We start from the raw sequence: 72,089 nt of genomic DNA, 5'->3' as shown, positions 1-72,089 counted from the left end.
TTCATAGCACTGATAGCCATGGAGATTATAGTTTATTTCTATATAATAATGTGTTGACTTGGGTGTTTATAAATTGACAAGCTTCCTCATGCATTAATTGTAAAATAATGGGATATTTTGTATGAAGAACTCTGTTTAGGTGAAATAATCAAAGAACAATTTTAAGCCCCAATTCCTAAATAATCTACTTTAGGCAACTTATAAAAGATGACGGAGACCTAGTTTAACTCTTAAAGCAAGCCCTTTAAGAATTAAACCTGGTCTCCATCGTCTAAGTCCCCTAAAGCATAACCCAACTTACACTTATTAAATAAACATATTTTCTAACAACACTGAGGCATAGTATCCCACACATTTTGCAGCAATCGAAACGTCTGCAAATAGGAAAGTTTCGTATGATAGTTTCTTTACCTAGTTTTTTTTTTTTTTTTTTTTGACCCTGAAGCAGGCTTTGTTCATTACACAGTAGACACCTAGAAATATTAACAGGGCTGTTGATAAGAACAAATTATTGCAAATTAGGTAGAATAAAAGCTATGCAAGATACATGACATTTCCACAAGAAATTTAATTAGCATTTGTGGTTTTCCAGAGGGCAGTCAATGACACCCTAAAGGCTAAGCCCCACAAACAGTGCAAAGGATAAGATCTGTAGATGTTGATTACGAAGTAACAGCCTGTATGAAAGAGGAAAGTGAGAACAAGAAAGAAACAGGAATAGGGGAAAGGTTAAAATACAGAAGTAAAATGAAGATTTTCTAAATGGAATATGTCCATAAAACCCTCTTCCCCACAATACTTAGTATTTTCAGTGCCACTTGGAAGGAAAATAAGAAAATTGTTCAAAATGCCATTATGGGCCAGGTGCTTTCAAAGACCTCTCCCAATTCAGTCCTCAAGAAAGCACTTCTGGTCAATTTCACTTCTTATTTCCCAGAACAGCCAAGCTAAAGCAAAGCTAAGTAACTCATTCAGGACACACAGATAAACTCTTGGCCAGCTAGCATCTGGATACCTTACTTTGTCTTTTTTTTTCTCTCTGTTTTTGTCCACTATACAGGTGGCATGTCTCAAATTTAAACCAAAGTAAGAAGAGACAGATTGCCCCAATTAGAAGGTGATGATGACCTTCAATTAAAGCAACATTTAAAAGTATAGCTAGGCCGGGCGTGGTGGCTCAAGCCTATAATCCCAGCACTTTGGGAGGCCAGGCAGGTGGATCACTTGAGGTCAGGAGTTAAAGACCAGTCTGGCCAACATGGTGAAACCCCATCTTTACTAAAAATACAAAAATTAGCTGGGTGTGGTGGCAGGCACCTGGAACCCCAGCTACTCAGGAAGCTGAGACATGAGAATCACTTGAACCCAGGAGGCGGTGGTTGTAGTGAGCTGAGATATCACCATTGCACTCCAGCCTGGGCGACAGAGCAAGACTCCTTCTCAAAAAAAAAAAAAAAAAAGTATAGCTACAATAATTTTATGTTTTAATAAGCATGAGGCTGAACTTTTGTTATTTTCCCAAATTAATTGTGGTAATGGTGACTTCTGCTGGCAGTCATATCAACAAGAGTTGGGAAGTTGCATACATAGAAACTTGCCCAAGTTGCACACAGGCATTTCACTAACCCAGGGTTTCCTGTATTTTATCAACTTATCTGGTGAACAGTACACCTCCTACCTGGGCATATTTGGATCCTGATTCCAGCTTTCTCTTGAAACTCAACAGTCAGGGTTTCCTGCCCACTCTGTACCCCTCAAGGTATCAGATCCTTCAAAGACAGTAAGAGTGCAAAGCCGTAGGTGAAACTGTTCCGATAAGTTGTAGGTAACTGACATCATATTTTCTGCATTGCCATATTAATTTTCAGAGATACGACCCCAGAGAAACAACAACAACCTCGAGAGAGCATAGAAACTCAAGAATTCAGGGCAACAACAAAGTGCTGTAAGGAAGGCCTGTAAAACATTAGCAGAGATGCTCAGGCAGTCCATCATTATAATGAAAATCCATGGTCTTTAATTCACTCCAGCCCCTGACACTGCCAAAGATGTAGGAGAGAAAGAGCATTTTAGGTCTAAAAGATCACTTCTTTTCCTTCTCTGCATAATGGAGGCAGTAATTTTCCTACTTCCTGCATTTGTTATGAAGAGGAAAAATAAGCAAAAACACTTTGTGAGTAGAAGAGACGTTCCCGGCTCGTTGGTAGCCATATCAGCATAGCATGTGTAGTATTAACCATTTCATGGTTAGTATTAACCATTTCATGGTTAGTATTAACCATAGCAGCACAGCATGGATAGTGGAAATCCAACAGCTTGCAGCATCAGTCAAAGGATGCATTTGTGCCCGTTAACCTTTTCATAGGTTGATTTGGTGGTGCATCGCTCAGATATTAATTTTAGGATTTATTTGATCAAAGTGTATCTATTACCACGTTAGTTAACAAGGCTGGGTAATCACATCACCACCACTAAAATCAAGATAGGGAATAATTGCATCAACCCCCCAAAAGTTCCTACTGGCAAATTATATCTCAGTAAAACTTACCTGTTTTTGTTTGTTTGTTTGTTTGTTTTGTTTTGTTTTTTTGAGACAGAGTCTCGCTCTGTTGCCCAGGCTGGAGTGCAGTGGCGTGATCCTGGCTCACTGCAAGCTCTGCCTCCCGGGTTCACGCCATTCTCCTGCCTCAGCCTCCTGAGTAGCTGGGACTACAGGCGCCTGCCACAATGCCCGGCTAATTTTTTGTATTTTTAGTAGAGACGAGGTTTCACCCTGTTAGCCAGAATGGTCTCGATCTCCTGACCTTGTGATCCGCCTGACTTGGCCTCCCAAAGTGCTGGGATTACAGGCGTGAGCCACCGCGCCCGGCCAAAACTTATCTGTTTTGACATGCCAGATATCTCAATGTATTTCACGTCTGTAACAAATGAATAACATAGTGTGAAACTGCTACCAGGTTTGACAAGAGGGCTGGGAAAATATAACACCTTTTTTATTGTAGGCAATTCATTTTAATAAGTAAGCATTGAGAACAAGTGGTCCTTCTCTAATACCAAACCATATTCAAAGCTAAGGTGAATTCATGGAACTCAAAGTTCACGACAATAAAAATTGGTAAGTAAAGTGCCTTAGGTCACTCCTTTTGACCCTGAAAATTTGAGACAGGTCTCAGTTAATTAAGAACATTTATTTTGCCAAGGTTGAGGACACAAACCCGTGATACCTCAGGAGATCCTGATGACATGTGCCCAAGATGGTCAGAGCACAGCTTGGTTTTATACATTTTAGGGAGACGAGAGACATCAATCAACATGTGTAAGATGAATATTGGTTCGGTCCAGGATGGTGGAGCAACTCAAAGCAAAAGAGGGACAACTCAAAGTGGGGAGGGAGCTTCCAGGCCACAGGTAGGTGAGAGACAAATGATTGCATTCTTTTGAGTTTCTGATGAGCCTCTCCAAAGGAGGCAATCTGATATGCATTTATCTCAGTGAGCACAGGGGTGAATTTGAATAGAATGGGAGGCAGGTTGGCCCTGAGCAGTTCCCAGCTTGAATTTTCCCTTTAGCTTATCGATTTGGGGCCCCAAGATATTTTCCTTCCACCCTCCCATGAAGAAATACCACTATACCCTATCTCTTCATAATCACAAATAAATTTAAGCATAATGACAACACCCAACTCCAGATGCATTTCCCTTGGCTGCCAAGGGCTCATGTGGAAGTGGAGAATTTTTGTTGGCCAGAGAACCAGATAATCTGGGAGGCTGTGCTGTCTCCTGTTCTTTCTAGGGTAGCCCACAGCCCCTGACCCACTGACACAGGATGCAATCCAGGCTCCTGGAGGTTCAGAAAGGATGCCCTGATGTCAGGGTATTGGCATTGACCCTTATTTCACACATGTGCTTGTGTAACTAGGAAGAAGGGTTGAGTAGAATATTCCATTATTTGGACATCTCCATAAATGAAAACCATATGCATCAAAGATGACAAAATTGACATAAGGCAATGGCCTGCTGGTGTGTCTTTTTTCATAAATCTCTCCCCACTCCACACCATCCTGCAAACTTCTTCAAGCCTGAACACCATAGTCATCCTCCTAGGGCATACTTCTGACCATATTTGTATTTATCAATGTCCAACCGCTGCAAAATGCCAGCACCAGATTTCACAGTAACACTGGGTCAGGGTATTTTTCTTTAAATCAACATTAGGTAAAATGCTGTTATTCCCTCTTGGGATATCAACTGATTGCCTACTTCTTTCTCCCTCCCCTCCCCCCGAGACACTAAATCAATGGGTACTTCAAACTAGAGCCTAAATGATTCATTCTTTGTGACATCTCCACTAACGCTTCAAATCCTAATTAATATAGGCTTTCTCCTGAGCTTGCTTCCTTCCTTTCTCTCTTTCTTCCCCTCCTTCCTCCCTCTATCTGCTCTTTCCTTTCTCCTCTTTCCCTTCCTTTTTATCCCTTCTTCCTTCTTTCCTTCGTTCCCTCCCTCCCTCTCTTCCTTCCTGCCTTTTCCCCTCCTTCCTCCCTCCCTTCCTTCTTTCCTTTCTCCTTTCCCTCCTTCTTCCCTCCTAACCTTCCTTCTTTCCTTCATTCCCTCCCTCCCTCTCTTCCTTCCTTTCTCACTTTTTCCCAATCTTCCCTCCCTCCCTTCTTTCCTTCCTTCCGTCCTTCCTTCCATCCTTTCTCCCTTCCCTCCTTCCTTCCCTCCTTCCTTCCCTCCCTTCCTCCCTTCCTTTCTTTCTCCTTTCCCTCCTTCCTACCTCCCAACATTCCTTCTTTCCTTCATTTCCTCGCTCTGTTCCTTCCTTCCTTCTTTTCTCTGTGTCTCTCTTCCTTTTTTCTCTTCTTTGATTTTCCTCACTTCCTTCCTGATTTCTTACTGATTTTATTAAATATCTACTATGCAACAGGCATTGGGATTGAAAAAAAAATTAAAAAACTTTCCACCAAGGAGTCTACATACAACGGAGAAACACAAAGAAATGGCTGCAACATTTACTACTAAGTCATTTTCAGTTTTATTACCATGATTGCAACATTCTGTACTTTACATCTTTATACTTCCCAGTCATTGCTTTAAACAGCATCTTCTTATTCATCTTTGTTTTCACAACAGGTCCTACGTCTGTTCTTTTTAGGCTGATTGCTCCAATATTCCTTCAGGTGAAATACTGATCAAATTGAATAAACACAGTGTGATGCCTGCCTTTTTACATGAAAACAGCAAATCATATATTTGATACAGCCTCTACCACTTTCATATCTAAATAATTGCAACATAGTGTATTTAGCATAATGAGTTGTATAAACACACTACAGTTATGCCAAAATGTGCAGGAAAGAGAACGAACAGTGCTAAGCAATTACTTTGCAGCTCCTGGAGCATGTTTCTAATGTCTCAAGATTTAGTTCTTCACAACATAATCACTGTGGAACACCTTCATGTTTTTAAGAGTCTAGGAGGCTAATTTTTCATCCTGAGGAAATTGCTGTAATTTATACTGAATGTCATTAGCTTCCTCCATGAAAACAGCAGTAGGCATCCATTGACAGGGCTATCACCTGCGGGCACTGCACCTACCTACAGATGCAGGTGTGTTGCAGGATTGCGTGATGCACTGGCTGCCTTTTCAGACACTTAAAGAGCTAATGAACTATGATGTGTTGGAAAGAACACACTACTTAAGTTAAAAATACCCAGTGATATGGTTTGGCTGTGTCCCCACCCAAATCTCATCTTGAATTGTAGCTCCCATAATTCCAACCTCTCATGGGAGGGACCCGGTGGAAGGTAATTGAATCATGGGGGCAGTCTTCCCCCATATTGTTCTCCTGGTAGTGAATAAGTCTCATGAGATTTGATGCTTTTTATAAAGTGGAGTTCCCTTGCACAAGCTCTCTTGACGGCTGCCATCTAAGACATATGTTTGCTCTTTCTTTGTCTTCTGCCATGATTGTGAGACCTCCCCAGCCATGTGGAACTATAAGTCCATTAAACTTCTTTCCTTTATAAATTGCCCAGTCTTGGGTATGTATTTATTAGCAGTGTGAGAACAGACTAATGCACCCAGAGTTGAATTATACCTTGAACTTATTGTCCAACCTGAGTTAAAACAAATTCTTCCCTAAATGTAAGAGATCTATTGTACAACCTGGTGACTATAGTTAATAACAATGTAGTGTATACTTGAAAATTGCTGAAAGAGTAGATTTTAAGTGTTCTCACCACACACCCACAGACAAAGTGATAAGCATGTGATGTAGACATATGTTAATTATCTCAATTTAGACATTCCACAATGTATACATATTTAAAAACATCATGGTGTACACCATAAATATATGCAATTTTCATTTGTCAATTAAAAAATTAATTAACAAAAACATATTCTTTTCTTTAGATTTCAGTTATCTCAACAGTAAAGTAATATATCATACCTACCTCTCAGACCTGTTTGACAATCAAATGAAGTTGTTATATATATGTATGTATGTTTGTGTGTGTGTGTGTGTGTGTGTGTGTATTATTCCATTTTCACATTGCTATAGAGATACTACCTGAGACTGGGTAATTTATAAACAAGAGAGGTTTAATTGATTCACAGTTCCACATGGCTGGGGAGGCCTCAGGAAACCTTCAATTATGGTGGAAGGCAAACGTGAAACAAGTATCTTCTTCCCAAGGTGGCAGGAGAGAGAGAGAGAGAAGAGGGAAGTGCCAGAAACTTATCAAACAACCAGATCTCATGAGGACTCACTCACTAGAATGAGAAAAGCATGAGGGAAACTGCCCCCATGATCCAATCACCTCCCACCAGGCCTCTCCTTCAACACCTGGGGATTACAACTTGAGATGAGATTTGGGTGGGGACACAGCCAAACCATATCATTCTGCCCTGGCCCCTCCTAAATCTCACGTCCTTCTCACATTTCAAAACCAATCATGCCTTCCCAACAATCCTCCAAACTCTTAACTCATTCCAGCATTAACTCAAAAGTCCAAGTCCAAAGTCTCATCTGAGATAAGGCAAGTCCTTTCTGCCTATGAGCCTGTAAAATGAAAAGCAAGTTATTTTCTTTCTAGATACAATGAAGCTACATAAATAGGTAAATATTCCCATTCCAAATAGGAGAAATTGGCCAAAACAAAGGGGCCATAGGCTCCGTGCAAGTCCAAAACCCAGCCAGGCAGTCAGTAAATCTTAAAGCTCCAAAATCTCATTTGACTTCATGTCTCACATCCAGGACAGGCTGATTACAAGAGGTGGGCTCCCATGGCCTTGGGAAGCTTCACCCCCACGGCTTTGCAGGGTACAGGCCCTGTGCCTGCTTTCTCAGGCTGGCATTGTGTGCCTGTGGCTTTCTAGGTGCATGGTGCAAGCTGTTGGTGGATCTACCTTTCTGGGGTCTGGAATATGGTGGCCCTCTTCTCACAGCTCCACTAGGCAGTGTTCCAGTGGGGACTCTGTGTGGGGGCTCCAATCCCACATTTCCCTTTCACACTGCCCTAGCAGAGATTCTCCATGAGGACCCCACCCCCGCAGCAAACTTCTGGGTGGACATCAAGGCATTTCCATACATCCTCTTGAATCTAGGCAGAGGATCCCAAACCTCGATTCTTGACTTCTGTGCACCCACAGGCCCAACACCACAGGGAAGTCACCAAGGCTTGAGACTTGCTCCCTCTGAAGTCATGGCCCAAGCTATAACTTGGCCCCTTCTAACCATGGCTGGAGCTAGAGCAGCTGGGATGCAGAGTGCCATGTCCCAAGGCTGCACAGAGCAGCAGGGCCCTGGGCCTGGCCCATGAAACCATTTTTGTATTTGTATATGTTCTTATTTTGGCATTGTAAAATTTCTTTACATATTCTGTGTAGGAGTCCTTTCTCCTTTACAGAAGTTACAAAAGCTACAAGTTTTGCTAACAATTTCTCTCATTCAGTGGCCTGACTTTTCTTTAAAATGTCCTTTGAAAATAAGTTTTTCATTTTGATAAATTTTAATTAATTTTATCTTTGATGACCCAAAGATATCTTTTGTGTTCTAAGAAATCTTTGCTTCACACAATTCATAAAAATATTCTCCTACATTTTCTTCCAAAAGTTTTATTTTAGGGTTTCCATTTTGATCTACAACACATATCAAGTTAATTTTTCATTTTTCATAGGCTACAGAAATTTGTTCAGATTTTGTTTCATTTGTTTTCCATATAGATGTGCAATTATTCCAGCACCCTTTATTGAAAGTAAAGTAAAGAAAGAGAGTATCATCTCTACTAAATGGCTTTGATATTTGTATCCAATATTAATTTATATATGTAGATCATTTCTGGCTGCTTAATTCTGGTCCAAAACTGATGGGTCTATTCTTCTGTCAATAATGAGCTGTCTTGAATACTGTAGTAAGACATATAATCAGGGAAAATGACTTTCCACCTTTCTTGTTTCTATTTTTCCAACTTGTTTTGATTATTCACGGTTAGCAGTTTTCACATTTTAGGAGTATCCGTCAAGTTTTCTAAAATCCTTGCTGTAATTCTTTGGGGAATAATGTTAAACTCAGAGACCAATCTCAGAAGGACCAACTTTGAACCAATCTTCTCCGATTTCTCTCATTAAATATTTTATTCCAGAATACAAATTTTGTGCATTTTTTTAGCTTTATGTCTTCATATTTCACGTTTTTGTGCCATTGCACATAGCGTTTTACTTTATATTTCAATTTCCAATCATTTATTGTAAGTATACTTAAATGTAATTGTACATTCTATATAGAGTTTATATCCTATTTACTTGATGTATTAGTCAGGTTCTCTAGAGGGACAGGACTAATAGGATAGAAGAATATATGAAAGGGAATTTATTAAGGAGTATTGACTCACATGATCACAAGATGAAGTCTCACAATAGGTCTTTTGCAAGTAGAGGAGCAAGGAAGCCAGTCTGAATCCCAAAATCTCAAAAGTAGGGAAGACAGAAGTTCAGCCTTCAGTCTGTTGCTGAAGGCCCTAGAGTCCCTGGTGAAACACTGGTGTAGGTCCAAGCTGAAGAACCTGGAATCTGATCTTAGAGAGCAGGAAGCATCCAGCATGGGAGAAAGATGGAGGCCAGAAGACTTAGCCAGTTTAGTCCTTCTACATTCCTCTGTCTGCTTTTATCCTAGCTGTGCTGGCAGCTGATGAGATGGTGCCCACCCAGATTGAGGGTGGGTCTGCCTCTCCCAGTCCACTGACTCAAATGTTCATCTCCTTTGGCAATACCTTCACAGACACACCCAGGAACAATATTTTGCATCCTTCAATCTAATCAAGTTGACACTCAGTATTAACCATCACACTTAGGATTATCTATATAGTCAATAACATCATCTGCCAAGTAAGGCAGATTTCTTTCTTCCTTTTTAATCTGTGTGCCTTTGATTTCTTCTTATTTATCAGCTGCACTGGCTAGGATTTCCAATATAACCTTGACAAGGAGTAGTGAGAGAAGACCTTCTTACCTTGTTTTCTAATATTAGGGTGAAAACATCCCATCATTTGCCATTAATATATTAATATGAAGAGCTGCTGATTTTTCTTAGATTCCTTTTCTTCAGACTGAGAAAGTTCTCTTGAGCTCCTAGTTTGCTAAGAGATTTTATCAGGATTGCATGTTGGATTTTCTTTTTTTTTTTTCTTTCTTTGTTTTTTATGAGATGGAGCTTCACTCTTGTTGCCCAGGCTGGAGTGCAATGGCACGTTCTCAGCTTACTGCAAGCTCCGCCTCTCTGGTCAAAGTGATTCTCCTGCCTCAGCCTCCCGAGTAGCTGGGATTACAGGTGCCCATCACCACGCCTGGCTAATTTTTTTATATTCTTAGTAGAGACAGTGTTTCACCATGTTGGCCAGGCTGGTCTCAAACTCCTGACCTCAGGTGATCCACCCGCCTCAGCCTTCCAAAGTGCTGGGATTACAGGCATGAGCCAACGTGCCCAGCCTTCCATTTTCTTAAATGCCTTTTCTGATGTTCTGCTGATATTAATTTTTTGTTTTTAATTTTTCTCGCTTGTTTAGTCGATTCTTAGATTATTTTGAATATTGAACCATCCTTTCATGCCTGGCATAAATTTCATTTAATCACAATGTATACGTGGATTTATAGGTACTAATACATCATTAAAATTTTTATATTTATCATTATGAGGGCTATCAGTGTGTGGATTTCTTTTATTTGTCTTTGGCTCCTTTTGTTATATGGCATCAGACTTCTTAGAATAAGTTGAGGAGTGTTTTCTCCTCTTCTATTTTTTGTCATAGTTTGTGTGCATTAGATAGTTATGTACTTAATTATTTGAAAGAACTCTACTAGTAAAGCAAACTGGGCCTGGGGATTTCTTTATTAAAATGTTTTAACTGTGAATTCAATTTCTTTAATAAATATTCAGTAAACTAATACATATTAAATAAATTATTCCAATTATGTTTTTTCTTGAGTGAGTTTTGGTAGTTCAAAAATTTTTTCCCTTTCATTTAATATGTATCCAATATATTGGTATAATGTGGATCATAATATTCCCTTATGCAATACTCCCCCTATATCTCTTTCTCTGTCTGACTAGAAGTACATAAATTAATCTTTTATTCCAGCAGCTTTTCCTCCCAGTTATTTTTCTCTTTTGTTTTTCCTTTTTCGGTTGTATTGATTTCTGCCCCTACTTTTCTTATTTCCTTTCTTATGCCTGATTTGATGGGAGTTTAAAGTATTCATTCATAATCCTTACTGTTTCTTAATATAAGCATTTAGTGCTTTGCATTTCCCTCTTAGCACTGACTTAGCTGCATCTCTCATATTTAGATGTGTTTGATTTTTATTCTCATTCAGATCCAAACACCTTCTAGCTTTTGCCGTGACTTCCTTTTGATTCATGGGTTATTTTTAAATGTGTTGCTTAATTTCCAAGTAATTAGAGTTTTTTGCAGACACGTTTCATTTTATTACTAAGTAAATGCTATCAGAAAACATATTATACTTTGTATGGTTTTTTTTCTTCTCTCAACTTTGAGGAGAATGTATGATTCTAATTTATTTAAATATGTTGATATATGTTTTATCACCAAGAATATCAGTTATATTTGTGAATATTTGATGTGTACGCTAAAACAATGTGGATTCTCATGTTAGATGGTGTGTCCGTACATGTTAATTATCTCATGTTTACTTACAGTGTTGTTTAAATCCAATACTGAGATTTTGTCTGTTCTCTCTACTTCTGAGAAGTACTAAAAATTCCACTTGCAATTTTAGATTTGCTTATTTCTTCTTTCCAAACTGTTAGATTTTACTTTATGCATTTGAAGCTTGCATAGTTGAGAACAAAAAAATTAAAGATTGCTATTTTTGTGTGTGGATTGATCTTTTTATCATTATATAATATCCTTCTTTATCCCTGGTATTCTTGCTGTGAATTCTATATTTTCTGATATCTATGTAACTATCCCAGATTTGTTTGGCATTTGCATTGTATAAATTTTCACTTAAAAAAAAACTTTTAATCATCACGTGTCTTTATATTTAACGTAGACTTCTCATGGAAAATGCACGCCAGGTTTTTTGCTAATCCAATCTGACAAGCTCTGCTTTTGAATTAGAATGATTAGATCACTGACATTTATTAAAATTTTACTGATGTGATTGGAATTACACTTACCACCATTCTCATTTTATTTTCTTTGTTCTATCTATTCTTTATTATTTATCCTATTCTGCCTTCTTGATTTTGGGAAAGACCAAGGACTTGCTTCTAACAAATAGAACATTGAAAATGTAAGGGCATGCCATTCTCTTGATTATGTTATGCTATTAAAAGTGTTAGTCTTGTTACAAGATGGTTGCAAGTCTCTCTTCTCTTTCTCTTTTCTACCCTCTCTTCCAGCCCTCTCCATTGCTTGCTTTGAAGCTTCTGTAAATTCTAGAGCTACAAGAAAATACATTCTTCCAACCACCTCAGAGAGCATGAAACTGCCTTTGCAAAAATTGTATCAGTGAGAAAATTACAGCAGTGAAAGAGATCTGATTTAACCCACCTCTCATCTTGAATTTCCCTTAATCATTCCTGGGCTTAGGCTAAACTAACTTTGGGAAATACTTAGTTTATAGTTTAAATAATAATAGATCTCCCCGAAAATTCAACTGCCCTTGTAAAGCTGACGAAAGGTCATCAGGCCAGGAGGGGGTGCTCAGGTGTAGACTGGTCACAAAATATGCAACTTCCCTATTGTAGATTGGTCTTATGAGATCACTTTTCAGGTTTCTGCACGTCTGACATCCACGGTTCCACCTCAACCTGCCAACCCCACCCCTGTGGCCCCACCCTGGAGCAACTCAGCTCAAGAGAGCAGCTTCAACCCCCTCTGATTTTATCTCCAGCCCAACCAGTCAGCAGCAAACACCCATTACCTGGCCACTCTCATTCCTTCCCCAAAATGGTCTTTGAAATCCTCTAACCTATGAGCTTTGGATGGGATTGATTTGAGTACTAACTCCATCTCCCACATAGTATGGCTGGCCTTGTATCTACTAAATGCTTTCTTTACTGCAATGCTGTGGTCTTTGTCTGTGCTGCCAGCAGGAAGAACCTGTCAGGTGGTTAAAGATATGCTATGGAAATGTATCCTTCCCCAGTCGATTATTCAGAGGAGCATGCACCCCTGGCCTACTCTTGAATTACAGCTTTGCTGATGCTGCAGCTATACTGTGCCCAAATTCCTATACCAGAGAGACTGTGATATAATAACTGTGTATTGTGCTAAGCCAATGAACTTATGATCATTTGTTATGTAGCAAAGAAATCTAATAAACTTATCTAGAGATTTTCATTTATTGGTCAAGATCCATGCCTGGTATCACAGGAGTTTTGTCTTCATCTCTCCCATGGTCTTGGGATAATATGATATTTCTTAGCATAGCTGCCTTTTTGTGATTACTAGCATGAAAGGGTCACTCTGTCTACCATTCTGTATTCTAGGTGGAGGCAGAAAATCCTTTCTTGCCTTTTTAATGCCTTCTATTCTCTTTCTGTTCCTCATGGGGTTAATTACAATATAATCTTAGTTATTATTGCATTTTTTTTTTTTTTACTACATAGAATCCTGGAATTGATTAAAGAGAAAAACATACAGGTCTTTTATCTCTACCTTCAACCTGTGACTCAAATAATACCTGGCAATGAGGGAGAAAGTTCATTTCTTTTCTTATTTATTTATTATTATTATTTTTAGAGAGAGTGTCTCACTCTAGCATCCAGACTGGAGGGCAGCAGCATAATCATGGCTCACTGCAGCCAGGAACTTTTGGGCTCAAGTGATCCTCCCATCTCAGTCTCCAGAGTAGCTGGGACTAAATGTGCACATCACAATGCCCAACTAATGTTTGTATTTTTTGTAGAGACAAGGTCTCATTGTGTTGCCCAGGCTGCTGTCAAGCTCCTGGTCTCAAGCAATCATCCTTCCTCAGCCTCCCGAAGTGCTGGGGTTACAGGCATGAGGTACCACACCTGGCAGGGGCTCATTCCTGTATCCAGTTTTGCCTCACATAGATTGTATGCCCCATACATGTTTGTGAGGATGAGTATTCTGATGAGCCTGTTATTCAGTTCTTCCAATGACAGAAAACTCTTCCTCCTGAGCCAGTTGCAACCATAGATAATGGGGTTTTGTTTTACAAAGCACTTATTCCATGCTGCTACATGCCAGCTGTACAAGTGTGGTGAAAGATTTTATATAGCAGCAATCCCTGAATAAACCAAATAAAATAATAACAGATAAAGAACAAAGCAGAACCTGAAAATGCCATGTTGACACATTTCCATCTGATCCTATCCAGAACAGAGAAAGGAAGGAGAAGGGAGAGCTATATGTGTCATTCTTAAATTCACAAGAGATACAGTCTTCTGCACAGGTAAAACTCTAGGAATTTTCTTACATGATCTCCCTTAGGTAATAAGTCTACACTGTAAGGTAATAATTATTATTTTCATTTTACAGATAAAGAGATCAAGACTCCCAAAGTAATTGAGACACAGCATAACTTATAATTTGACTATCAATTTACTAATACATAGAATTATTATTCAAACATGGAACTCACACTCTCAACCATGAGTGTATATTAATCCCAAATGTGAGAATTTCAGGGGAATTCTTCTGCAAGCACACCGTAGCATTTTCCTCATCTGGGGTTGCTTGAGAGAAAGTTTTGTCAATTAACTTGGGCCATGGAAAGTCTGAGAAAGCATTTCCTACCCTTAAATTTCCCATAAGATTCACTTTCTTACTCTGTGTATCTCAAGTTTGTACCTTGATTTTTTTTCTATTAGTGTAGAAGATTTCTCCAGATGCCCGTTTAACTTCAATTCATACATTGCTTTTAAAACGTTTATATACTGAAGGGCATGCACTAATCACACCGCACACAGCATTACCTATCTTCTCAATTTATTCTAATAATATTCAAATCACAGGCTATATACCTCTGCATATGGGTATTTTTCTTAATCTCCCCATACCTCATTTCCCAAGGTTACCCATATAAAAGAAGATTTACAATTCTTTTAGGGAATTTAAATGGGTAGGATAACCTTTCTAGGAAGGCTATGGGGAAGATTTTAAGCATTTATTGCTTAGACAACTTGAAGAATATTGTACGTCATAGAGCAAAACACTTTTTTTCATTAGATTATCCAAATACCATCCCCTATTTCAGTTTAGTAATTTGTTTTTCTCACTGGTTCTGGTGTTATTAAAATATTTAAGTTTATTGATTTATACAGTCTTTTTTACTTTTAAAAAATAAATTATTTAGCTCAGGATCTAAAAGCTTACTATTGTCTCTTATTAACAAGCATTTGATAGTGGGTTTCATGATCAAGTTTTTAATTATTTATAAACACCAAGGTCTGCTTTGTTGGTGAATGTCAAGTAGAAACAAAATAAAACAAAACAATGATAACTTAATGGAGGTTGCAAATATTAAACATAGACACAATACCTAGATATAAATAAAACTTTGAAAAATAACATTATAAGCAATATAAAATAAATTTCTTTGTAAATGACCAAGAAGATGAACTTTGTAAAGTTATTTTATGAATGTCATATTGTGCTCCTTTTTAATTGGATCTGTATAATGTAGCATTCTCATAAGATATCCGCTGTGCAAACCTTGACATGCTTATCTGCAAACTCACAGTTGTATTTTGCAAGGTTGACATTGCATGTTTTGATCTGGGACTTTGCAATGCTGATGTTGGATTTTGCATGTTATTGTAGTATTCTCCTGGTAATCTAAGAATATTGTTAACTCAAAGAGTTACAAGTGATTTAGTAATACATGCCATGTCTTCTCTGGGTTTTAAAGGTAATGTTTAAATGCAATGTACATTTTGATAATTGAAAAGTATTGAAATTTTAGGTATAAGATTTGACTTTAATATTAATGTTTTGAGCACTTAGAAGTTCATTCAAAACTGCTATCCTGTGAGCATTCATTTTACCGGCAAACAATTGTGATTTTTGGATGAAGTTAATACTATTGGCCTATGTCTAAATTAAAATTTTGTTTTCCATGTTGGCATAATAATTTCAATTTTTAGTTAGATGTGTTAAAAAAAAAGTTAGAGATGTTATCTACTTTGACTAGATAACATCTAGCCAGTTTGCTTTCCAGGTTGATAAACAGCAAAGTTAATCAATGTATACATCAGTTTCACAGCAAATTAGGAGATTAGTAGTTTGACAACTCAAAAGCCCCACCCTTGCTTTCATGTCAGTCAGGAAAATTATGGTATGTGTCTTAGAGGAATCTAACCTAAAAATATTTCAGAATTGAGAGTTCCAAATTCATATCTTTTGGCAGGAGTTGAACATTAAGAACACTATTAGCGAGATAATGATTTGCCTTCCCCAACCTTGGTTTGTATAGACTTTGGAAATCAGAAATGAATACTTCCACTGGGCCGTACGGTGCCAGTCAACAGATACGATTCAGAATTGCCACAGGTGAGAAGGGAGGCTTCCTCTGTGGACCAAGATATGGGTAACTGTCAGGCAGAAAAATGCCTCTCCTCAAAAGTAAGTAACATCCCAATCCGGTGAAACTATAGGTAAGTTATGTTATATGACAAAGGGGAATTAGGATTGCAGGTGAAATCAAGGTTTCTAATCAGTTGATTTTAAGTCAGGGAGATTATTGTGGGCAGTCTGCTTGCATCCAACATGATTGCAAGGGACATTAAAAGTGGAGGAAGTTATCAGTAAAGAGAATCATGGACAAGGCCATGTGAGAAAGACTCAGCCCAACGCTGCTGGCTTTGAAGATGGAGGAAGGGGCCGTGAGCCTAGGAGTGCAGCAGCAGCTTCTGGGAGATAGAAAAAAGAAAAAACGGATTCTCCACTGGAGCCTCCAAAGGGAAGGCAGCCCTGCTGACATCTTGATCTTAGCCCAGTGAGACTGATTTTGGACTTTGGACCTCCAGCACTGTAACATGACATTTTTTGTTCCAAGCGATTCCATTTGTACGCATGTGTTACAATAGCAATAGGGAACCAATGCAAGGTAGATGATAGATTTGCTGGTAGGAGCCGGTGGAGGTTTTCTGGACTGTTTCTGACTTCCCTGAAGTTGTCACCTGAGAAGGAGGGGGGATTGAGTAATGACAGTATCAAGGTGAAAAGTGTGAAGGACTTATCTCGATGAAGAGAGGAGAATAACGTGACCAGAAGAACATGGTAGACTTGGCTGGCTGCATGGACATCCTATTTGCTTTCAATGAAACTAAATTTAATCTTCTGTCTGGATGCACAATAAACACTGCTTTCATTACATAACACTAGTTCAACAAAACATGCTCAAAATGCATTGTCACAAGGTTATATACAAACACACAAAATAACTAAAAGTCATTGTCCTTACGAAAGAGGACCTCCCAACATTATAATGAATTGTTTTCCCTGGATCCCCCCAAAAAATGACGTGTTATCATAGGAAGAATTACATGTTATGAAGTATTACACATAATTAGGAAGAGTGGAAACGTTTCTCTTAGGACTTTTTGAATTTTTTCTCACATTTTAGTGACGGTTGCAATAGTCTAATAAAATTGTATCTTACTATATGGGCTAAGACAGTCAGTCAACATTGATTACTAGGACTTAATTATAATAATGACTGTGGGATTCAAGAACTATAATTCATAAGGGTGGCAGCAGTTCTACCAGCTGCGAATCTTCATCTGAAGATTTAGCTACTTTATAACCCAGATTGTATAAATAGTTTCATATTAATAGCACTTATACAATGATCGATTTGACATGCTCTAAACGCTAGGCAACTTCAGGCCCTCCAGAATCGAAATATTTCTTTTTTTTTGATACAAGATATAAGAAGTTGTTTCAAAAAAAGATACCCAAGAAGTTCACACCTATTTGTGGGTGAGAAGGAACACATACAACTTGAAGTCTTCTGTTGAGGTATCAGGAGTTCTGCTCATAGGACACTGTGAACAGTGTCCGTGGGTTGTTCGTGGGTGAATTGTGTTTCTACTGTGATTCAAGAAAAAGAAGATGAGCCATCTTCACAAATTTAGTAATTTAATTGTAATGCTTTGCGAAAATGCTAGAGGCTCAGAAGAAAGATAACCCATTTCAGAGGAATTGGTTGAGGTGAGAATTGATACATGAAATTCAATCCTGGAAATAGATGATGGATACATTTTGTTAGCTGAAAGGGGTCTTGGAAACATTTTGAGACAAAATAGCATGGAATGATGTTTAGTTATGGGGATGAAGGAGATAGGAAACCCTCCACTTTTAGACTTGTTGACTGTGGGTGGCCATGGATGAAAACGGCAAAAAAATAAAAATAAAAATAAAAATAAAATGGAAGAGGGGCATCTCTGAGCAAACTGCATTTTGGACTTGTCTATGGGATATCAGGTAGAGATACACAATAGAAAGTTGGATATCTAAAGATGACATTCAACAATCCATAAAACTAGAAGAATTCATTTAGCAGTGGTGGATGGAGCAGCCAGTGGATGACAATAGAACCTCAGGGGACACTAATACTTAATTGGTCACTGAAAGAAGAGAAATCCCCAATAAAAGTCAAAATATAGAAGCAGTGGTGTCTCAGTATGCAGAGAACCAGTATAGTGAAGTGTCAAAATAGCTGATGATAGAGAGATGAAGAATTGTAGTGGGTTGAACATTGGTATAGATATAATGATGCAATGAATGAGCCTGTGTCAAAGAGGATGTTTCGGGAACCAGCTTGACAAGTGAGACCTTTCCTTTAACCATGCCTTGCTAAACACTTCTACCAACAACCTAGATAAAGGTGTGTAGCTCTTACAATGAAAGCTGAAGATGAGATGAGATAGGAATGGACTATGCATTATACTAATTGACATATGCAAGGAAAATCTAGATAGATAGAAGGTGTATATTGGGACTTTGCATTTAGGCACAAAAATCATTAGCACAGCTACAGAAGGAAGCATAATTTATAATCCTTACAAAAAAATTATCTAACGGTGGCTATAAACTGACTTTCCCTTGTAATGGGTTAAATAATTCCTGGATTATTTCCTTTAGCTTAGGGTTCTACTTAAATATTTTTAACCATTTAAATATTACTTAAATATTACAAATATTTTAGTCTATCTAACCTTCTTTAAGGGGTTAGATATTTTAGTCTCTAATCCCTTCATTAAGGGGTTAAGCCCATTCAACGTTCCCCTGAATATTTGGGTTAGATAGACTAAAAAATTCAGGGGAACGTTGAATGGGCTAAACAAGGAATCTAAATCATTTTTTATGTGAAATATCCAAAGGAGGTAGAGATATTCAGTCTGGGAAAATGGAGGCCAAATATTTCAGCCATATTTATATATAAAATAATATGATCGCTTCCCCAGGAACTGTTGCTCCTTCAAGGGGGTGTTAGAGGAGGCCTGTTGCTGCATAGAACAGTAAGATCTGCTCATTGAGGGAGAGGCTACTCTGGAAGCTGTTAGAATTCCTTCCCAGTAGCTGTTTAACGAAAAGCTGTAGACTGGTTTGGCAACAATGTTCTTGAGTATCTGCAATTACTTATGGGATGGTTGGTTGAACTGAAATCACTTCATGGATGAAGGTCTCTCTCTCTCTCTCTCTCCCTCCCCCTTTTCTCTCTCTCTCTCTCTCTCTCTCTCTTTTCTTTCTCTTTCTTTCTCTCTCTCTCCTCTCTCTCTTCTCTCTCTTTCTCAGAAATATCAGTGAATTCTGAGATTCACTGATATTTCAATTTGTTATCTGATGAACAATGATCAAGCCTAGAAATAATATCCCATGTCTCTACCTTGAACAATTCCGAAACCTAGAAATATTCCTTGTCTCTTTCTTGAACTATATAATAGTTGAATGTCTGCTGTATCTTCCTATTTTTTCATGCCACACATTGGCTAATTTACACTGTCAGATAATCTCTTAATTTCTATTTACCTTATAATTCATGGTTATCATAAACTGGATTAAACTGGTCTCAACATCTACCAACTTATAGTAATATATCCAATAACGCTGGGCATTTTAATTCTTTAATTTACCCCTTGAAGTTATCTTTAACTATTTTCACCAAATTTCTGAGAACCAACTTTACTCCAAAATATTTTAGCCTCAAAGGATACATTTCTTGTTCAGTAAATAGACTTATGCACTTGCAAGGCTTTTCCAATCAATCATTATGAAAATATTTCAATTTCCCAATGGAAAAAGTCTTCAAAAGCATATCTTGCATTTTTAAAAAAATTAAGTAAACATATGGGAGGTTTAAAGACAACCACACAAATTCAAATGCATAAAAATAACAATCAACTTAAGACCTTTCGAAATGTTACCCAATGATGTAAACACAACTCTGTGTAAAAAGACAACAATTATACAGTCGCTAGATAGGAGGGAAAAAATAGGTTAAAAGTAAAACAGTCAACTTTTAATTAGCTTGGCTGTAGAATGGAACGTTATCAGCATCACTGAACAAAATCTCTAGCATATACTTCATGCTTGTAAGATTCAGAAAAGTAGTGAATAAGAGCAGTTAAAACAGATAAAATTGTTGAGTGTGCTTAGCTATCATAGCAGGCCTTTATCATAGCAGGCCTGTTAAAGAGCACATAATTTTAATATCATTTCCACCTTTTCTTACATATCCTATACTCCCCTAAGCTAAATAGTGACCCAGTTAAGATCATAATGCTATTTTTTTTTTTGCATTTTGTCAGGACATGCTTTAATATCCACAATATAACATTTAATTATATTCATAAGACAATGCAAAACCTTATTCAAAAAGAAAGAAAATCATGGTAACAGCAGCCCAGTCACCTCGGCATGCCATCTCATTAAAATTCTGAAGCCAAGTACCTCTAAAAACATTGAGTATCCTTAGCAACATGAAGTGATTCAGAAACATGACCTTCCTATGAATTCACTTTTAATCAATATCTTAGTGGAATGAGCATGATAAAGCAGAGTTATATTTCTAGGGAGTTATTTTAATTAGTGTTCTAGGTATTTTAATTAGTGCTTCAGTTATCTACTTATCAGAGAAAACTTTTGGATACACTATGCAACTTACATTTTTAGAAGATGTTTTTGCCATTACAAAATGCATCCAAATATTTCGGAGAGTATATTTTCAAGTAGAAGTTGATAATTATATTTTCTTTTTTCTCTTCATTCTCTACTTATGCATCTATTTATATAATCTATTCATTCTTTTATCTCATAAGAAACATGTTCTTGTACATAAAATCAAATACATTTTAAGGTGTTTTAAAAGGAGTTTAGTGTATGCAATTAGTGAATTAAAATAATATGAAGATGCAATTTATATGTATCATATTTTCATCAGACAAATTTTTACAAACATGAATGTATACATTGCCAAATTATAAAAATAATTCATATTCAGTTGTTTAATACCTCAGGGTACTTTCATGGGTATATGAAATAGTAAAATAATTATGTAATATTATTTGAAATTATTCCAAGGTTTAAAATCATGTAAGTGTTTACAGATAATTTAAACAGCACAAAATAACTTAAAATTATCTCCCTGAGTCAATAAATAAATAAATGGAAAGAGTCAAAGCTTTTTTTTTAAGGAAACTATTGAATAGACCATACCTAACGTTTATATTATATAAGGCAATTATCAATTCTTGTAAAAACCTATTTTCTAGGACATATTCATAATTTTTAAAAATGACACGCTATATAGAACAATACTATTTATGTTTCATAAATCATATAAAGTGTGTGTATTTAATAAAATGTGCACTAGTTTGCAGAGGAATATAACCTTAGGAGTAATGTTGCCAGATTTCTCTAGAGATTCTGTGAACATGGAGACAGGAAATTCATGGGACAAGAACAACATTAAATTAAATTTTACACAGTTAAGATTTCACAGGTAATGCACTAATGAAATTTTGTAAAATATATTTTGACAGTTCATTGTATTTGGTTGCAAATATCCTCCAAAGTACAAATTGTTGGTAGTTTTTAAGAAGTCATTAATGATTACCCACACAATATAATTGTTTTCTAAATATTGTATGTTGTTTTCCATTTTGTTTATTTGAAGAACTTTATTTTTGTTTGTTTGTTTCTTTGTCTTTTGAGATGCAATCTCTGCTCACTGCAACTCCCACGTCCCGGGTTCAATAATTCTCTTGCCTCCGCCTCCCAAGCAGCTGGGACTACAGGCACGCACCACCATGTTGGGCTAATTTTTATATTTTTTGTAGAGACAGGGTTTCACCATGTTGTTCAGGCTGGTCTCGAACTCCTGACCTCAAGTGATCTGCCCGCCTCGGCCTCCCAAAGTGCTGGGATTACAGACTTGAGCCGCCACACCCAGCCTGGCCTGAAGAACTTTATAGTTATGAAAAATAATACAACTTATTGATCCAAATTGAACATTTTTTGAATTTTTATATCTAGCATTATATAAATATGGAAAATTATAAACAGTATAGGACTAAAGAAAAATTCTGAGAAAGTATCCCAAAACATATCTTATGTTTGATCTTATAAGATATTAAACATTGTGAACTACGTATTAAGAAATATTGGAGGGAAATAGCTTAATCTTAAATCTGTTAAAGTTTTTCCTTCATGGAAATATTTGCTTGATATCAAATGCAATGAACACTTACTTAATGGCTATTTTAAATGTTTTTGCCCAGCTCTATGTTGTTCTCTTTGTGTAGCAAAGATGACCAGTATGCTACCCTCATAGTCCCCTTGAGTATCTTCAAAATTCATGTAGTTAAAAATGGAAAACAACCATACAAAATTGAGGCCTATTGTAAACATCAAAGGCAGAATCCAGAAAAACTTTGAAAATGCACTGAGACTCCTGGTAGGCAATCAACTTGGCATAAGATACCACTAGACATCTATCAAGGTCTCTCCATGTGAATCTCATTGGATTCCCTGGCTTGTCAGTCTTTCCAGGAGAGTTACTATAAATTTAGACTAGAGACAGCGGCCATAAATCTGAATAATCATCTCAGATGTTCTCTGAGCTGTAAATTGAGAAATAAGTTCATGGAGGGGAAATGGCAGTTAGCTGCACCCAATTTAGAAAAGGGGTCTCTTACTATTACAGGCTGCTTAAATGATTCATATGAAAATTAAACGTTAATTTTGAAAAAAGAATTCCCATCATCAAGAAATAATTTTTAAAAAGGTGATTTATTATGCATACTATATGCCCTATGAACTATGTGTGTGTGTGTGTATATACCTCATATACATATATATATGTTTGCCCTCCCTCCATCCTCAAGTAGGCCCTGGTGTCTACTGTTCCCATGTTTATGACCATGTGTACTCAATGTTTAGCTCCTACTTATAAGTGAGAACATGTCATGTTTTCTGTTTTCTGTTCCTGCATTAATTCCTTAGGATCATGGCCTCCAACTGCATCCATGTTACTGCAAAGCACTTGATTTTGTTCTTTTTTTATAGCTGTGTAGTATTCCATGGTGTATGTATACCACATTTTCTTTATCCGGTCTGCTATTTATGGGCATCTACTTTGATTCCATGTCTTTGTTATTGTGTGTGTGTATATATGAGTTATATACATTTATATGTTGCTATTGTGTATAGATACGTATGAGGTACATATATATGCCTGATATATATGTATATATGTAGCTCATAGGGCATATATTTTATATATATATATATATATATATATATATATATATATATATATATATTCAGACCCTCATTCTTGTCAACCGGAATAAGAAGCTATTTCAACATACCTCACAGGTTTAAACAGAATAGTAATGTACATAACAATGTATCCACATATTCCATGCTGAATACAGTTTACAATATCTCTCTTTCCAAATGCAAGACTGAGAATGCTGGGTTTCATTCTTACCAGAGAAGAATATGCTTTTCTAGGACTAAATATTGATCACAGAATGAAAGCATATCTTATTAATTTTCAATTTTGAGATAACTTGAGATAAAAGTTTTGACCAGAGATTGAAACTCAAAGATCTCACATGTGAATGTGAGAGAAAACATGTGAACACACTCCAAACTTACTGCACAGTCCACCATTTCCACACGTATTTCTTATATGATGTTCAGTTACACTTGTTAGAGCTTGTTTCTTCTTTCCAACTTTTATTTTAGGTTCAGGGGTATATGTGCAGGATTGATATATGGGTAAATTGGCTGTCACAGGGGTTGGATGTACAGATTATTTCACCACCCAGTTAGTGCGCATAATACCAGACAGGTAGTTTTTAGGTCCTCATCCTCCTCCCTTGCTCCACCCTTGAGTAGGTCTTTGGCATCTGTTGTTCTCATGCTTATGACCATGTGTACTCAATGTTTAAGCTCCTACTTATAAGTTTCACTTGTAAGTGAGAACATGCAGTATATGCTTTTCTGTTCCTGTGTTAATTCGCTTAGGCTAATGGCCTCCAGCTGCATCCATGTCACTGCAAAGGGCTTGATTTTGTTCTTTTTTATGGCTGCATAGTATTCCATGGTGTATATGTACCACATTTTCTTTATCCATTCTGCTACTGATGGGCCTCTAGTAACAGTGTTTCAATGAACATAATGCATGCATGTGTCTTAGTGGTGGAATGATTTCTATTTCTTTGGATGTATACCCAGTAATGAGATTGTTGGGTCAACTGATAATTCTGTTTTAAGTTCTTTGTGGAATTTCTACACTGTTTTCCACAGTACTGAAGTAATTTACCTTCCAACAAGCAGTGTATAAGCATTCCCTTTTCTCCACAACCTTGCCAATATCTGTTCCTTTTTTTAAATCATACCCATTTGAATCAGTGTGAGATGGTATTTCATTGTGGTTTTGATTTGCCCGTCTCTAATGATTGGTGATGTTGCACATTTTTTTCATATGCTTGTTGGCGGTGTGTATGTCTTCTTTTGAGAAGTGCCTGTTCATGTCCTTTGCCCATTCTTTTAATGGATTTTCTTTGTTTTGTACTTGTTAATTTGCTTAAGTTCCTTATAGATTCTGGATATTAGACCTTTGTCAGATGCACAGTTTGCAAATATTTTCTACCATTCTGTGGGTTGTCTGTTTATGCTGTTGATAGTTTCTTCTACTGTGCAAAAGTATAGCTTGATTTTTCAAAAGCAGTTAGTATATTTGGCATTGTGACTTTCTCAAGTCAGTGGCTAAAATGAAAACCAGCAGAAACAGCTGAAAATGCTATCGGGATTTTTCCTATCTTGGACAATCCTCCAGGAATCCCCATGTTGAAGACAAATATTCTGTATTTTCTTCAGTTCAATGGAAACAGATTTCTCCCCCCATACTGTCAACTTGTATGAAAAATGTATAACTTCGAACATTACAATCCCATTCCTACCTGGTAAGATTTGCCCCTTATGCAAGACATTTTGGAACTGAGGTGAGTAGAGGAGACATCTGACAGATTTTTGCTGGGATGTCCTGTTGGAGCCCTGTTCAATTATTTATCTATATTTCTCCCTTGTTCATTCTCTGTTGACAGGAAAGGACAGTTGAATTCACATAAGTTAAGGGCATACGTAATGCAGTGCTTACGCATTCCTATTTGTGGTTTACTCTTAAATACAACTGGGTTGCTTCTAGACATGGGACCATCTTCAGTCTCACAACTTATGCCATCTCTCTTGTAATATGGCAACCACTTTCTTATTTATTTTTAATTCGTTTTATTTTATTTTTATTATTGTTTAAGAGACACAGTCTTGCTCTTTTGCCTAGGCTGAAGTTCAGTGTCATGATCGTCCTCACTGTAGGCTCAAACTCCTGGGCTCAAGCTATGCTCCCACCTCACACTCCCAAGCAGCTGCGACTACAGGCATGTGCCACCACCAAACCTGGATAGTTCTTTTTTCTTTTTGTAGAAATGGAGCTCTTCTTTAGTTGCCTAGGCTGATCTCAAACTCCTGGTCTCAAGTGATCCTTTCGCCTTGGCCTTCCAAAGTGCTGGGATTACAGGCATAATCCACTGTACCCAGCCTCACCACATTTCTTTTATGGTCTGTCAAATTCTGAAGTGAAGAGTCCAGCTCCTGGCTGAAAAACAATGTGTGATTTTTCAGGCCCGACCAAAGGCGATTACAAAAAGCTTTGCCTGCTGGGCTTCATTGGAGAAGCTGCCCTCCACACACCAGGCGTGGTGCCCAGCCAGTGTAGTCTCTGAAGCACTGCAGGCAGGGCCTCGGGACCCCAAATGGCCATGTTTTGATGCATGTCTACATTCCCGGCCCAGGTGACTCCATGTGGAATCTTCTTCATTGGAGACTCTTGGTGGTGGTCTTCCCTGGATGCCTCTGCCAAGACCTCTCTAATGAGAGAGGGTGGTGATATAGTTTGGCTCTGTGTCCCCACCCAAATCTCATGTTGATTTGTAATCTGCAGGTGTTGAGAGAGAGACCTGGTGGGAGGTGATTGGATCGTGGGGACAGGTTCCCCCATGTTGTTCTCGTGATAGCGAGTGAGTGCTCATGAGTTATATGTTTTATAAGTGGCAGTTTCCCCTGCACTCTCGCTCTCTCCTGCCACTGTGGGAAGATGTGTCTTGCTTGCCCTTTGCCTTCCACCATGATTGTAAGTTTCCTGATGTCTCCCCAGCCATGTGGAACTGTGAGTTAATTGAATCTTTTTTCTTTATAAATAACCCAGTCTCTGGTAGTATCTTTATAGCAATGTGAGAATGGACTAGTACAGATGGGAACACTGAGGACACTTTCTCCACTCTGAGTCAGCCTACAGGACTTTTCCACTCTTATCCACTACCCTCCCGTCTCCCTCTGCCCACCCCCAGGTCCATAAAACCACAGAAGCCCTTCGTTTGAGGCTCCCTTAGCAGTGAGATCACCCCTTATAACCCTCACATCTCTGTTTGTCCACTTGATCTTTGACCTGCACTATTCCATGAAAAAGAATGGAATGGACGAATTTGCACTTTCTCCAGTTTACCTCTTGCTTATATTAAAGCAGTCAGTGATTAAGGAACAGATGGTTGCTTTCCTTTTGTCTTGTGGTCTTAATTGATGACTCCAATACCTGACAGCTCAGCTGAGGTCCTGAGACTTAAGGACTCTTCACACAGCTTATACTTTCAAGTTGCTGATGGTTCTGTTATATAAATGAATGCTCAGTAACATGTATGCTCAGTCTTTTGATAGAATGGTCTTACCCATGGTTATGAACACTTAATGCATACATGCATGCACTCTGTTGCTTTCAGAATAGACAATATTATTGATGTCGCATAATGCAGGGAATCTAAGATGAGTTTAAAAACATTAAGTAATTTCACTGAAATGCTGAGGTATGTTTGGAGTCCCCAGAGACATGCCACCTGTCAGGACAAATGTTTAAGTTGCCATGGGTAGTGTGTGATGTTGCCCAGTTACCTTTCTTTTGGTTGAAGGTCTTGAGAAAAGTTGCACTTGGATATTTCCCTTCATTTATTTTTCTTTCATTTTCTTCTTCTTTTTTTTTTTTTTTTAGATGGAACCTCACTTCTATAGTGTAGTGCTATGATTTCAGCTCCTTGCAACCCCTGCCTCCAGGGTTGAAGCAATTCTCCTGCCTCAGCTTCATGAGTAGCTGGGATTACAGGCATGTGCCACCATGCCCAGCTAATTTTTGTATTTTTTTTTTAGTAGTTATGGTGTTTTGCCATGTTGGCTAGGCTGGTCTCAAACTCCTGACTTCAAGTGATCTGCCCACCTTGGCGTCCCAAAGTTCTGGGATTACAGGCATGAATCACTGTACCCAGCATTTCCCTTAGTTTCTCATGATGCTCCCATGATAAGAAGTACAGGTCACACCCCACAAGTAAAGATGTTGATAAGCTTCAGCTACCCTGAGATACCAAAGTGAATCATGGTAGTGAATCTATAAAATAAAAGCATTAAAGAACTGCACTATTCAACATATATCTCATGGTAGAACAGAGAAGAATGTAAGTGCAATTCTATTAAGACCTACACTTTGAAGCAGTCAGAAAGTAATTAAATGTGTTTTGTAGGGATACTGAGTGTCTCCAATTGCAGATAATGACTGTGAATCAATAAAGGAACTTACCATTTATATCATTCATTTCCTAGCACTGTGTTTTACAGGCATAATAGATGTTCAATTAATGTTAGGAAACAGAATTTAGTTGTTTTGCTATTTTGTACATAAAATTATAAATGAGCTCTGCTTCTAATATGATTTTATTGTGCCTAATACGTATAAATGAATTAGTTTTATCTCTTTCATGGTTTCTGAAACATAATGTGCAAAGTTCTTTTAGATGGTTATTTTGATTTTATTTTAAACTTCCTGTAAATATACTAATATTAATAGGCTTGTGCTGCAAAACAATGTCAAAAACTCCCAAATATTTTCAATAATAAATTGGGCTTGAAAAATATTTAAGTAAAATATCAAGTGTGTTATAATGAACATGATGCATGTTTTGGAGAAAATCTTACAATCCAATTCCTTTTTAATCATTCAAAATCCTATTGACAGATAATTTGATTATTATATTAACATCTGTTACATTATCTATAAGATAAGGGGTCACATTGGCTCAGAGACAAAGCAAACTAAAGGCAGACAATAGTAAAATGTAGGTTATTAGTAAATATCTTCATCATTGACACCAATTGGACTAGTCAAAAATATGTGATAATATTTGTGAGAGTATTTTACTAGCTTTAAATTACTCTACACCATAGGCATTTACCATTTAATTAATTGTATCAAATGTGTATTGAATTAACATGAAATATGCAAGAGCTGTCAATAAACTGGTCAGCTGTTGGATTTGACATTGAGATTACAGGTAGGGATAAGTGGTTTTGCAATGGTTTAGTTGAGACAGACAGGGGAGAAGGAACCACAGACTAAGTTCTTGCACTCAACATCAGAAAAGCGTCAGGAAAAAAAAAACAAAAACAAAAAAAAACAGAAGTTTTGAGGCACCCTGAGTTTTGAAAAGGATTCCCATTGGGGAATGTCAATATAGAGAAAAGAGGAGAATGGCAGGGAAAATACATGTGTGCTCCAAGAGCTTCTCACCATGCCTCCTCACCTTTAGTATAGAGCCTCGTGAAAGAGGAACCCTCATTTACCATCTCCATCTGCACCTTACCTTCATTCCTCAAACCTGTGGTGTCTGACATCTGTGCTCAGCATGCCATCAAAATTTGCCTTGCCAAAGGGAGGAAATCCCTTCTTTCATGAAAAATAAATCCAATGGGAATTTTTCAGTGTTTATCTTTTATGACTTTGTGCTCCTGTTAAATTTCCACGATGTGCTTATCTTATTTCTTCACAGGCACCTTCATCCTACATTCACTCCCCATCTTTCTTTCACTTTATGTCTCTCTCAACACCTCTGAAGACTCTAAAACTACATATGAAACTGGAGACAATGTCATTTTCCCGAGTCTACATTCTAAACTGTCTACGAGGCACCTGGCTGTGCAATGGATTCATCAAAACTACCTGTTTAAAATAGAGACAGTTATAAATAGCCTACCAATAAAAAAAAGGCCACGACCAGACAAATGCATAGCTGAATTCTACCAGATATACAAAGAAGAGCTGGCACAATTCTTACTAAAATATTCCAAAAAATTGATGAAGAGGGACTCTTCCATAACTCATTCTATGAGGTCAGCATCATCCTGATACCAAAACCTGGCAGAGATACAACAAGAAAAGAAAACTTCAGGCCAAGACCCTTGATGAAAATAGATGCAAAAATCCTCAGCAAAATACTGGCAAACTGAATCCAGCAGCACATTAAAAAGCTTATCCACCATGATCAAGTAGGCTTTATCCCTCGGATGCAAGGTTGAGTCAACATACAAAAATTAATACGTGCAATTCATCACATAAACAGAACTAAAAACAAAAACCACATGATTACCTCAATAGACGCAGAAAATACCTTCAGCAAAATTTAATATCGATTCATGTCAAAAACTCTCAATAGACGAAATATTGAAGAAACGTAACCCAAAATAATAAAAGCCATATATAACAAACCCACAGCCAATGTCTCACTAAATGGGCAAAAACTGGAAGCATTAAACTTGAAAACTGGCACAAGACAAGGATGCCCTCTCTCACCACTACTATTCAACATAGTTTTGGAAGTCCTGACCAGGACAATCAGGCAAGAGAAAGAAATAAAGGACATCCAAAAAGGAAGAGAAGTCAAACTATCCCTGTTTGCAGATGACAAGATCATATATCTAGAAAGCCCCATAGTCTCAACCCAAAAGCTTCTTAACCCACTTATGCTGGAGGTTGCAATTTTTTGAATTGTAGACATGTGTGAAAAATCAGACCTTGGCGGTGACCTTGAGCACTAGGACATTAGTAACTCCCACATGCTTAGTGTTCCAATAATGGAACACTAGGCATAAATGGGTTTTAAGCTGATGAACAACTTCAGCAAAGTCTCAGGATGCAAAATCAATGTGCAAAAATCGCTATCATTCCCAGACACCAACAACAGTCAAGCTCAAACCAAATCAGGAATGAACTCGCATTCACAATTGCCACAAAAACCCCTAGAAATACAGCTAACTAGGGTGGTGAAAGATCTCTACAAAGAGAACTACAAACCACTGCTCAAAGAAATCAGAGGTGACACAAACAAATGGGAAAACGTTCCATGCTCATGGACAGAAAGAATCAGTGTTGCTAAAATTGCCGTAGTGCCCCAAGCAATTTACAGATTCAATACTATTCCTATGAAACTACCATTGACATTATTCACAGAAATAAAAAGTAGTATTTAAAAATTCATATGGAACCAAAAAAGAACCTGAATAGCTACGGCACTCTAAGCAAAAAGAACAAAGCTGGAGGCATCATGCTACCCACCGTCAAACTATACTACAAGCCTATAGTAACCAAAATGGCATGGTACTGGCACAAAAATAGACACATAGACCAGTGGAACAGAATAGAGAACCCAGAAATAAGACCACATTCCTACAACTATCTGATCTTTGAAAATCTCACAAAAACAAGCAATGTGGAAAGAATTCCCTGTTCTATAAATTGTGCTGGGAGAACTGGCTAGACATATGCACAAGATAAAAACTGGACCACTTCCTTATACCATATACCAAAAATTAACTCAAGATGTTTTAAAGACTTAAATGTAAAACCCAAAACTATAAAAACCCTGGAAGACAACCTAGGCAATACCGCTCAGGACATAGGCATGGGCAAAGATTTCATGATGAAGATGTCAAAAGCAATTGCAACAAAAGCAAAAATTGACAAATGGGATCTGTATTAGTCCATTGTCACGCTGCTATGAAGAACTGCTCAAGACTGGGTAATTTATAAAGGAAAGAGTTTAATTGCCTCATAGTTCAGCATGCCTTGGGAAGTCTCAGAAAACTTAAAATCATCGCAGAAGGGGAAGCGAACATGTCCTTCTTCACATAGCAGCAGGAAGGAGAAGTGCCAAGTAAAGCAGGAAAAGTCCCTTATAAAACCATCAGATCCTGTGAGAAGTCACTTACTCTCACAAGAACAGCAGCATGGAGGTAACTGCCCCCATGATCCAATTACCTTGCACCAGGTCACTCCCACAACACGTAGGGATTATGGGCACTACAATTCATGATGAGATTTGGGTGGGGGCACAGTCAAATCATATCAGGATCTAATTAAAATAAACAGCCTCTGCACAGCAAAAGAAACTATCAACAGAATAAAAAGACAACCTACAGAATGAGAGAACATTTTTGCAAACTGTGCATCTGACAAAGGTCTTATATTCAGCATCTGAAACAAATTTATAAGAAAGAAGAAAACCAAACAACCCCATTAAAGAGTAGGCAAAGAACATGAACAGATACCTTTAAAAGAAGACATACATGCAGCCAACAATCATATTTTAAAAAAAGCTTAACATCACTGACCATTAGAGAAATGCAAATCAGAACCACAATGAGATATCATCTCCCACCAGTCAGAATGGCTATTACTAAAAAGTCAAAAAATAACAGATGCTGGTGAGGTTGTGCAGAGAAAGGATCACGTTACGCTCTTGGTGGGAGTTTAAATTAGTTCAACCATTGTGGAAGACAGTGTGGTGATTCCTCAAAGACCTAAAGACAGAAATACCATTCAACTTAACAATCTCATTACTGGGTATATACCCAAAGGAGTATGAATTGTTCTATTATAAAGGCATGTGCATGCATTATGTTCATTGCAGCACTGTTTACAATAGCAAAGACATGGAATCAACCTAAATGCCCATCAATGATATACTGGATAAAGAAAATGTGGTACATATACACCATGGAATACCATGCAGCCATAAAAAGGAATGAAATCACGTCTTTTGCAGAACATGGATGGAGGTGAAGGCCATTATCCTTAGCAAACTTTGCTTAACTAAATTATCTACAAACCACGATCCCTTGTTGATATAGTTTGAATCTTTGTCCCTTCAAATCTCATGCTGAAATGTCATCCCCAATGTTAGAGAATGGGCCTGGTGGGAGCTGTTTGGGTCACAAGGGTGGATTCCTCATAGCTTGGTGCTGTCTGGTTGTTTGTTTAAAAGTGTGTGGCACCTCTCCCCCATCTCTTGCTCCTGCTCTTGCCATGTGATGTCCCTGCTCCAACTTCACCTTTCACCATGAGTAAAAGCTCCCTGAGGCCTCCCCAGACTCCGGACAATTGCAGACACCTTGCTTCCTATACAGCCTGCAGAACTGCGAGCCAATTAAACCTCTTTTCTTTATATATTACCCAGCCTCAGATATTCCTCTATAGCATGCAAGAATGGCCTAGTCCATTTGTCCAGGTCATTGTTTGCATTCAATGCAAATACTGTACCAAGCAAGTAGGAAAATCAGAAAACATGCTTGCTGAATGAACTATTGAATGAGGTCAAAGCAGCTAGGTTGTTTGCTATAAAATGGATAAGGATCTTACAGAGCTTCCTCTAAAAATGCCGCACAGTCTAGAAAGAGAACCAGCTGAAGACAGTGATAAAAAATATGTATGCTTACCAAGTGGTCTCAGTGCTACAGATATAAATATAAAATGAATCCAACTATTAAAAAAGCCACAACTCTGAAAGAGCAACTACAGAAGTAGATTCACGGTTTTCATTCCTTTATGCTATAGAATTCCCATCAGGAATCCTGGTTCCTCTCAGGGTAATAAGATATGACACCTGAGGCCCATGGTCAGATGGACCGTGGTGTGGTAGGAATGCTTAAGGAGAAGGGTAATGTTTTGAAAAGATGCAGTGGATGGTTCATCCCGTGCTTAAGATCTGATGCTGCAGACATTTTCTTAGCATCAAAGACTTTCATCCTTGTGTAGTCCCTCATCAAAATTCTCTCTGATCATTAACAGTAGCCTTGAAAGCCATTTTCACATGCTCCCCATAGATAGACTTCTGTGCAGCCATCCAATTCCAATGAAAATCTGATGAAATACTCTCTTGAAAAGCAAAGGTGTATGTATGACTCCCTTAAATAAAGGCCCACATTTTTATTGGGATGACCATATATTTCATTTTGTTTTAGCTCATTCTTCACATTGATTGGCATAGTGATATAGAAAGGGGGCAAGATTTTTGTTAATTTCAGCATACATTGGCTGACCCAGCAGAGCCCGCTAGGAGCTGAATGTAGGGGCTAATTTTGTTTTCCACGTTCTGTGCCTAAAGTGCTGCTTTCTAACATAACCTCTGTCTTTCCTTTTTTCTTTTCTTTCTCTTTTTTTTCTTTTTCTTTTTTTTTTTTTTGAGACAGGGTCTCACTCTGTCACTCAGGCTGCACTGTAGTGGCACAACCATGGCTCACTGCAGCCTCTAACTCCTGGGCTCAAGCAATCCTCCCATCTCAGCCTCCCAAGCAGCTGGGATTACAGGCGCATGCCACCATGCCTGGCTTATTTTTTTATGTTTTTATTTTGTAGGAATGGAGTCTGGCTGTTGCCCAGGCTGGTTTCTAACTCCTGGCCTCAAGTAATCCTCTGACTTCGGCCTCCCAAAATGCTGGGATTATAGGCAAAAGGCACTATGCCTGGCTGTCTTTCCTTTTGACTCATTGGAATAATCTTCAACTCTTAATACCACCAACACCCTGACCATAGGGAACAAATCATCCTTCCTTCATTTATAATCTTATCTCCATCCCCTACTTTTGCCTTTCTGTAGACGATCACAAAAATAAAGACTCTCTCTTCTCCCAAAAAATAAAGATATAAAAGAACAAAAGGTATATTCACATTCTAAATATATAGGCTAGGCCTGTCATTTTCAAAATGATCAGTTGTTAATTGTCCCTTAAATTGGCAAGCACTGACAATTATAACTACATATACAGTTTGATTGATTCTTTATTTTTACCAGTTGGAAATAATATTCAATTCACCTTTTCTGTCCTTGGTCTCCAAGGATCTATAATATCAGTGCCCCCCAAAATTCAAAGCACATGGATTTGCATTTCATTTTCATCTCTAGTTTAGGCTTCATTCATTAGTTACAGATAGTAAATTGACAAGCTTGCTGGTGCCTGATGACAGGGAAAAAGATATTTCCTAAAATACTTAGCAATGTCTTCAGTATTTGTTCTCATCACCATTGTCATCCCTGCCAGACTTAACTTAGCAATGAATTGATAAACTCCCCAATCTGTAGTTGATCAGTAGCCTTTCTTATATTCCCCAGAGCCTAGTGGCTGGGGTGAGTATCAATTTATCTACTATTTTGATCCATTCAGAACTGATTCAAAATTCAAAAGGTCTTGCATGCAGTGAAATCAAAACCAAGGGCCTTTGCACCCTTTCAACTGTTCCTATGAATAAAATATTTTCTACATTTATAGAATGAATGACTTTTAAGTGTGGTGTTTTATTTGGTGACATTTGATGGAAGGAAAAAAATAACCATGTCATTTATGATGAATGGCAGGTTTTGGAGTTGGGGAAATCAGATCAACTTTATCAACTGGGCTTCAAATGGTGACATCTGATGTTTTTCACAGATGCTCTGAGCTTAGCTGGTAGTAAAGAATCGCAGAGCAAGCTGATAAACTGGGGTTGCTCCGGAAGTACCCTGTCCAGCCTAATTTATTGCCAAATGTGTAAAGAGAACAGAGACCCTCTGCGGGATGTTCCTGTAATAAAGTCATCCTCTGTGGTCTGCCTGGACAGCACATGAAAAGCTCTGACTGTAACCTTGCAGCACTTAATCCCTGATCAGCTCTTTCTAAACAATGCCACCTGCTCTTTCCTCTCTACTCAGCATGTGTTACAGAAATATCTGACCAAATTATAAGAACAAAAACATTTGTTCTACTTTCAAAAGTAACAATTTAAGGTTCCTTCCTGCAGAGTAGAAATTACCTGAAATGATATGCATCCAGGCACTTGATGGGTGATCAAGGGTTAATTAACAACCACAACATGGATGGAATTTTCTAAAGATCCTTTCATTTGAGTTCATTCGCTCTTAGATGTTTCACTTAACTGATCCCCATCTTTGCTCTAAAGAGTCAGCCTGGAAATTATAGACTTTGCAGGTGATTATCTTCTGTGTGAAGGGAGGTGCTAGAGACAGCAATGAAATGGTGAGCCATTTGCCAAGGAGAAAAAGAAGCATGCTGAAAGAGTCCTTGACAGAATGGAACTTGGCCTTGAGTTGAACTTTGATGTTCAATAGAAAACTGACATCAAGCACAAGCCATTACATTCTTTCAGATTAGGAAATTAGAAAATAACACCTCACTGAAAATTATAGGAACAGGAACATTGCTAAGTCTAGGGAAAATGAGATTGAGGATGAACAATAATTACGTCTGTGGTCTCAGAAAAGTTTAAGGGGTTTGCCTGCAGCTGCAGAAAGGGCTGTCATATCATATTCGTGTTTCTAAGGTCTAATGATGCCACTGCTAAAAAGCAAAAGTCAAATAAGGATTTAATTTTTTAGAAATATATAGTGTATTATTTTGGCATCAGCATTAATTGTGTCCTCTGCTAATAGCTCTTTTATAAATATTTTGGAATGATTAAAGAAAAAGAAAGTGTCACGGCCAAATAAGTTTGATATGCTCCATAAAGTAACATCAGTAGCATTTTAAATATTTTTAGATCTCTTTAGAAAGACAGAAATCTGTTCATCATGGTTTGCTTCAAGTTGCCTAAAAATAGAAGACTTCAGAAAACATTTTTATATAACTAATCATTATGTCCTAAAAACATGGCATTTAAAAAGTTCTTAATAAATTGATTGAAATGACAAAATTACATGGAGCTAGGATTTATAATGAAGAATATTGGCCGGGCACGGTGGCTCACACCTGCAATCCCAGCACTTTGGGAGGCCGAGGCGGGTGGTTCACAGGACAATGCAAACTTCCAAACATTACCTGGCCGTTGGTGGCATTGAGCCATGATTTTATAAGAACAAGAATTTTACTTTGAGATAAAATGAAACAATACAAAACAAAGAAAACAATAAAAAAACTATATGTTGAGTAAAGAATACATTTCAACAAAGTGATTAAGATAAATGAAATTACAATATATCTGTCCCATACCAAGAACATAAAATTGTAGACCATGATATTATTTTCTGTTGAAACTGGACTTGGGTATAGAAGTTTTTTAAAAGACACTGAGGAACTCAGACAACTAAGTTATTACTAGGTGAACAATGAGGATATGAGTATGATGAAATTTTATGTGCAGTATAACTGCATCAAAAAACACACAGCAGTGGCTCACATCTATAATCCCAGCACTTTGGGAGGCTGAGGCAGGAGAATCGCTTGAGTCCAGGAGATCGAGCCTGCAGTGAGCCGTGTTCACACCACTGTACTCCATCCTGGATGATGGAGCGAGACCTTGTCTCAAAAAACTAAAACAAACAAACAAAAACACATAACAAATATTGTTCCTTGGATTGGTGTCTGGAGATTGCTCAGCCTTCAATGAATGAAAGTAACAAATGCTTTAAGCATCCTTCCTGTGTATTCTTATTTACATTTGTACTTGCTGGTTTTTCTGCTTCTCAGATTTCTTTGACATTTTCATCTTATTAGACATGCATTATCAATTTATCTTTTAAATGTTGTATGCAATATTTAGGCATTTAGAATCAGCATGTTTGCATGAAGTAACTCATCTACAATATTTCTGGAAAGAGAACTTTCACACTCTTTATTCACTCCTTTTAAAATTGAGTGCACAAAGTCGGCTAGGACTTCTGTTTCCAATTCCAATGGAGTGACCCTCTGCTATAAACAACCATAAAGTTGAACAGATATACAAGGTACCTGATTTTGACAGTGGCCTATAGGCAGTGCAAGACCGTAGGCTCCAAGAACAGAGTGTATTCATGGGACACGTCTTGCTTCCAACTGAGTATAACTTCTTGGCTGGTGAATTGGCAGCAAAAAAGGTCAAGGTGGTTCTTCTGAGCTGAGGAGGCATTGATCAGATTTCTTAGAGCCTCAACTGGCTGGAATCTGTGGGTCAGGAAATCCAGAGGAGGCAACTTTGCAAGCAGGTGGTTCAAAATTTGGGAGAGTATTCTTTCCATGTCTACAATGTTGGCTGAGGTAGCCCATGCATATGGCACAAGACTTACTGAAGAATAGCCACAAAGGACTGAAGGAGAAAAAGAAGTGTGTGAACAAAAAGTATGTGAGACAGATCTCAATCAATTTAGAAAGTTTATTTTGCCAAGGTTAAGGACGTACCCGAGACACAGCCTTAGGAGGTCCTGACAACGTGTACCCAAGCCGGTTGGGCAGTTTCATTTCATAAATTTTAGGGAGATATGAGACATCACTCAATACATGTAAGATGTACATTAATTCAGTCTGGGAAGGTGGGACAACTCAAAGCAGGGAGGGTGTTTCCAGGTCATAGGTAGACAAGAAACACCTGGTTGCATTTTTTTGAGTCTCTGATTAGCCTTTCACTGAATACACAATTTACATGTGAGACAGGGGTAAAGGAATACTTACTTCTGCCTTAGTCTGGTTCAGTGAATCTGCATTTTTACATCAATAGTAGGGCAGAGGAAGCAATCAGATACACATTTGTCTCAGGTGAGCAGAGGGATGATTTTGAGTTCTGTCCTTTGTCCTATACCTGTGAAGATAAACCCCCAATTTACATTGCCAGGATGAAATTCAACAGAACTGTTTTAGGGTAAAGCTCTTGAGGCCCACAAGGAATTTTGCTGTGGGCAAATTGTGAGGGAAGCATGTAGCTTTTTTATCTTTGTGTTATAGCTACCTTATTTGGGAATAAAATGGGAGACAGGTTTAGCTCCCAGGTTGACTTTTCTGTTTGGCTTGGTGATTTTGGAGTACTGAGATTTCTTTTCCTTTGAGAAGCATAAGAGCATAATCAGCACCGTCGTTCCCCCTTATCCACGGATGATAAGCTCCAAGACCCCAGTGAATGTCTTAATCTGCAGATAGCACCAAATCATATCTACAGTGATTTTTCCTATACATACACACCCATGGTAAAGTCTAATTGATACATTAGGCACAGTAAGAGATTAACAATACCTAATAATAAAGCAGAGCATTCTAACAATATGCCAGCATCACTACTCTTGCGCTTTGTAGCCATTATTAAGAAAAATAAAGGGGACTTGCACACAAGCACTGCCAGAGGGCTACTAAGTGACTAATGGGCAGGTAGCATCTACAGCGAGGTACTCTGGGTATTCACATCCTGGGCAGGATGGAGCAGGATGGCACAAGACTTCTTCACATTACTTAGAATGGTGCACAATTTAATAATTATGCATTGTTTATTTCTGGAATTTTCCATTTATTTTTTTCAGACTGTGGTTGACCGCAGGTAACTGAAACTGTGGAAAATAAAAACACAGTAAGAGTAGACTACTTTATCTCAACCCTTTGAATGTCTCACTCGGCCAGAGTACAGCAACTCACCACCTCATTGTGCATTGCAGAATTCATCTCACTAACACAAATGCAAGGTATGCTCATTTATAAATACTCTCAGAAGGGTGATGAGAACTCTTTAATAGCATTTACCTGTGGGAGCTGGATGGCAGTGTTTGGGACTTTGAGGGATTTACTTAACCGTTGATTGCACAGCTATGAGTATTGTATGAATTTTTTTACCCTTTGGCTGGGCCTAGTGGCTCACACCTGTAATCCCAGCAGGTATATCGCTTGAGCCCAGGTGTTCAAAACCATCCTGGGCAAAATAGTGAGCCCCTGTCTCTACAAAACAATACAAAAATTAGCGAAGCGTGGTGGCACGTGCCTGTAGTCCCAGCTACTTGGGAGGCTGAGATGGAAGGATCACTTGAAGCCTGGGAATTTGAGGCTGCAGTGAGTTACAATTGTGCCACTGCACTCCAGCCTGGGCAACATAATGAGACCCTGTCTCTACAATGAAATACAGAAATTATCCAGGCATGGTGGTACACACCTGCGGTCCCAGCTACTAGGGAGGCTGAGGTGGGAGGATCGCTTGAGCCCAGGAGGCAGAGGTTGCAGTAAGCCAAGATCACACCACTACACTCCAGCCTGGGCAACAAAGTGAGACCTTGTCTCCACCAAAAAACAAACACACACACACACACAAATAATAATAACAATAATTTACCCTCATCACATATAACTTCTATTCTTAAAAGTTCAAAATATATATCTATTGAAAATTATATCCCTTACTGTTTTCTTCCTTTTTTCATATTGAATCATCTTTTTGCATTATTTCTTACTAGTCACAGTTATTACTGAAATCTTCGATAAGATTTTCTTAAGTTGCACTTCCAAAATGTGCAACTTAAGAAAAATGATCAGGAAACATTAAGGATCTATTTATAACCTGGGAAATAGTAATGAAGTTCATTTTGGATAGTTGGAATGAAGCTGCAGCTGTAAAAATAAAAATGCCTGAAGAAATAGGTTACAAATATGCAGTCGGGCTTTTCACGCTCAAAGTTCTCTGTGAATAGAATTATTCCGACAGAAAAGGATTTGTGGACATGGCCACCAGTCTGTGACTTTAAAGGATGAAAATCTTCAAGATTCGGAACCAAATCACTGCCTGCCTCAGACCAATAACAAACGGGATTACCAAAGTCAATTGTGTTATCAGCACAATTCAGCCTGATAAAGCTTGAGTATCTAGATGAAAGAGCATTACTCAGTACCTAGAGATTATGGGAAAAAGAGACATACAAGATAAAATGGGAAGTTTATTTATGTTCCATGGTTATCTTTAAAGCATTTTAGTGAGGTCTCAGGTTTTTGTGGGAATATATGAATAATATCTTAGTTAAATAGAAAATGTGATGCAATATAAATAATTCATACTAGTATTGTTATATTGGATATGTAGAGATGAAATATATTGATTATTTGTAAGCATTCTTAGGCATCTAAAGAATACACAAAGCTAAATTTAAAAATAAGGTACAATTCTTAGGTGCTTTACCTATTTTATGGAGAGTTCCATTAAGAAGCAGATTCCAACGCTGAAATTGCATGTAGTTCTTTTTAAAAACAGATTTAATTACTTTCCAGCTATAAATTTATCTTAAAAATAAGTTGTGCCTTTTATCGCTAGATTTTATTTACTATATATTATACTTCATAATATGTTACAGTCTGTTGATCTGGAAATTAGGGAAGTTGATAACGTATCTTTAAGTATTTTTCGATGTCCAATAATAATAAAAACATACAACCTAGGACAGCTGCTTGAGTGGAATACAATTACCAGGAATCGAAGAAGTTCATGCTGCCAAAATTCCTTCCTTCCTGGTTTACTCAGATGTTTTTGTTAACTTGCTTTTCCATCTTTTGATGGCTTTCCAGGCATGTATAGTCTGTCCATTCTGAGTGAAGAGTTCACTCTCGTCTCTCACACGAATCTTTTTCTGTAACTTAGAATAACAGTACTTTATAGCTGGAATGCAAATAGTGTGTGTGTGTGTGTGTGCATTTGGGTGTGTGTTGTGGTATTTAGGGAATTTTATCTTAATTCTGCCACTTAATTATGTGCAGCTGGCAGACACCCTGCCATATACATCTTTATTTCCTGGCCACGTTTTGCTGAGACTCAATGGATAATGGATAAACAGTAAATTTTCTCTATTCTCTTCATTAGTTTAGTCCTTCACAAATAAAAAAGTTGTATTTGATTTTATTTGACTATCTTTTTAAGATGAAAACTACAAAAATTTTAATAAGACCATATAGAATTATAAATGTACTTTAAAGCACTTCTTTTCTTGCATTCCAAAAAAATGAATAGTATTTTAATTATTACTTACAGAGATTTAATGATCAGTCTGAAACATATTCTGTTTTCTGTTGAAGTTGCCTTTTTGATTCAAGAGTAATTTAGAAGAGGTGAGTGGGGCAAAAGAGAGATATTAGAAAGGGACTTGAGAAATCTTTAGAGGATAGTTATATGTTAAGACTCTTGATTGTGATGATGGTTTCCTGGTTGTATATAATCATAAAAACTTATCAAGTTATGTGCTTTAAATGTGTGCAGTTTAGTGTATGTCAATTATACCTCAATAAATCTGTTTTGAAAACAGGGCTTTGTCATAACTGTAAACTAAAAACATGTGACAGTGGCTTCAACGGTGTTCAAACCTCTTATGTGTTTATTGATTTTCTGTCTCATTATTTTATCAACTATTAAAGAGGACTATTAAAATCTCTGACTCCCTGCAACCCTATAATTATGCTTCATATATTTTGAAGTTCTATTATTAGATGTACAAATGTTTAGAATTCCTATGTCCTCTGGATAAATTGACTCCTTTATTATCTTAAAATTACCTTTATTCATGGTAATATTCTCTGTTCTAAAATCTCTTTTGTCTGATATCAATATAGACATTTCAGACAGTTTTGATTAATGTAGGCATATTATGTATTTTTCATCACTTTGCTTTCAATCTTTTTCTATTTGAAATGTGTTTGTTGTAAATAGAATAAAATTAGGTCCTTGCTCTGTACAGATTCTGAAAATCTCTGTTTTTGATGGACATATTTAAACCATTCACATTTAATGTGATTAAGAATAAATTATTTCTCTCTATATTTATTTTTTATTTGTCCGTCTGTTCTTTCTTCAGTTCTTCCTCATTTTCTTCATTCTTTGGGATTAGCAGAATATAGTTTATGATTCCATTGTATTTCATTTTTTGGTATATTAGTATAATGATTTACATTATATTAGTTATTGCTTTAGGGTTTATAGTGAATCTAAAGCCTGTCACAATTTACCTTCAAGAGATATTATAGCATTACATGAATAGTATAACGATCTTAGAATAGATAACATCTATTCCTTCTCTTCTGATTTTTTGCCATTGTTACCATGCATTGTACTTATACATATGCAATAAATCCCATAGTACATTGTTATTTTTTGAAATAATAAGAAAAAATTTTAGACATTTATTTACCCATGTTGTTATCATTTTAGCTCTTTATGTCTTCCATTAGATACATATTTCCATCTAGTATAATTTCCTATCTATGTAAAATTTCTTGTACTGCAGGTCTGCTAGTGATGAACTCTTTCAGATTTTTGTGTCAGAAAAAAATTTATTTCATCTTTGTTTTGAAAGATATTGTTGCTTGCTATAGATTTCTAGGTAGGCAATTTTTAAAAATTTGTTTCAGTAGTTCAAAGATATTTCTGCACTGCCTACTGACTTGAATTGTTTCCAGTGAGAAATTTTAAGATGTTCTCGCTGTACTTTTGGTTTTCTTTTAAAAAAAATATTCTGGCTGTTCTTATAATTTTATTTTTGTCTTTTTTTTTGAGAAATTTTATGATGATGTGTGTTTGTGTTTATATAGCTTCCTTCATGTGTCTTGATTTGGAATCCATTGAGCTTCTTGGAATTGCTGGTTCATGTTCCTAATCAAATATAAAAGTTTTTCAGCCATTATTTAAAAATACTTTTTTTCTGTACCTATTTTTTTGAGACTTGAATTACACTTGTATAAGGCAGCTCTCATTTTCTGTTCATGTAAAAATTGTTCTTTTCTTTTTGTACTTCATTTAGTCATTCATTTGGTCACTAATTTATTCATAGTCTTTATTGCTATTTCTTCCTATTCACTAATTATTTTATCTAAAATGTCCTAACCTGTTATTGATCCATGCAGGGTTATATTTATGTCACACATTGTAGTTTTCCTCTCCAGGAGATAAATTTGTGCTTATTTATATACTGTATTCTCTAATGAACTTTTTAAACATTTGGAATACTGTAATAAGAACTGTTTTACAGTCTTTGCTATTTCTGTCCTCTGGGTCCATTCTGGCTGACGTTTTGATTAATCAATTTATCTCATTATTGTCTTTATTTTGCTTTTTGTTTTTTGCATGCCTTACAAATTGTGATTGAATGCAAGACATTGTGGAATTTCCTTTTTGCCTTGGGGATTTGTGTAGTCCTGTTGTAGTCCATTTCTATAAATATCCTTGAACTTTAACTTCATACATAATTTTGTCATTTTAAAATAGTGTTATTATTCTACATTTTGCACTGAACACATTTTAGGAAAGACCACAGCCATACTCAGTAATCCCTTAATTCAATGTCAGACAAAGGATCTTGGGTAAACCATGTCTAGATGGCACTTATCCATCTGAGACAATGAATAAACTACATTACAGGATGGAATGTGAGGGTTTGTTGAATTTGAGAATCTGTAACTATGGTTTATTGATCATTAGATCATAGAAAAAGCAATAGATAGACAGCTGGAAAGATTCTGCTTGAGAGAGGCAGAAAATTTCTGTATCTGCTTGGCAAAAACTTAAGACAATATAATGGAGAATCTCAATTTCTTACCCAATGTCCAGGCTCATTGCCAACCACAGATGCAGAGCCTTTTAACTGAAGTGGAATATTCTTGAGGAAGACCTTATAAATAATTCACAAGAGTATATGATGAAACTTGAAGCTTCCCCTATAGCTTACCAAAATGGACTTATAACATTTTCCTGAATAAACATGAACAGAGGTAAAAGAAAAACCTCCTCGGAATTATTTTTTAGATATAAGGATTTTGATGTATAAATAAGTGTGACCATATTAAGTAATTTTTCTACATGCTCCATGAATCTGGAAGTAATGACAGATATTTTATAGTGAAATTTTATAAAGTCACATCCAATGCAAGTCTTTCTAAATGATAAATGTGATAAAGAATAAATCTAAGTGATAATCTAATAAAACTATTAAAGCTACCATTTACACTGACTATTTTTGTAGTCTGTTTTTCTTTTGAGTGTTCCACATTTAGTCTGATGTTTGGATTAATTCCTTCTTGAAAATATGGTAATTTTCCCCTACAAATAGTAAAATTTTTTTAAAAATTAGAAAAATTTTAGATTTTTATTTTTTGAAAATGAAAATACAGAAATTCTCAGGGTTTTACTAATTTTATAAAGTATGTATTTTTTAAAAAATCCTATAATGGATACATATTGGATTTTAATAATGGTTTTCTAGGTCTATATTAATTCTGGGTTATGCTCAGATTTTACCACTTAGTTAGAGGAAGAATCTCTTTTGCAGTGTATGTGCAAACAGTATCTGTCCCTGTGGTTGGAAAACATCTTATCTGCTCCTGCTCAAGCTGTTGGTGAGAAAATAGTCACTATCTGCTCAGGTTCTCGGAACTGGGAATACTGACAGAATGCTCAGTGCTCAGGGATAATTTCTGCCGAGTACAGCATGATGGCTACTTCAGATGGCAGCTCTAGCACCGTTGGGGAATTAATGCCTGCTTGACTATTATTTTGTTACAGAGTGAGTGCTCATAGAACCTGAGTGGTCATCTGAGTTTTTTACAAAAATCGACAGTTAAATATTTCTCCCAATTAGCTCAACGATGTGTAAATAGGCTATAAATAGCTCTTATAGCTATTTGCAGAGAGGTTGGGGTAAACAGTCTAAAGCCTGGTTTAGAACTTCAGCATTTTTCAGGCTTTTCGGATCTCTTCCTGGTTGATAAGAAAAGAAAATGAATTATTTCTCTTTGTATGAAGCATAAGGTCTCTCAATCAATAACTGATTTAAGAATATCCTCATAAATATATTTTTTTTAGTATGGGAAACCCTGTGGTTGTCACTGGTGGTTAATTTCACCAATGTTTATCACTAAGGATGTTAAATGAAATAACATAAAAGGCAACTTTATTATGCTGATTTCCCAAACTAATGATAACCAATGTAAATTGTGGAAAAACATGATTATACTAAAACACAGAGATACATAGATAGATAGATACATACATAGATACATACATATTCATATATAGAGATATGTTGAGATGAATAGAGATAGAGATAAATAGAGCTAGATGGTAGATAGATAGGTTGATAGAGATAAATAGATGATAATTGATAGAGAGAGATTTTTGAACACAATTTTTTTTGCTCTTAATCACAAAGTCAAATGCATTCTTCTCATTTTTATTTATGTGTTATATGTTAATGTCTTCATCAGATGATTTCTTTCATGATCTTTATGGAAAATCTATATTTTATTAGAAAGAGAATCATAATAGATTTCTTAATATTGCTATTTTGTGGTTGAATTAAAAAGATTAGAATAGAGGATGTTTGGAGATTACCTAGCAAAAAATAAACTGAACTGCATATGATGGCCTTTGTTTTGCTGCTGTTTAGGGTCATTGCTGAATGTGATTCCAAGCCATGTTTGCTGTAATACTCCATGAAGGCTAACGATGTGGATTACTTCCACTTGGTTGTTATCACAGTTAAACGGTGTTTTGTTTTGTTTTGTTTTACGGAGACTCACTCTCTCAGCCAGGCTGGAGTGCACTGGCACAATCATACCTCACTGCAGCCTCAACTTCCCAGGCTCAAGTGATCCTCCCACTTCAGCCTCCCAGAGTAGCTGGGACCATGGGTCCCCAACCTCCAAGCTATAGGCAGGAACCAGTCTGTGACCTGTTTGGAACTGGGCCACACAGCAGGAAGTGAGCAGCAGGCAGGCAGGCGTTACCACCTGAGCTCTGTCTGGATTCTCCTAGGAGTGCGAGCTGCGCATGCGAGGGATTCGGGTTGTGGGCTCCTCGTAAGATTCTAATGCCTGATGATCTGTCACTGTCTCCCATAACCCCCAGATGGGACTGTCTACTTGCAGGAAAACAAACTCAGGGCTTTCAGTGATTCTACATTATGGTAAGTATTTAATAATAATAGAAATAAAGTGTACAGTAAATGCAATGCACTTGAATCATCCTGAAATCATTCCCCACCCCCTCATGCTCCCACCCCTGTCTGTGGAAAAATTGTCTTTCAAAAAACCAGTACCTGATGCCAAAAAGACTGGGGACAGCTGGCTGGGATTACAGATGTGTCACCACACCGAGACTTTTTATTTTTATTTTTAGAGACTGAGTTTCACCATTTTGCGCAGGAGGGCCTTGAACTCCTGCGCTCAAGCAATCAGCCAGCCACAGCTTCCCAAAGTGCTGAAATTACAGGCATGAGCCACAGCACCTGGCCTGTTTGTCTGTTTTTGAATTGAAAGCTGATGAGCATATATGTTCTCTAAAGAATCAGATAGCTCTATTACATTTAGAAAGATTTGCTTCCTCCCTATTCTTCAACAGATTTTTTAGGGAAAAACAGTACTGCAGATATTGTCAAGATATTTGATTAAATTCTTTTGCCACAGCTAGCACTGTGCCCCAACATTCATAAAGATTCAGTGAGAAGGCTATGGAATGCAAGGCTAGCTATATTTAAATAAATCACTGCACTCTGAACCAAGGAAGCTTTCAGAAGAATATAGCAAAGAATATATTAATAGCAGGGAACAGTGATCACCATATATAGTTGGTGGCAGATGGCTAATTTATTTACTTCCCCTGAAATTTAATTTTAAAAATTAATTAGAAGGAAGAATTTAATATGGCTTGCAATTCATTCATTCTTGAATTCAAATAGAGGCCAATAAATCATGATTTAATTTCTGTTGGTAAGCTATACGAAAGGTAAGCCCCAAACTATAGGACGTTTCTTCCCACTATGAACCTCAGAGTCCAGAAAATAATGGTACATATTCCCAACTAATTTTAATAAATGATCGTAAGTGCTTCAATAGAGATATGCATATACTGTAACAACACAGAAGAAAGATTAATCAGTGATACTTATTTTATTGGCAACATTAGGGCAAAGATTGAACCAAAGGGGAAATAACATCTGAAGAACAAAGAGAAAGAAGTAAATAGCAAAAAAATAGGAAAATGATTGGAATATGCTAAGGATAGGCATAATTGAACTTGAGCTCTGTGTTTGTGAAGATGAGAAAATAAAAGAAGGGGTTAGTATTATGTTGGTGCAAAAGTGATTGCGGTTGTCATTGAAACTAGTGGCAAAAAATGTGTTCACCTTTGCACCAACATAGATAAATGATTGGCATTCAAGTTGACCAGTAAAATATGTTAGAAAATTTGCCTTTCCTAGTTGTGAAGCACACCACGTCTGCTGGTGACAGTTTTATGTAAAGAAGAAGAGTGAAAAGGGAAGGAAGTTCAATATGTTTCTGTTCACTTTCAGGCAACTTTGAGTCATGAAAAAGGGATCTTGAAATATGGGTCTGCACTATAGAATGGTGCTCCCTGCTACATCTCAGAATCAGACATCATGACTAAATCATTTTATTTGAAGCCATGGATGGAAAACATGCTAACTGGGAAGACTATCTAGGGGTTAAGTAGAAAATCCCCAACAAGTACCTGGAAAATACATACATGCAAATGTCAAAAAGGATGAAGCAAGAATAGCCAGGAGAGGGGAGGAGAGTGGGAGACACACTGTCATTTAAGATGGGCTTTGGTCTTCTACTTAGTGTGTTGTTGAGGTAGTTCTGTTGCCATTAATAATAAGCAGCTACTTTTTGTTTGTGTTTCATTTTAAAGATCATTTTTTAATTTAAATATAAGTGCTTTTATAATATAATTCCAGGTGTCCTGAGAAGGTTCTGTGCACCGCCCAAGCTTTTTTGAGCAGTTTTACGGAGGTATAATTGATATACAAAAATCTATACAAATTTAATGCATACAATTTGATGAGTTTGAATATGCACTTATGAAATAACCATCATGATCTAGGTAACATATTTATGCATCACCTCCAAAAGTTTTCTGGTGCCCCCTACTTTTTGTGGTAAGAACACAACAGGAGACAGCCTTTAAACAAAATTTTTATGTGCAAAATACAGTATTGTTAACTAGATCCACTATGTTAATGAGGCAGATTTCTAGAATGTATTCACCATACATGAATGAAATTTTACACCCATTGAAAACAACTCTCATTTTTCCCATCCCAACCCACCCCTTGACAATCACCCTTCTACTCTGCTTCTATGAGTTCGACAATTTCATATTTCACATGTAAGTGAAATCATGCAGTGCTTGTCCTCCTGTGCCTGGCTTACTTCATAGCATAATGTTTTCATCCATATTGTCACAGATGGCAGAATTTCTTTCTTTTGAAATGCTGAGTAGCATCCCATGGAATGTAGAGACCACATTTTCTCTATCCATTAGTCTATCAATGAACACTTAGTTTGTTTCCATATCTTGGCTATTGTAAATAATTCTGTAATGAACATAGGAGTGCAGATATCTCTTTGAGATCCTCATTTCACTTTTATTTTTTATTTTTAAAATAAAGACACAGAAGTTGAATTGCTGGATCATGTGGTAGCTCTATTTTTAATTTTTAAATTATATATATACATATATATGTACATATATATGTATATATACACATATATATGTACATATATATGTACATATATATGTGTATATATATAATTTAGAGATGAGGTCTCTCTATGTTTTGCCCAGGCAGGTCTCAAACTCCTAGGCTCAAGTGATCGTCCCAGTTCAGCCTCCCAATGTGTTGGGATTATAGGCATGAGCCTATTTTTAATTTTTGAGGAAGCTTCGTACTGTTTTCCAGAATGACTGCATCATTTTACTTTCCAACAAACACAGTGCAATGGTTCCGATTTCTCCACATCCTTGCCAACATTTGTTATTTTCTAGTTTTTTATAATGACTTTCTTAACAAGTGTAGGTCAGTATCTCCCTGTGGATTTGATTTGCGTTTCCCTGGGGTAGTAATGTCGAGCACCTTTTCAGGTACCTGTTGGCCATTTGTATGTTTTCTTTGGAGAAATGTCTATTTAGTCTTTTGGCCATTTTTAATTGAGTTATTTGGTTTTTTTTTGTTGTTGTTGTTGTACATGTTTTCGTGTTGAGTTGAAGGAGTTCCTTATTTAGTTTGTATACTAACTCTTTATTAGCTGTATGGTTTGCCAATGTTTTCTCCCATTCCATAGGATACTTTCTTAATCTGTAGGTTGCTTTCTTTACTGTGCAGAACTTTTTAGTTAAATGTCATTCCACTTGTCTTCTTTTGCTTTCACTGCCTGTGGTTTCAGTGTCGTGTCCAAGAAATCATTGCCAAGGCCAATGTCAACAAGTTATTCCCTATATTTTCTTTTTGGAGTTTTACAGGGTCTTATGTGAAGTCCTTACATGTCTTATGTGAAGTCTTGAATCTATTTTTAGTTCGTTTTTTTTCTGTTGTGTAATGGTCCAATTTCATTTTTTTTTGCATATGGATATCCAGTTTTCCCAACACCATTTGTCCAAGAGACTCTCCTCTCTCTGTTGTGTATCCTTGCAAGATCTTTTGATGGTTAACATGCATAGGTTAATTTCTGGGTTGTTTATTCTGTTGCATCGATCCATATGCCAGTATCATACAGCTTTGATTACTGTAGCTCTATAATATATTTGAAATTAGGAAGTGTGATTCTTCAGCTTTTTTGTCTTTCTCAAAATTGCTTTGGCTATTTGAAGTCTTTTGTGGGTTCGTATACTTTTTAAGAGTGCTTCTTCTATTGCAACTTTTTTAAAAAAATAGAGAGGATGTCCTCTCCAAAGTTATTCCATAGTCTAGGTTTTTAAAATGGAATCAACCCACATGCAGTTTAAAAACCAGAGAAATGTATTCCTTACATCTGCCCAGCCTCTTCTACAACCAGCATATTATTCAGGTGTGAGATAGATGATAAAAAAATTGATAGACGTGGATAACGATACATAGGTAGATATAAACATAGGTAGATATTAGACAGAGAGATCTGTTTACAAATTAGTCACTCATCTAAGCCTCTATCACAAAAAATAGTAAATCTTCATTAATATTTAGTTAAAGTACTGTATTTCATTTGGATACCTAGCATTAAAAATATGATTTCCTGTCTTTCCCTCTTCCTTTCTTTCTTTCTTACTCTCTCTCTCTTTCTCTATTTCTTTCTCTCTCTCTCTCTCTCTCTCTTTCTTTCGTCTCTTTCTTTCTTTCTTATTTGATACGAGTCTTGTTTGTTGCCCAGGCTGGAGTGCATGATTTGGCTCATTGCAACCTCCGCCTCCCAGGTTCAAGCTATTCTCATGCCTAAACCTCCCGAGTAGCTGGGACTACAGGCCCCTGCCAACACGCCCAGTTAATTTTTCTATTTTGGTAAAGATGGGATTTCACCATGTTGGCCAGGCTGGTCTTGAACTCCTGACCTCAAGTGATCCACCTGCCCAGGCTCCCAAAGTGGTGGGATTACAGATGTGAGGCACCTCACCTGGCCTATGATTTCCTGTTTTTCTATCATATTAATTTCCTTATTGTCTTTGCTTATTGATGGCTAGCCAATTGCACTGTGGGCAGTAAAGCTGTACTTTCTGTTTGAAATTCTTTTAATTTTGCAGAGATTTGCTTTATAGCCAGGATACAAAAAAAAATTGTAATATTACACATATTCTTAAAATGAGCACATACTTTGCATTTTTGAGGATAAAGTTCTATAACTATTAATATCGATTATTTTGTTTCTGTAGTTCTCAGAGCTTCTATACATTACAACATTGTATTTTTAATGTCTCCTTGTCTTGTTTGTTACAGAGAATGGAAGATCTTCATCACCCTATTGTATTATATATTATTTCTCTTGGCAATGTCATTTTATCCTTTAAGTGCCCAGCAATTTCTAACTGAATGTCAGACATTGTATACAAAAAATATGAATAATTTTAAGTCTAGGATAATTTTCTCTATATTTAGAAAAACAGAGTTCATTTGCTGCCAGTGGAAGTAGGAAACTAGAATCATGATGCATTTTACGGGATTCATTGGGTTTCAGTTTTGGTGGAGGCCAGCCAGACACCTCCTAGTTAATGTACTTACTCACAGGGTATATTTTTAAGGGTCTTAATGTAAAGCATGGGAGATTTATCATTATTCACCGTGATGGGCACCACACTCCATTTTATTCTCCCTGTAAACCTATGAGGCTACTGAACTATTTGCTCAATTTCACAGCCTCTTAGCTGCATCTTCATGAATGGATAGACAACTCTGGGATAAGATCACTGGATACTGACTCCATAATTATTCAGGCATATTTAAAATACTATTTGGCTTAGTTTTTTAGTTTTTTGTTTTTTTAATGCAAAATTTGGTCTGAGTTCTGAGTTCTCCAGTTTGCCATAAACTGAAGTGTATTCTTCCTCTCAAGTGGTTTTACAATGCAGTCTTCCAAGTTGCAAGATCCTTTTTGTTCTGATCATTTTAAAACTAACAATAGAGAGCAGGATTTAATTAAGGTTTCACAGGTTTCTTCAAGGAACTAAATGAAGGAAATTATACAGTCACTATACTTACTTTTTAGAGAGTTACTTTTCTTAGATTTAATGTAATTAAAGACACATAGTATCTGGACATCCATGCAACTAACACTTAGGTAAAATACATGTTTACATTAAAATTATACTAACAATACAGCTTGTAAATGTAGATGTAAATTAATATAGAAAGTAAGAAAAATAGAGTTAGAAGGAATTAATTCTAGTATTTGGTAGTACAGTGGGGAAATTATAGTTACTAGTAATTTATTGCATATTTCAAAATAGCTAAAAGAGTTGTAATGTTCCCAACACAAAGAAAAATGTTTGAAGTGATGGGTAACCCAATTACCCTGACTTGATCATTGCACATTGTATGCATGTATCGAAATATCACATGTACCCCCAAAATATGTCCAGCTATGGTATATCAATAAACACAAAAATTAAAGAACTCTTGCTTTTTAAAAATGAAATCATCACAACATAATTCAAATGTACATAGGATCCTATAGAATGATAGAATACATTTATTGCAACAAATGTAAATGTATCAGTTCTACACTATCATTAATTAAAGATATTATTAGTGCTAATGTGAGCTAAGTTTGAGAATAACAGAAAACTTTGTGCCATCTAGATAATGTTGGTTAGAGGAACAAGGATTTAATATACTATAATTTATTATTATCATTATTATTATTTTGAGACAGAGTCTTGCTCTGTGGCCCAGGCTGGTGTGCAGTGGCGCGATCTTGGCTCACTGCAACCTTCACCTCCAGGATTCAAGTAATTCTCTTGCCTCAGCCTCCCAAGTACCTGGGATTACAGGCCTTTACCACCAAGTCTGGCTAGTTTTTGTATTTTTGGTAGAGACGGGGTTTCGCCATGTTGGCCAGACTAGTCTTAAACTTCGAACCTCAGGTGATTCACCCACCTCGGCCTCCCAAAATGCTGGGATTACAGGCATGAGCCTCTGCACCCAGCCTATAATTTATTATTGAATATCAAATACGGTTGACCCTTGAACAATTTGAGAATTAGGGGTGCTGACTCGCGTGTGGAAAATTTGCATGTAACTTTTGACACCCCCAAAATTAAATGACTAATAGCCCACCGTTAACTGGAAGCCTTAGCAATAGCATAAACAGTTGATTAACACATGTTTTGTATATGTACTATGAATTATATTCCTACAATAAGGTAAGCTAGAGAAAAGAAAATTATTAAGAAAATTCTAAAGAAGAAAAAATATATTTACTATTCATTAAGCAGAAGTAGACCATCATAAAGGTCTTCATCCTTGTCATCTTCAAGTTGAGCAGGCTGAGATGGAAGAAGAGGAGGGGTTGGTCTCGCTGTCTCAGGAATGGCAGAGGAGGAAGGAAATCCATGTCTAAGAGACCTGCACAGTTCAAACCCATGTTGTTTAGGGGCCAATTGCATTTAAAATAGAAAATTAATAAAATATAGAAAAGTGTGTATAAAGGATAAAATGACTAGTGCCACTAATTTTAGGACAAACAACTATTAATATTTTGGTTTTGTAATCTTTCTTCCTTTGAAAAATGTTTATGGAATAGACTTTATAGTCAAGGAATTGTGTAAATGGTGTAAGTGAAGGGGGTTGTTCTAGAGGACAGATGAAAAAGACATTTGGAATATGCAGGTGCTTATGAGAAGACTGAATTAGCAGAAACGCACTCTGCCAGGGTCTAAATAAGTTTCCTTAGGAACCAGAAAAACAATCATTGAATGTGGAGAGCTAGAAATCATGCAAAATTGCAAGATTTGGCAAATCCATGTGAAATAGATGGTAATTTAACAGGTATATCAAAGGGACCAGCGGAGGTGATGGGATCCTACCGTGGAAAAGCAGTTCTGAATCAAGGAAGGCTGGAACCAAGGTACCCTGTCTTCTAAGCAAGATATAGAAGCAGCAGTCTCTTCCGTTGGAGAGATCATATGGATTTCCAGCGTGCTTTCTCAACCTTGACACTATTGGTATTTGGGGACTGATAATTCTTTGTAGTGGCAGGGGCTGTCGTGTGAATTGTAGGATGTTTACAAGCATCTCTGGCCTCTGCCAACTAGATGCCAGCAGTGCTCTCCAAATCAAAAATGTCTCTAGTCTTTGTCAAATGTCCTGTGGCATATACAATGTCTCCTACTCACCTCTGTCTCCCATTCCATTAAAACACACTGAATAATGCATTGACTATATCTTTAGATTGGACCACTGTGGTTCAAAGACTGCAGGGTCCTCTCCAGATACTTTAAACCAGGTAGAACTAATATTTTCCCCAAAACCTTTGGGGTTAGCAAGCTTAAAGCTTTTAAATTACCACTTTCCAATGATGGCAACCAGTGGTTTTTCTAAAATCCTGCAACAGGGGCATAGGGTGAAATTACTTTCATGACAATAAATACCTACAAAAAGTAAATGAACATTTCCCATTCCAGATGACATTCTCTGCAAATGTAAACTTCATATTTGCAGGAGATTTTAGCAAACTTCTCCCATGTGCTACTCCATATGACTTTTGCCCGTAGGACTTTAACCCAGTTTGCAAGAAGCATGAAAGAGCTGTTCTCGCTTAGGGAAGACGTCCTTGGAGGGCAACCAACATCCACTCAGAAAACCTTGGATGTTCAGTTCTATCCTAGAGCTCCCTGGAGCTCCCTCCAGCTCATAGAGCAGCTATGCGAATGCTGAGCTATCACAAGAATACCAGGACTTTCTTTTCCTCCCAATTCCTAGGACATGAGCCAAGCAACTCCAATGGCAATGCAAAGCCAGAGAATACTGACTGATTGGGTAGAATACTTATTTTTCAATATCTCCATGGCAAATTAGTGAAGTACTGAAAATGTTTCTTTTAAAGACTGGTGGTTTAGAAATTTTAAACTTATTTAGAATCAAGTATTCTTCATCATTGAAATGAGGATATTCTTATGAAGCTTAGTTCTACTGTAATCATGTGCTCAGTATCATAGCTGGAATTATAAAAACAGGATGTGCGGAAGTGAGATAGAGCTTTTAAAGAGGAGGGAAACAAAAGGACAAATATGAATGGCATTGTAGTTCATTCAGAACTGACCCCAACAACTGCATGAAATGGAAATTTATGTTAATTGATATCGGAATTAGAGCAACAAAATCTCCTTAAAATTTAGCTACTTTTTAATATCATGAAATGACTTTGTGTCCAATGTATGATGACAAATTTTAAGCATTTTGATCATGAGAATATTATGAAAACATTTATTTCAAGAATACATTTTGTAAAAAGGGAAGATGCTTATATTGAGATGTTTTGCAGAAATGCAGGGCTTATTTTTAGTTTCACTAAGGACTGCTTCCTGACTATGATTGAGAACTTGCAACTTGGTAGGTCAGTGCATTAAAAATATATATTATGTTGTTATGGAAATTTGCTTTTCAGCTGAATTATGAAAGATTATATCTACCAAATAAATACAGATGGTTAGAGTGCTTCACTTATCTTTTAGTTAAGCCCGCTATATCTTTCTACGCATCATCTGGCACATGATAAACAATATTGTTTGGGGCACAAGGACTTCCAGTTTATATATATCCTTGTAAAAAGCTAAATTTTCAGCCTGCATTATTCATTGGGAAATGAAAAAAATGCTATGCAGTCTTGTCTACATTGAAACATCTGAAATGTATTTTGCAATATCTAAGTAGTGTTTATGTTGACAGACACATATTAAAATATACATTAAATGTTTGAGGAAGGATAATTAGGGTTATACTAACTATGAAGTTAATTATGCAGCGATATGTGGACTCGTGATTAACATACACATACAGGTGGTGAGTTAAGAAATGCATGGTAGAAATAGCAAAGTGGGTGTTCTCTTTATCTATTAAAGCAATCACTGTGGCTTCCTCCTCATCTTTATAAAGAAGGCTGAAGCCTACATGTGTCGTTCTCCGTTGCTTCTTGACCTGAAAGGGCCATGTGTCCTGGTAAATAGAATGAGGAAATGAGCTTGAGACCTCACAGATATTGCCCTTGAAAAATAGCGCTTTAATCCCAGTGTTCAGAGGTGTGGTCAAATGTCACATCTGTTCGAAGAACTGTTGTTGGCCACTCTCGCGGACATCACAGCCGGATCGCATTGTTATGTTTCATAGGCAGTGCAGACAGAGTTCCACTGCTTCCCTCTCACCATTAAGGGAGGATGCTGCCTGACCTGATGTGAGCCTTTGGGGGGTGTTTTTATCACTCAACGGAATGCCCAGTGGCAAACTCTGCATTTTGGCAACCTCGATTCCTCCTGCTATGACTACAGGCACTATCTGTTCACAGACACCATGGAAACAACTCTTTCGTATGTGTGTGTCTGCAAAAACAACTGCTAAATAGGATAGAAGAGATAAATAGCATGTAGGCAATAAATAATGTCTCCCCTACTTGTGCTCTCCCATTTGGAATAAATTTAGATGGGATTGGACTCTCCTAACACATTGCTTGTATCTTTAATGGGTGTATCTTTGCTGGTTTCAGCACACACTACACCCTCTAGAAATTGCTTTTCTCTATCTCCAGTCTAGGAAAAATTCTTGTGTATCCATGTTTTTCCTAGGAGGATCCCAAGCCTTGGCCTCAATTGATTCATTTCATGAATGAGCATCTGAACTAGAGTGGACCAAATCAATTCTCTTTCTAGGAATTTGCAGAATGGCCAGGAAAAGATAAGAAGGAGAGGCTTTAGAAGGAAACAGCCTCATGTAATTCTAATAAAGAAGTAGACATCAGGCACAGTGGCTCATGCATGTAATCCTAGCAGTTTGAGAGTCCAAGGTGAGTAGATTGCTTGATCCCAGGAGTTGGAGACCAGCTTGGGTGGCATGGTGAAATTCCGTTTCTACAAAAAAAAAACAAAAAACAAAAAACAAAACCTAGCAGGGTGTGCTATTGTGTGCCTGCAGTCCCAGATACTTGGGAGGCTGAGGTGGGAGGATTGCTTGGGCCTAGGAGGTACAGACTGCAGTGAACTACGTTCGCACCACCACAATCCAGCCTGGGCGACAGAGCAAGACCCTGTCTCTCAAAAAAAAAAAAAAAATAAATAACAAACCCAAAACCAAACAAAAACAACTCGCAGTGGGAAGTCACCAGAGCTAGAGCTTGGTCAATTATTTATTTATTTTAGAGACAAGGTCTTGCTCTGTTGTCCGGGGTGGAGGGCAGTGGTGTGATCATAGCTCACTGAAGCCTCCATCTCCTGGGCTCAAGTGATCCTCCAGCTTCAGCCTCCTGAATAGCAGGGACTACAGGTGCACACCACCATATTTTGCTATTTTCTAAATTTATTTTGTGCAGATGATGTCTTGCTATGTTGCCCAGGCTGTTCTCGAACTCTTGGCCTCAAGAAATCCTCCCATCTCGGCCTCTCAAAGGGCTGAGGTTATAGGAATGAACCACTGCACCCAGTCAATGAATTACTTTACAGAGCCTTTGTGGTTAAACATGTTCTTTGATCCTGGGGGATTGTGTCAACATCCTTTCCATGCATTTCCCTTTCTTGCTGAAGATATCAACTGTAAGTTATTTTACTTGCAACCAAAATAACTAACTAATAAGACATGGTTTCTATGAATCAGGGTCTTCAGAGGGCAGACTCAAAACTATGAACTGGCTGATCCAAGGCAGATTAAAGAACAATAAGATTTTAAAGCTCCCAGGTTAAGTTGAGAGCAGGTATTACTGCAGCCTCAATTTACCCGTAATACCTTGAGATTCAGATTATATTCTCATCATTTTGTCACCAAAGTAGGAGTGCCTTGGGGCCATGATAGTAAAATATAAGAATATTCATTCATATATATTAGTTGCTTTTTGCAATCTTGAAGAAGATGTCATGAGAGAAAATACGGTCAGCTAAACTTCAGACAGTTTCTCTGCATTTTACTAAGTGGCCCATGGAAAAACAACATTGTGGTCATCTGGGACCTTGTTAGAAATGCAGTTTCTCAGGTCCCACTTTAGTATCAAGAGGCTGTGGAAGGTTTTTAATAAAGACAAATTACAGTCAATCATAGATATAAACCAAGACCCAAAATCCTAAATGAAGTATTACCTAACTGAATTCAGAGACATAGAAAAGATAGCTAAATTAGCTTCATTGCCCAACTGTGATACTGGCTACATATTGAAAATCTATGTACATTACATTAACAGAAATTAGAAATTTAGAAATTATATTTAACTCATATGAAATCATTACATAGGTACTCAATGCCCAGAAAATATATAAGTAAATTGTGTATGAGTAAATTGCAAATGAGAAAATAAAAGGGGTCTCTACAAAATTACATTTAAAAAATCCTTCAAATACCTAGGGATATATTGAACAAAAATTTTGCAAGACCAACAATAAAAACTTCAAGACAGTAAAGCTAAATAAATGAGGGCTGTGACATATTCATAGACTGGAACACAATGCAATGTGACAATGTCAATTCTTGATAAAGTAATCTGTGTATTGATAACAGTCTTTGTCACAATTACAGGCTAATCATATTTGTAAACCCAGACCCCAAATCTAAACAAAGTATCAGCCAACTGAACTCAGATATACAAAAGACAACTAAGTTAGTTTCATTGCCCAAGTGTGAGACTGGCTCAATATTGAAAATCAATGTACATCACATTAACAAAAATTAGAAACTTAGAAATGATATTTAATTTATATGAAATCATTAGATATGTATTCCATGCCCAAAAAATTAATTGCATATCGATATGTTGATATATTGACATATCGATATACAATTAATTAATAAATAATCTAATGGGGCAGAATGGAGACTAACATATCCTTACTCATATAGGGATTTGTTTTTTGACACAAGTTCTTATAGAGCTGTAGGATGAAGGTTTTTTTTCCATATACACCTCTCGATGGGTAACTGTGTGTGTGGTGATGGGAGGAGAGTCGTATAGTCACAGTATAGGCAAAGTCTATTCCCTACAAATGTTAGGTCTAAATGTCAAAAGTAAAAAAATAGAACTAGGAATCAACATAGAGGAATACCTTCATGATCTTGTATTAGGAAAAATGTCTTATAGTGTGTATCAAGGAAACGAAAAGACACATTGGATCATATTTGTATTAGTTTGTTTTCACGCTGCTGATAAATACATACCAAAGGCTGGGCAATTTATAAAGAAAAAAGAGGTTCAATGGACTCATAGCTCCACATGGCTGGGGAGGCATCACAATCATGGTGGAGGGCGAAAAGCACATCTCACATGGCAGCAAGCAAGAGAGAATGAGAGCCAGGTGAATGGGGTTTTCCCTTATAAAACCATCAGATCTCATGAGATGTATTCACTACCACGAGAACACTATGAGAGAAACTACCTCCATGATTCAATTATCTCCAACCGGGTCCCTCCCACAACACATGGGAATTATGCGAGCTACAATTTAAGATGAGATTTGGGTGGGGACACAGCCAAACAATATCATTATTATAACTAATTAGTATCCATCAAGACAACATTAAGAGAGTAAAGAGGCAAGCCACAAAACGAGAGACTTATTATCTATATATGTTTTCAAAATACATAAATTGAGCTAAATCTGCAATAGGATGACTCATATTCAGAGACGTTAAGAATCCTGAGAAATCAATATGAAGACACAGGCCGTTCAGCAGAAAGGTGGAACAAAAGGCCTAACATACGCTTTACAAAACAGTATATTGAAATTCCCAAGAGCCATGTAAGAAAGTCCAACTTTGTTATTCATGATGGACACTCCAAATTAAACCAAAATGAGGTGACATGGCATATGCACTAAAATGGCTAAAATGAAATAAAGTCAAGAAGTTTCAAGTGCTGGAGGAAACTAGAGCAAATGGATCTTCCAAATACTGCTGATCGTACAACACTTTTGGAAAATTATCTGAGGATATCCACCAAAGCTGAATAGACACCTTCACCCAGCATAAACCAAAAGGCGTCTATTCATATGTCCACACACACGGATGCATGCACACAGACACACATAATTATATTAATAATCTTCATAGAATCTCTACATGGAATTGCTAAAAATTGGAAACTACCCAGATATCCAGTAAAAGTGGAATCAAGTGTGGCTATTCATATAAGGAAATCTCTAAACCAAGAAAATGAGTAATCTATTGCTACACTCTACATCAAAAATTAATGTCACCAACATAATGTTGAACAGAGGAAACTAAAGACAAAGACACCACACCATACAATTTCATCTACATAAAATTCAAAGCCAGTCCAATTGAACACCAGACTGCACTTTGGTGTTAAATATCAGGATGGTGGTTTCTTTTGGAAAGATGGTAGAGAACTCCATGAAGAGTCAGCATGAGGTGGACTTCTAAATTAGTAATATGCTTCCTTCATGTAGGTGGTATTTACACCCCACATTCAATTAAAATATAAGGTTTGTGTAATTCCCTGCATGTTTTTCCTTGACTTAGGTGGTATTTATGCCCATAAATCCAATGAAAATGTATTTAGATAATTTTATACAAATCTCATTAAAATATATAACACCATCTGCAATTTCAATTATATAAAAGCAACAACAACTGTGTGTATGTATTTGTTTGCACATATGAAAGAAATAGAAGTAGATTCAACAAAATGTAAACAATACTTTCTCTGGAAGTATATACATGCTTTTTTCTTTTACCATTTATTTAAGTTTTTAAAAACTCATGTATCACCTCATATTAATAAGTTTTTAAGGAAAAAATTGCAGTAAGATAGCAAAGAACAGTTAATTTTTGATAACACTGTATAATAATAATTCATATTTGATATTGTGCCACTAGACCATCTGAGTTTAATGACAGTTTTGAGTCCTTTTATGCCAATGAAGTCTTTAGCTGCGCGTGGCATATTCCCAGTGCTGAAGCAAAGCATTTCACTAACAGAAGCTCATTTTATTCCCCTATTTACTATAAGCCCTCCTTAATTCCTCTCGATTTAGGAGCTTCTAATTTTTTCCTCCATTGCATTTCACATCTTGTCCAGTTCTAGTATACTATCAAAGTCCATTTTGATCTCTTTAATTGTAACTACATGAAAAATTCAAATTAAACTGCAAACATGAACAATATTAACTCATTTGTCTGTAACTTACCATACAACTATATATGATATTGAATATATTTTGATCCTTCCTACTTCTCAATAAGATGTAGGTTTAGTAGCCAAAAGACTTTATTTTGGTAGCTATCATAAATGTATATGCATAAATTTCCAGATTATATGCTGGATGCAGTGGCTCACGCCTGTAATCCCAGTGCTTCCAGAGGCCAAGGCAGGAGGATTGCTTGAAGCCAGGAGTTTGAGACCAGCCTGGGCAACATAGCAAGACCCTGTCTCGACAAATAAATAAATAAATTAGCTAGGCATGGTGATGGGTGCCTGTAGTCCTAGCTATGCAGTAGGCTGAGGTGGGAGGATCACTTGAGCCCAGGAGTTGGAGGATTGCTTGAGCCCAGGAGTTGGAGGATTGCTTGAGCCCAGGAGTTGGAGGATTGCTTGAGCCCAGGAGTTGGAGGCTACAGTCAGCTATGATCATGCCACTGGACTCCAGCCTGGGCAGCAGAGCAAGACTCTTTCTCTTAAAGAAAAATCTAGGTAGTAATTCATAAAATGATATGTGGCTATAGGTAACAATTCACAGTATTATATATACCTTAAAATAAGAGACATGCAATATACATTAGAGAAAAGCTCTGGGAAGATGGAGGAAGTTAGGTCAGACTGGATTTTTAAACAATGTTGTCACCTTCCAGGGAAAACGGAAGGAAAGTCAAGATGAATATTTCTGTAATATGTCGATCTTGCAGGGGGCATTCCTACGAGAACACATTTTCCAGCAACATTCTGAAGTACCAATAAAAGGCACACTGCATTGCTGAATACCCCCAGGGCAGCATGAAATGACAGAGAGTGAGGCCACTTATCTTTCTGAAATTGGCTTCAGGCTCCAAGAAGGATCTGCAGAAAGTTTGTCATAGCCCCTAATGACAAATGACAGGATGAAGCCTACACACACACACACACACAAACTGAATGATTTTTCCCCATAAATGTCATTCTGAAATGCTGACACAATTCACTTCTATGGGCAATGCCACTCCAGAAACTTTCTGTGTGGATGGACTTAATTTTTGACATGACCTCACTCACCCTATTCTTATTTCTAAAACTGCACGGGGAAAAATGTCACTGGACTATAAAGAGTGAGCTGCAAAGATAAATTCCTAGAAAGACATAAAGTCATGTTTTCGTATATGAGATTCAGGTTATGAGAGTATAAGGACTAGGACAATGCCAGCCATGATAGGCCATGTCATAGCTGCCCTTCCTTCCATACCATGAAGCCCAGAATTCGAAGAGGATAGCTGCTCTCTGGACATTATCTGAATGAATGGGTAAGTGAATACATATCGGGTAATTCAAGCAGTATAATTAACTTTTCAAACGATGATAGATTTCTACATGCAAAATTATGATTTATTTGTCAACATCCAAGAGTCTTTGAAATATATATTCCAGAAAAACTTACAAATTAATTGGAGGAAAAATAATCCCATTAGGGTTTAGTTAATAAGTTGAGGAACACGATATAATGATATACATTCTTTATGCATAAGGGTAAAGATAGTAGCAAGTAAATGGGCCTTGGAACTCACAGGCATGGGAGAGAAGGCCAGCAACAAAATCCACCTCCATAAAATATTGCAGAAGATTTTATTGACTCTTTCCATAGCCATAAAAATTATATACTGGGCTTTGACATGAAATGGCTTTTGCTTTTTCCATCATGTAAAAGTTTCTAGCTCTGGGATTTGGGATAAGTCACCGGCTTCTATATAACTCAGTATTTGCACTGACAAATGGGAATAATCAAATCTTCCTCAAAGAAATGTGCATAAAATTGAACATGCAAAATAGTTCAGAGCAATTAAGTGGGACCTTTTATTATTGTTTATTGTCATTATTATTCCAGTTAGTTCAGTCTATTCCAGTATTTTGTCAAAAAGCAAGATAATGCAAGAGACAGGAATTACACCAAGATTAGTGACCCTGGTTATTTTTCGATTGTTAACTAATTATTTGTTAAGTGACCCTGAGCTTATTGTGTAGCTACTTTGTGTCTCAATTTAGCAAATTTCTTATTCTATAAAATAAAGGAGCTGTAAAAACTTGTCTTCGGTATCCATGTAAGCTATCATGTTGCAACTTTTATTTTCTATGTTTTCCTACGAGAAAGGACTCAACTGAACACCATAAGCTGTTTTAATAGAGTCATAACCAATTAACTATTTCATCCTGAAACAAACAATAGCCTTTGGCTATGTTTTGGCTCTGTCTTTTATTGGTTAAGTCACATTCTATCTTAGATCTCATGGACTTCAGACAATCATCACTAGATCGATAAATTGGAGGATAAAATGCGATGTAAACACAACGTTGACCTGGTGAATTTTTTTTTCTTACTTTTAGAAAGTTTTCCTTACATTTGTTGTGTATTTTTAATATTTTTAGATAGGAAGGCTGGGAGAGAGGGCTCTAAAAATATTTGTATTTTCTCTGAGGTTGAAGCACTAAATAAGTTGATTTAATGAATCTTGATTTCCAAAAAGCCTTGTCAAGTTTGTGAATCAAAATTAGAATTCTAGTCAGGAAAGCTTAATTAAATAGGACTAGGAATAAGAATTGAGTATCAAGTAGAGTTTAGGAGGTCAGCATTAAAAGGACTAAAGACAAATGTAACATAAGTATGCGTAATATTGATAGAAAGACATGAAAAAATATGTATTTCGAAAAATACATAGCATAAAAACGTGATTAAATTTTTAGGTAACATTGACTTAAAATAATATGCTAAGGATTTTGAAATGTGCATGCAATGTATTGAAGCTGAATCTATAGCCATGCATGAAAATTGGACTCATTTGCAGTTGAAGCCAATAATACATTCTATTAAAAATTGCATTTTATTTATTTTTTATTTTTATTATTTTATTTTTTTTATTTTTTTATTTTTTAGGGACAGAGTCTGTCTCTGCTGCCCAGCCTGGAGTGCAGTGGCGTGATCTTGGCTCACTGCAAGCTCTGCCTCCCGGGTTCACACCATTCTCCTGCCTCAGCCTCCCGAGTAGCTGGGACTATATGCGCTCGCCACTACGTCCAGCTAATTTTTTTTTTTTTTTTTTTTTTTTGTATTTTTAGTAGAGACGGGGTTTCACCGTGTTAGCCAGGATGGTCTCGATCTCCTGACCTCATGATCTGCCCGCCTCGGCCTCCCAAAGTGCTGAGATTACAGGCGTGAGCCACTGCACCCAGCCAAAAATTGCATTTTTAAGGCCGGGCGCGGGTGGCTCATGCCTATAATGCTAGCACTTTGGGAGGCCAAGGTAGGCAGATCACTTGAGGCCAGGAGTTCGAGACCAGCCTGGCCAACATGGTGACACCTTATCTCTACTAAAAATTTTTAAAAAACGAAAATGAAATTGTATTTAAAATAATTATATAGTTAAACTGAAACATTTATTCTTGAGTATACAGTGCAAAAAAATTATTGCTCCCCCACTGAAGGGCCCCACCATCTATTTTATGCCAGAAATGATACGTGTTTTAATCTATCATGAATCTTTCCAACATATAGTAAAATGAAAGCATGTGTGTGTGTGCGTATGCATTGTGTATTGAATAGCACATAACAACAGTAGTTCTAAATACACTCGTCTGAACCTTGTCCTTTTGGTTTAAAATATATACTTGAAAATAGCCCTGTATGAATATGCATATAAAGTTGGATATATGGACATAAATTAGGCTGGTGCAAAAATAACTGCGGTTTTTGCCATTTTTTTTTTTTTAAGTAATGCCAAAAATCACATTTACTTTTGCACCAACCTAATAGTATGTGTATATATATACATACATATATGTACAATACACCTGGGTGAGTATATATGCATATATATATACTGAGTATATACATATATGTATATATATATATATACCCAATGTGTCTATGTGTGTATATATTCAATGTACATATACATACTTTTTATTTTTAATTAAAAATGGGTTCTTCCTATGTTGCCCAAGGTGGTCTCGAACTCCTGGCCTCAAGTGATCCTCCCAGCTCAGCCTCCCAAAATGCTGGGATTACAGGTATGAGCCACTGTGCCCAGCTTACACACTCAATAAATGTATATGTATATGTATATGTATATGTACTCACCCATGTGTATTGCGTGTGTGTGAGAGATAAATTGGACTCTGGATTTAGACAGCTTGGATTAGGATTTCAGCTACTGCACTTACCAGCTGTTCAGTCTTGGGAGATTTATTTTGCTTGATTGGCTCCTCTTTTTTCATTTGTTAAAGAAATAATTGAGTATCTGACTCTGAGGTTTATTATTAGATCAGTAAATAGATGCAAAGTGGATATAACGATATCTGGCATATATATATATATTCAATTAATGTCCCTAATTATCATCAACTTTATTTCTTTAAACATCTGTATAATATTGCATCGTATGCATGTGTGATGTTTCCTATAACCACTCATCTATAAATGGCATCTAATGTTTTGCCAATCTTTTTGTTATTTCATATAACACAACAGTTATATGCTTTTATATGCCTGTTTTTATTTTTACATTGCTTAATGTCTTTTCTTTCTTTGAAGCAATTTCATGGAATCTCTTTGTCTTCATGTGAGAATACATTGGAAAAATGTCTCAACACAAGAAAAATTTTTAAAGTAGATGTGAAACTGAAAGTTTGAAATATTTTACTAAGTTAGCTGCCAAGTAGGTTTAACCAAATTAAACTTCCACTACCAATTTTCCCCATTCTCTAAATGACCACCTATGTAATGTGAATTAAATTTTGATATGCTGTCTCACTGCAGCTTTACTTTGCATTTTCCTAATTTTGAGAGGAGCTGATTATCCTTTTATATCTATGAAAGCAACTTGTGTTTCCTTTTGGGTGAGCTCTGAATGTTCTTTACCCAACTTTATCAGATAAGTGTGAATCATTTTCTTACTGATTTTAGAAACTCCTTTGTTTTTTTTGTTTTTGTTTTTGTTTTCAATCAGGGAAACTAGTCCTTGGTCAACTGTATGTTCCAAAGATTTTTCCTGGTTTTTTATTTTTTAAATTAATTTATTTATTTTTTCTGAGACGGAGTCTCGCTCTGTCACCCAGGCTGGAATGCAGTGGCACCATCTTGGCTCACTGCAAGCTCTGTCTCCCAGGTTCACGCCATTCTCCTGCCTCAGCCTCCAGAGTAGCTGGGATTACAGGCGCCCACGACCACGCCCAGCTAATTCTTTGCATTTTTAGTAGAGATGGGGTTTCACCGTGTTAGACAGGATGGTCTCGATCTCCTGACCTTGTGATCCGCCCGTCTCGGCCTCCCAAAGCTCTGGGATTACAGGCGTGAGCCACTGTACCCAGTCTTAATTATTTTTTTCAATTTAGTTTAGAAATTTTTTACCTGCAGACATTTAAAAGTGTATATTTTTCTTGCATAGCTTCCGATTATTATGTCAGTTTTATGAACAGACTTATCTAATCATGTAGTTTAAGGTATGGTTTTCTTAAGGCTTTATGTTTTTACATTTAAATGATCAGATTATACATTGAAATAATTTGAAGACAATTCATAGATGTTAACACAATGCCTTCCTTAACGGGGATATCAAATTAATAGGAGACCTTAAAGCACTAACTAAGCTACACATAATTATTAATTCTGATAACCATTTAGGCATAAATCCATCTATTTAAAATGTATTCAAATGGTGCATTTTTCAAATATTTATTAAACAACTATACTCTTTGTGATGAGATGTATCATGACAAGGTGGGAACAAATGTTCCTCATGTTCTTTTTATTAAAATAAGGATATGAAATATTCAAAAGGGTTTATTCATAAGTTTTCAATCCTATGTTTTCGTTCTTTCATTACAATGTCCTTATGCATCCCCTGTCTCATGCACACATACAAACACAGATTATTTAACAATATGATTATATACTAAAATTAATATATTGTTATTATTCAATGAATATCCCTCATGTCTCTATATGTGATAGATAATTTTTTTTTTTGGTGCTTGAGGTATATTAGTGAAGACAAAAGAATATACCCTTGCCCACAAGGAGTTTATACTCTACTAGTGGAGGAAGGTGTAAATAAAGAATAAAATTAAGAAGAGACTTAGTAGGTAAATATAGCAAGCTCTGTACTTGCAGAGGCTTAATGCTATGAGAAAAAGAAAGATAGATCTATTTTCCTAGTGCAAGGAGTATCAGGAGCCTGTGAGGTGGGGACAATGTGTAGGTTTAAGGAGGAAGGCCAGGGTAGGCTCTCTGAGAAGCTGATACTCCAGCAGGTATGAAGAAAGGAACTGATCATGCCACCCTCTGGAAAACCAGAGATCCAGGAAGATGGAACTAGGTCTGCAACCCTAAGGCAGGGACTTGGATCAGGAAACAGAGTTAGGACCCATAGCAGAGTGAAGAAAATAGTAGAAGAGATGGAAGACATAGTGTTGACGATGCCATGTAGACCTAAGTAAGGACTGTTGACTTTTTCATTGTGTAAAATGGGAATCCATGGAACATGTTGAAAATAGCATCAACACGGTCTGGTTCATATTTTAAAAGAATCTTTGTTGTATGTGTCACCTCTGTTGAGATTAGACTCTATGGGACCAAGGGCAGAAACAAAATTCATTTATGAAATGATTGTTAAGAATATATGGGAGATTGGCCGAGTGTGGTGGCTCATGCCTGTAAGCCCAGCATTTTGGGAGGCCGAGGCAGGCAGATCATTTTAGGTCAGGAGTTCAAGACCAGCCTGGCCAACAGGGTGAAACCCCATCTCTACTAAAAATACAAAAAATTTAGCTGGGTGTGGTGGCACATACCTGTAATCCAAGCTACTTGGGAGGCTGAGGCAGGAGAATCACTTGAACTTGGGAGTTAGAGATTGCAGTAAGCCGAGATCACACCACTGCACTCCAGCCTGCGGCAAAAGAGGGAGACCCAGTCTCAGAATAAATAAATAAATAAAATAAATAAATAAGAATGTACATGAGAAAAGATGGTAGCTCAGAGGAGGTTAACACAATGAGGGTTGTGCAATAGAGAAAATAGGATCTCCTGATGGCCAGGCCTTTTGTGCAATAGAAAGAGAAGAGTCAAGGATGACAGTTTTTCATTCAAACTATAATTGTCACCAAAACACTAGGGGTTTGGTCTAGGTCCTACTGCTCACTACACAGAAAGGCAATCACTGAGACAACCAGTATTGCCAGAGAAGAAGGCTTTCACTGGGTGCTGTAGCTGAGGAGATGAAAGATCAGACTCAAATCCATCTCCCTGATAGACTAACATTAGGGCTTTACATAGCAGAAATGTAACTGCATGTAGGAAAACACGAATTAGGGAGTGGTAAGAAAGAGGAGTTGGTCAATAGGAAGCAGATGGTCAGTTAGGCCATCATGATGACTGAAGGGTCTGGCATCTCATTGTCCAAATGTGGTGATCTGGCGAGTTTCAGCTCCTTGATGCTATCTGGGAAGGCTGCTGGTTTGTTTCCTGAGAAAGGAACTCAGATAAGACAAACATAACTTTCTCAAGTTTTAAGACTGGGAGCATCAATTTCTACGTTTATTCAAAAGAAACTATTATTATCAGTTTTATGTGACAATTGGGTTGGTGTCATAATGTTGAAATTGCCATTCATCCAGGGGAAGCACAGTGGTTTTTGTTTTTGTGTTTGTTTGTTTGGTGTATGTGTGTGCATGTGCATGTGTGTGTGTGTGTGTGTGTGTGTGAAAATAACCAAAATGTGGTGTTAGGCAGGTTATTGAGCTGTCTCTCTGACTTCCAAGAAGAGGTGACAAATAGTTGGATATATAAATACAGCGTTTGGGAGAGAGGTCAGGCTTGCAGTGACAAATTTGATAACACAATTTACATTTTCCAATTACGATTAAAGTTGCAAATTTAAATAAAATGAAATTCTAGGTATTTCAAGCCTTGAGACTGGACAAAGCCACTAAGTGAATGGTGGAGAAGAGAACCCATTGCTCTGGGAAATTCCACCTGCAAGGAGCCAGGGAAAAGGAAACAGACAGTATACGAAAAAAAAAAAAAAACCAAAAAACAAAAGAGACAGGTAAAGTAGAAGTGTGTGGTACCCCAGATGCAAATATAAGATATCTGAAGAAGCAGCATACCCAATCCTTTCAGAAACTCCTGACAGATTGAGTAAGATAACCACAGACGAGAATCTACTATTGGATTTGCCAAAAGGAAGGAGCACTGCAACATTTAAAAGGTCAGCTTTCATCGATTAGTACAGTCAAACCCTAAATGAATGGCTCAACTCATACTTTATAGAAACCTAGTCATGCCACCCTGTTTCCTTGTCCTGAATGTAATTTAATTATCACTTTACATCTGTATCCATTCCTAGTCTGTAATAGTTGGGAAGTCAAGGTGGCATGCCGTTTATCTCATCTAACTTATCTTCTCTTTTTTTAGAGATGGGGTCTCGCTCTATTGCCCAGGCTGGTGTGCGGTGGTGTGGATCATGGCTCGCTGCAGCCTGGATCTCCTGGGCTCAAGCAATCCTTCCACCTCAGTCTCCCAAATAGCTTGGACTACAGGCATGAGCCACTGCACCCAGTCCTATTTATCTTTTATTGCATACTAATTGGCAAATAGTAGGGGTGCAACACATGGTTATTCCACATAAGAATGTGGAAAACTTGGACAATCTATAGATATTGCTGATGGGATGAGCACCAGGGTCAAATTTAAATTTTCTTTTAACATTGTAGAAGACACAAAGTGCTGAGTGTGCTGTGCTTGAAGGGTAGGAAGGCTGGAAGGGTAGGAGGGCAATTTCACTGGAAAGAGTGGATACAGAGTTAGAAGACTAGTAGGACAGAGTGAGGAAAGAAGAGTGAGTGGCTTGGTCAGAGTCAAAGACAGTCACAGCAAATGATGTCATGGGCAACATTATTAATGTATTTTATCCAAGCTCATTTCACAAAAGTCTGATTTACAGCCTCAGACTATTTTATTTGCATTTAATTTGGCATAGCTTAGATTCTGGTGCCTAATAACAGAACATGGTTTTAGTTCCACCTTGTTCACATCCTTCTCTCTGCTTGACTTCACTACTACACATCGTTTCCAAGTTACTTCTCTGTCTACTCACCTCCACCCAAACAAAACCCCCAAACACCACCACACTTTTTTGTCAAAGTTATCATTGTACGGCTAGCTTTACAGGATCCAAATACACCCATATCACAAATATTAGATTGAAAAAAAGGCCTTCATTGAGAGGATCGATACCTAATGGGATAGAACATGGAAACGTCCTTTGCTACAAACAAATTTTGCAGGAGCTGGGCAAGGTGACATGCACCTGTAGTCCCTGCTGCTTGGGAGGCTAAGGCAGAGGACTCTTTCATCTCAGGAGTTTGAATCCATCCTAGGCTCCATCTCTAAAAAAAATAAAGAAAGAGGTAAAAGAAATTTTAAAAAATTAATAACATTTTAAACATTAAAAATATTAAAATTTCAGGGGATAGAATTTGTTAAAAACCAGATAAACCAAACACTGCCAAGATAAGTATATATTCAAAGGTAGAAATAGCCTGATTATGTACACCTGAATGTTATAATGCTATTTGTTAAAATGACATTCAGTGTTTACTGTCATGTATATATTTAGTAGCGATTATTTATCCACATGCATATATACCTATTCATACATATATACACACACATATGTCTGTACATATATAAATATATAGATACGTAGCAAAACTGCACTTGTACTTCCTAAATCAATAAAAATAAAAAAGACAAAAAATAAACAATTTAAAGTTTGCAAAATAATATTATTTTTAAAAGTTCACAAAAAGATGTACATGTATACATACAAACATGTGCATTATGTATATATTACGTATATATATTATATGTAAGTATACACACACATATATGCAAAATAAAAAACTCTCATGGGAAACATTCTGGAATTTGAAAAAAAATAAATCGAGACTATTGAAGCACGTCATGTCAAGATTCACTGTAACAAAATGCCAGGGAGGAAACAAACTAGAATTCACTTGTCAAAGCCACATTGCATTTCTGATATGAACTGTATTATGGCCTGGGGCATTTAAAACGTCTTCTCAAGATGTGACAGGGAAAGGATGGTGCTTTATTTCAGTCTGTCTGTGGAGGTTTACCAGGTATGTACACTTTCTTCTTTTAAAACCATGACATGAAAACAACCACAAAAGCATGAATAAATATATACTAATAAAATATGTTTGTCAATTTGACTTTGCATTAAAAAGGTACTGAAGGCAAATTTTAAAGACATTCCACAGGTAAGTGAATTACAGCCTCTATGTCTCTCTCAGTGATTGACACATTCAGAGACCACGTCATTCCCTGTGGAATCCTGCCATTCCGGATAAACTAACTGCAGAAAAGAGAGATCACCATGAGTAGAGAACACAAAATTTTTGTGTCTGCTTATTCACTTGTGGAAATTATATATGATACATATATTATATATAATTCCTTCATTTTAAATAGGTTTCTACATTTCTAAATAGGTTTAAACAACTCTAGATGGTTTCATATAATATTTATAGGAAAGAATCACAAAAGAAAGGAAATTGTATTTGGGATAGAGTGGGTGCTCTTTAGTTGTTCTGATGAAACAAAATTATTTAAATGGTAATTTTAATTTCTTCGATTTCATGAATCCCCTCTTTCCAAGATTTATACACAAATTCTCATGCATGTAAACACACACACACACACACACACACACAAAACTAGGTAACATGAATCAGAGAGTTACGCATAACTATTTATGCTTTCAGTTAGAAAGACAGTTGTATTGATTAGTATTGACCCATAAATATGCATGTTTCTTCTCCATTTCATTTACCATTTGACTTTTCTAAGACTACATAATTGGTTTTTTTTGTTCGTCTGTTTTCTCTTAATGTCTTAAAATTGCCCTGGTGACCCTATATATTTGGAAAATTGTTAAAACCACATAAACAAAACTCTAAACTCTCCATTATTGTATCTGAATTATTTAGATAATTTGATTATAATAAGAAGAAATAAGGGGTAGAAAATTGTTTCCATTTTCTATCTTTCCAAGTCTTCAAATGCAAAAAGTTGGATACAGAACTGTCAAACATACATTTCTAAGAAGCTGTGGAAATGTAAAATCTGTTCGTTTGTAGCAATTATATGCTTTTTTCATTACCAATTTGAGCGGATGCAGTAATTTCAACTCTGAAGGTTACTCTCCCCCAAATTCTCACCAAGCTGTTTCCATTGCCCTATATGGTATTAACATTAATGAATTGTGATAACCAGAATGATTCTTTTTTAATAAACTGACATCAAATTAATAAAAGAAAAATGACTCTCATTTTTTAGTCATGTAAGGTGGCACCTTCCAAAATTCTGCAGACATCAATCTCATGAATTTCTAGCAGCTCTGAGGAAGAGGGCCTTGTTAAAATATTACTGTTTATTGCATTCATTCATTCTTC

Source organism: Pan troglodytes, chromosome X (genome assembly GCF_028858775.2).
Source record: "Pan troglodytes isolate AG18354 chromosome X, NHGRI_mPanTro3-v2.0_pri, whole genome shotgun sequence".
In the NCBI taxonomy this organism is placed as follows: domain Eukaryota; kingdom Metazoa; phylum Chordata; class Mammalia; order Primates; family Hominidae; genus Pan; species Pan troglodytes.
Note: the sequence above shows the minus strand (reverse complement) of the source record.